We start from the raw sequence: 72089 nt of genomic DNA, 5'->3' as shown, positions 1-72089 counted from the left end.
GAAATCTTAAGAGTAAGACGAACTGACAACCGGTGGTCCACCAGGGTGGCAGAGTGGACAGCAAGAGTTTAAGGGTCTAGAAGATGGGGATGACGATTACTCAAAGGAGGGATTAAATAACAACATTCGGAGGCACAAAATAGACTCGGGAAGCGCAGGCCATTGTTTCAGATTAAGAAATGCCTAACCCAGATAAAAGCAGTAAACAAAAAATGATAAGACTCATTGTGCCACTGATCATGAGCCGATGTTGCAGACCCTACCATACGACAAATTTAGCCGCGCCCAAGAAAATCAAAAATCAGAATTGCATATAAGGCAGTCCTCAACCTCGAAATCTTAAGAGTAAGACGAACTGACAACCGGTGGACCGCCAGGGTGGCAGAGTGGACCGCCAGAGTTCAACGTTCTAGAAGAAGGGGATGACGATTACTCAAAGGAGGGATAAAATAACAACATTCGGGGGGCACAAAAGAGACTCGGGCAGCGCAGGCCAATGTCACAGAATAAGAAACGCCCAACCCAGAGAAAAGCATGAATGAAAGAAGAAACGATAAGACTCATTGAGCAAGTGATCATGAGCCGATGTTGCAGACCCTACCATACGACAAATTTAGCCGCACCCAAGAAAATCAAAAATCAGAATTGCATATAAGGCAGTCCTCAACCTCGAAATCTTAAGAGTAAGACGAACTGACAACCGGTGGTCCACCAGGGTGGCAGAGTGGACAGCAAGAGTTTAAGGGTCTAGAAGATGGGGATGACGATTACTTAAAGGAGGGATTAAATAACAACATTCGGAGGCACAAAATAGACTCGGGAAGCGCAGGCCATTGTTCCAGATTAAGAAATGCCTAACCCAGATAAAAGCAGTAAACAAAAAAATGATAAGACTCATTGTGCCACTGATCATGAGCCGATGTTGCAGACCCTACCATACGACAAATTTAGCCGCACCCAAGAAAATCAAAAATCAGAATTGCATATAAGGCAGTCCTCAACCTCGAAATCTTAAGAGTAGGACGAACTGACAACCGGTGGTCTACCAGGGTGGCAGAGTGGACAGCAAGAGTTTAAGGTTCTAGAAGATGGGGATGACGATTACTCAAAGGAGGGATGAAATAACAACATTCGGCGGTACAAAATAGACTCGGGCAGCGCAGGCCATTGTTCCAGATTAAGAAATGCCTAACCCAGATAAAATCAGTAAACAATAAAAATGATACGACTCATTGTGCCACTGTTCATGATCCGATGTTGCAGACCCTACCGTACGACAAATTTACCCGAACCCAAGAAAATCAAAAATCAGAACTGTATATAAGGCAGCCCTCAACCTCGAAATCTTAAGAGTAAGACGAACTGACAACCGGTGGACCACCAGGGTGGCAGAGTGGACAGCCAGAGTTCAAGGTTCTAGAAGAAGGGGATGACGGTTACTCAAAGGAGGGATGAAATAACAACATTCGGAGGTACAAAATAGACTCGGGAAGCGCAGGCCATTGTTCCAGATTAAGAAATGCCTAACCCAGATAAAAGCAGTAAACAAAAAAAATGATAAGACTCATTGTGCCACTGATCATGAGCCGATGTTGCAGACCCTACCATACGACAAATTTAGCCGCACCCAAGAAAATCAAAAATCAGAACTGCATATAAGGCAGTCCTCAACCTCGAAATCTTAAGAGTAAGACGAACTGACAACCGGTGGTCCACCAGGGTGGCAGAGTGGACAGCCAGAGTTCAAGGTTCTAGAAGAAGGGGATGACGATTACTCAAAGGAGGGATTAAATAACAACATTCGGAGGCACAAAATAGACTCGGGAAGCGCAGGCCATTGTTCCAGATTAAGAAATGCCTAACCCAGATAAAAGCAGTAAACAAAAAATGATAAGACTCATTGTGCCACTGATCATGAGCCGATGTTGCAGACCCTACCATACGACAAATTTAGCCGCGCCCAAGAAAATCAAAAATCAGAATTGCATATAAGGCAGTCCTCAACCTCGAAATCTTAAGAGTAAGACGAACTGACAACCGGTGGTCCACCAGGGTGGCAGAGTGGACAGCAAGAGTTTAAGGGTCTAGAAGATGGGGATGACAATTACTCAAAAGAGGGATTAAATAACAACATTCGGAGGCACAAAATACTCGGGAAGCGCAGGCCTTTGTTCCAGATTAAGAAATGCCTAACCAAGATAAAAGCAGTAAACAAAAAAAATGATAAGGCTCATTGTGCCACTGATCATGAGCCGATGTTGCAGACCCTACCATACGACAAATTTAGCCGCACCCAAGAAAATCAAAAATCAGAACTGCATATAAGGCAGTCCTCAACTTCGAAATCTTAAGAGTAAGACGAGCTGACCACCGGTGGACCGCCAGGGTGGCAGAGTGGACCGCCAGAGTTCAACGTTCGAGAAGAAGGGGATGACGATTACTCAAAGGAGGGATAAAATAACAACATTCGGGGGCACAAAAGAGACTCGGGCAGCGCAGGCCAATGTCCCAGAATAAGAAACGCCCAACCCAGAGAAAAGCATGAATGAAAGAAGAAACGATAAGACTCATTGAGCAAGTGATCATGAGCCGATGTTGCAGACCCTACCATACGACAAATTTACCCGCACCAAAGGAAATAAATAATCAGGACAGCATACAAGGCAGTCCTCAACCTCGAAATCTTAAGAGTAAGACGAATTGACAAACGGTAGACCACCAGGGTGGCAGAGTATACAGCCAGAGTTCAAGGTTCTAGAAGAAGGGGAAGACGATTACCCAAGGGAGGGATGAAATAACCCATTCCCCTTTAAATTTTTATCTATACAAAGCTGGTCAGGCGTTATCTCCTCAATGCTCTTTCTGCAATGCCCCTGAAACAATAGAACACTTTCTTTTAAATTGCCGCAGCTTTTCCTTGATGCGACGCACGCACCTTGAATACACGTTTAATCGGCTGAATCTCCCTTTATCTTTAACCGTTATTCTTTCCCTGGGTGCTTGCGTCATAGGATATTGCCACAGAGATGTCGTGATCGCCTTTCATTCCTTTGTTGCGGCGACAGGCCGGATGCCCTGCTAGATAGCTATGCCTTCATTCGCAAGATTTTTTTTTTCTGACAATCCTGTTCAATCCAAAGATTTTTTTTTTCTACTCTCAATGTTTTTTCTCGTACTTCTTTTTTTTCTCTAAAATAAACCGGGTCACAGCCTAATTATTACTGGCAGCTTCTTGGCCAATCCCCCGCGTGGGTACGCGCCATAACATAAGGAACCAACCAACCAACCAACCAACCAACATTCGGAGGCAAAAAATAAACTCGGGCAGCGCAGGCCAATGTCTCCTTTTAAGAAACTCCTGACTGATAGAAAAGCAGGAAAGAAAAAAAAATGATAAAACTCTTTGAGCCACTGATCGTGAGCCGGTGTTGCAAACCCTACCGTACGACAAATTTACCCGCACCGAAGAAAATAAAAATCATGGCAGCATATAAGGCAGTCTTCAACATCGAAATCATAACCGTAAGACGAACTGACAACCGGTGGACGACCAGGGTGGCAGAGTGGACAGCCAGAGTTCAAGGTTTTAGAAGAAGGGGATCCCGATTTGTCAAAGGAGGGATGAAATAACATTCGTAGTCACAGAATAGACTCGGGCAGCGAGGCCAATGTCCCAGATTACGAAACGCCTATCCCAGAGAAAAGCAGAAAGAAAGAAGAAAGTATAAGACTCATAAACCAAGGATCATGAGCCGATGTTGCAGACCCTACCATACGACAAATTTACCCGCACCAAAGAAAATAAATAATCAGGACAGCATACAAGGCAGTCCTCAACCTCGAAATCTTAAGAGTAAGACGAACTGACAACCGGTGGTCTACCAGGGTGGCAGAGTGGACAGCAAGAGTTTAAGGGTCTAGAAGATGGGGATGACGATTACTCAAAGGAGGGATGAAATAACAACATTCGGCGGTACAAAATAGACTCGGGCAGCGCAGGCCATTGTTCCAGATTAAGAAATGCCTAACCCAGATAAAAGCAGCAAACAATAAAAATGATAAGACTCATTGTGCCACTGTTCATGATCCGATGTTGCAGACCCTACCCTACGACAAATTTACCCGCACCCAAGAAAATCAAAAATCAGAACTGTATATAAGGCAGCCCTCAACCTCGAAATCTTAAGAGTAAGACGAACTGACCACCGGTGGACCACCAGGGTGGCAGAGTGGACAGCCAGAGTTCAACGTTCTAGAAGAAGGGGATGATGATTACTCAAAGGAGGGATAAAATAACAACATTCGGGGGCACGAAAGAGACTCGGGCAGCGCAGGCCAATGTCCCAGAATAAGAAACGCCCAACCCAGAGAAAAGCATGAATGAAAGAAGAAACGATAAGACTCATTGTGCCACTGATCATGAGCCGATGTTGCAGACCCTACCATACGACAAATTTAGCCGCACCCAAGAAAATCAAAAATCAGAATTGCATATAAGGCAGTCCTCAACCTCGAAATCTTAAGAGTAAGACGAACTGACAACCGGTGGTCCACCAGGGTGGCAGAGTGGACCGCAAGAGTTTAAGGGTCTAGAAGATGGGGATGACGATTACTCAAAGGAGGGATTAAATAACAACATTCGGAGGCACAAAATAGACTCGGGAAGCGCAGGCCATTGTTCCAGATTAAGAAATGCCTAACCCAGATAAAAGCAGTAAACAAAAAATGATAAGACTCATTGTGCCACTGATCATGAGCCGATGTTGCAGACCCTACCATACGACAAATTTAGCCGCGCCCAAGAAAATCAAAACTCAGAATTGCATATAAGGCAGTCCTCAACCTCGAAATCTTAAGAGTAAGACGAACTGACAACCGGTGGACCGCCAGGGTGGCAGAGTGGACCGCCAGAGTTCAACGTTCTAGAAGAAGGGGATGACGATTACTCAAAGGAGGGATAAAATAACAACATTCGGGGGGCACAAAAGAGACTCGGGCAGCGCAGGCCAATGTCACAGAATAAGAAACGCCCAACCCAGAGAAAAGCATGAATGAAAGAAGAAACGATAAGACTCATTGAGCAAGTGATCATGAGCCGATGTTGCAGACCCTACCATACGACAAATTTAGCCGCACCCAAGAAAATCAAAAATCAGAATTGCATATAAGGCAGTCCTCAACCTCGAAATCTTAAGAGTAAGACGAACTGACAACCGGTGGTCCACCAGGGTGGCAGAGTGGACAGCAAGAGTTTAAGGGTCTAGAAGATGGGGATGACGATTACTTAAAGGAGGGATTAAATAACAACATTCGGAGGCACAAAATAGACTCGGGAAGCGCAGGCCATTGTTCCAGATTAAGAAATGCCTAACCCAGATAAAAGCAGTAAACAAAAAAATGATAAGACTCATTGTGCCACTGATCATGAGCCGATGTTGCAGACCCTACCATACGACAAATTTAGACGCACCCAAGAAAATCAAAAATCAGAATTGCATATAAGGCAGTCCTCAACCTCGAAATCTTAAGAGTAGGACGAACTGACAACCGGTGGTCTACCAGGGTGGCAGAGTGGACAGCAAGAGTTTAAGGTTCTAGAAGATGGGGATGACGATTACTCAAAGGAGGGATGAAATAACAACATTCGGCGGTACAAAATAGACTCGGGCAGCGCAGGCCATTGTTCCAGATTAAGAAATGCCTAACCCAGATAAAAGCAGTAAACAATAAAAATGATACGACTCATTGTGCCACTGTTCATGATCCGATGTTGCAGACCCTACCGTACGACAAATTTACCCGAACCCAAGAAAATCAAAAATCAGAACTGTATATAAGGCAGCCCTCAACCTCGAAATCTTAAGAGTAAGACGAACTGACAACCGGTGGACCACCAGGGTGGCAGAGTGGACAGCCAGAGTTCAAGGTTCTAGAAGAAGGGGATGACGGTTACTCAAAGGAGGGATGAAATAACAACATTCGGAGGTACAAAATAGACTCGGGAAGCGCAAACCATTGTTCCAGATTAAGAAATGCCTAACCCAGATAAAAGCAGTAAACAAAAATATGATAAGACTCATTGTGCCACTGATCATGAGCCGATGTTGCAGACCCTACCATACGACAAATTTAGCCGCACCCAAGAAAATCAAAAATCAGAACTGCATATAAGGCAGTCCTCAACCTCGAAATCTTAAGAGTAAGACGAACTGACAACCGGTGGTCCACCAGGGTGGCAGAGTGGACAGCCAGAGTTCAAGGTTCTAGAAGAAGGGGATGACGATTACTCAAAGGAGGGATTAAATAACAACATTCGGAGGCACAAAATAGACTCGGGAAGCGCAGGCCATTGTTCCAGATTAAGAAATGCCTAACCCAGATAAAAGCAGTAAACAAAAAATGATAAGACTCATTGTGCCACTGATCATGAGCCGATGTTGCAGACCCTACCATACGACAAATTTAGCCGCGCCCAAGAAAATCAAAAATCAGAATTGCATATAAGGCAGTCCTCAACCTCGAAATCTTAAGAGTAAGACGAACTGACAACCGGTGGTCCACCAGGGTGGCAGAGTGGACAGCAAGAGTTTAAGGGTCTAGAAGATGGGGATGACGATTACTCAAAAGAGGGATTAAATAACAACATTCGGAGGCACAAAATACTCGGGAAGCGCAGGCCTTTGTTCCAGATTAAGAAATGCCTAACCAAGATAAAAGCAGTAAACAAAAAAAATGATAAGGCTCATTGTGCCACTGATCATGAGCCAATGTTGCAGACCCTACCATACGACAAATTTAGCCGCACCCAAGAAAATCAAAAATCAGAACTGCATATAAGGCAGTCCTCAACTTCGAAATCTTAAGAGTAAGACGAGCTGACCACCGGTGGACCGCCAGGGTGGCAGAGTGGACCGCCAGAGTTCAACGTTCGAGAAGAAGGGGATGACGATTACTCAAAGGAGGGATAAAATAACAACATTCGGGGGCACAAAAGAGACTCGGGCAGCGCAGGCCAATGTCCCAGAATAAGAAACGCCCAACCCAGAGAAAAGCATGAATGAAAGAAGAAACGATAAGACTCATTGAGCAAGTGATCATGAGCCGATGTTGCAGACCCTACCATACGACAAATTTACCCGCACCAAAGGAAATAAATAATCAGGACAGCATACAAGGCAGTCCTCAACCTCGAAATCTTAAGAGTAAGACGAATTGACAAACGGTAGACCACCAGGGTGGCAGAGTATACAGCCAGAGTTCAAGGTTCTAGAAGAAGGGGAAGACGATTACCCAAGGGAGGGATGAAATAACCCATTCCCCTTTAAATTTTTATCTATACAAAGCTGGTCAGGCGTTATCTCCTCAATGCTCTTTCTGCAATGCCCCTGAAACAATAGAACACTTTCTTTTAAATTGCCGCAGCTTTTCCTCGATGCGACGCACGCACCTTGAATACACGTTTAATCGGCTGAATCTCCCTTTATCTTTAACCGTTATTCTTTCCCTGGGTGCTTGCGTCATAGGATATTGCCACAGAGATGTCGTGATCGCCTTTCATTCCTTTGTTGCGGCGACAGGCCGGATGCCCTGCTAGATAGCTATGCCTTCATTCGCAAGATTTTTTTTTTTCTGACAATCCTGTTCAATCCAAAGATTTTTTTTTTCTACTCTCAATGTTTTTTCTCGTACTTCTTTTTTTTCTCTAAAATAAACCGGGTCACAGCCTAATTATTACTGGCAGCTTCTTGGCCAATCCCCCGCGTGGGTACGCGCCATAACATAAGGAACCAACCAACCAACCAACCAACCAACATTCGGAGGCAAAAAATAAACTCGGGCAGCGCAGGCCAATGTCTCCTTTTAAGAAACTCCTGACTGATAGAAAAGCAGGAAAGAAAAAAAAATGATAAAACTCTTTGAGCCACTGATCGTGAGCCGGTGTTGCAAACCCTACCGTACGACAAATTTACCCGCACCGAAGAAAATAAAAATCATGGCAGCATATAAGGCAGTCTTCAACATCGAAATCATAACCGTAAGACGAACTGACAACCGGTGGACGACCAGGGTGGCAGAGTGGACAGCCAGAGTTCAAGGTTTTAGAAGAAGGGGATCCCGATTTGTCAAAGGAGGGATGAAATAACATTCGTAGTCACAGAATAGACTCGGGCAGCGAGGCCAATGTCCCAGATTACGAAACGCCTATCCCAGAGAAAAGCAGAAAGAAAGAAGAAAGTATAAGACTCATAAACCAAGGATCATGAGCCGATGTTGCAGACCCTACCATACGACAAATTTACCCGCACCAAAGAAAATAAATAATCAGGACAGCATACAAGGCAGTCCTCAACCTCGAAATCTTAAGAGTAAGACGAACTGACAACCGGTGGTCTACCAGGGTGGCAGAGTGGACAGCAAGAGTTTAAGGGTCTAGAAGATGGGGATGACGATTACTCAAAGGAGGGATGAAATAACAACATTCGGCGGTACAAAATAGACTCGGGCAGCGCAGGCCATTGTTCCAGATTAAGAAATGCCTAACCCAGATAAAAGCAGCAAACAATAAAAATGATAAGACTCATTGTGCCACTGTTCATGATCCGATGTTGCAGACCCTACCCTACGACAAATTTACCCGCACCCAAGAAAATCAAAAATCAGAACTGTATATAAGGCAGCCCTCAACCTCGAAATCTTAAGAGTAAGACGAACTTACAACCGGTGGTCCACCAGGGAGGCAGAGTGGACAGCCAGAGTTCAAGGTTCTAGAAGAAGGGGATGACGATTACTCAAAGGAGGGATTAAATAACAACATTCGGAGGCACAAAATAGACTCGGGAAGCGCAGGCCATTGTTCCAGATTAAGAAATGCCTAACCCAGATAAAAGCAGTAAACAAAAAAATGATAAGACTCATTGTGCCACTAATCATGAGCCGATGTTGCAGACCCTACCATACGACAAATTTAGCCGCGCCCAAGAAAATCAAAAATCAGAATTGCATATAAGGCAGTCCTCAACCTCGAAATCTTAAGAGTAAGACGAACTGACAACCGGTGGACCGCCAGGGTGGCAGAGTGGACCGCCAGAGTTCAACGTTCTAGAAGAAGGGGATGACGATTACTCAAAGGAGGGATAAAATAACAACATTCGGGGGGCACAAAAGAGACTCGGGCAGCGCAGACCAATGTCCCAGAATAAGAAACGCCCAACCCAGAGAAAAGCATGAATGAAAGAAGAAACGATAAGACTCATTGAGCAAGTGATCATGAGCCGATGTTGCAGACTCTACCATACGACAAATTTAGCCGCACCCAAGAAAATCAAAAATCAGAATTGCATATAAGGCAGTCCTCAACCTCGAAATCTTAAGAGTAAGACGAACTGACAACCGGTGGTCCACCAGGGTGGCAGAGTGGACAGCAAGAGTTTAAGGGTCTAGAAGATGGGGATGACGATTACTCAAAGGAGGGATTAAATAACAACATTCGGAGGCACAAAATAGACTCGGGAAGCGCAGGCCATTGTTCCAGATTAAGAAATGCCTAACCCAGATAAAAGCAGTAAACAAAAAAATGATAAGACTCATTGTGCCACTGATCATGTGCCGATGTTGCAGACCCTACCATACGACAAATTTAGCCGCACCCAAGAAAATCAAAAATCAGAATTGCATATAAGGCAGTCCTCAACCTCGAAATCTTAAGAGTAGGACGAACTGACAACTGGTGGTCTACCAGGGTGGCAGAGTGGACAGCAAGAGTTTAAGGGTCTAGAAGATGGGGATGACGATTACTCAAAGGAGGGATGAAATAACAACATTCGGCGGTACAAAATAGACTCGGGCAGCACAGGCCATTGTTCCAGATTAAGAAATGCCTAACCCAGATAAAAGCAGTAAACAATAAAAATGTTAAGACTCATTGTGCCACTGTTCATGATCCGATGTTGCAGACCCTACCGTACGACAAATTTACCCGCACCCAAGAAAATCAAAAATCAGAACTGTATATAAGGCAGCCCTCAACCTCGAAATCTTAAGAGTAAGACGAACTGACAACACTTGGACCACCAGGGTGGCAGAGTGGACAGCCAGAGTTCAAGGTTCTAGAAGAAGGGGATGACGATTACTCAAAGGAGGGATTAAATAACAACATTCGGAGGCACAAAATAGACTCGGGAAGCGCAGGCCATTGTTCCAGATTAAGAAATGCCTAACCCAGATAAAAGCAGTAAACAAAAAAATGATAAGACTCATTGTGCCACTGATCATGAGCCGATGTTGCAGACCCTACCATACGACAAATTTAGCCGCGCCCAAGAAAATCAAAAATCAGAATTGCATATAAGGCAGTCCTCAACCTCGAAATCTTAAGAGTAAGACGAACTGACAACCGGTGGACCGCCAGGGTGGCAGAGTGGACCGCCAGAGTTCAACGTTCTAGAAGAAGGGGATGACGATTACTCAAAGGAGGGATAAAATAACAACATTCGGGGGGCACAAAAGAGACTCGGGCAGCGCAGGCCAATGTCCCAGAATAAGAAACGCCCAACCCAGAGAAAAGCATGAATGAAAGAAGAAACGATAAGACTCATTGAGCAAGTGATCATGAGCCGATGTTGCAGACCCTACCATACGACAAATTTAGCCGCACCCAAGAAAATCAAAAATCAGAATTGCATATAAGGCAGTCCTCAACCTCGAAATCTTAAGAGTAAGACGAACTGACAACCGGTGGTCCACCAGGGTGGCAGAGTGGACAGCAAGAGTTTAAGGGTCTAGAAGATGGGGATGACGATTACTCAAAGGAGGGATTAAATAACAACATTCGGAGGCACAAAATAGACTCGGGAAGCGCAGGCCATTGTTCCAGATTAAGAAATGCCTAACCAAGAAAAAAGCAGTAAACAAAAAAAATGATAAGACTCATTGTGCCACTGATCATGAGCCGATGTTGCAGACCCTACCATACGACAAATTTAGCCGCACCCAAGAAAATCAAAAATCAGAACTGCATATAAGGCAGTCCTCAACTTCGAAATCTTAAGAGTAATACGAGCTGACCACCGGTGGACCGCCAGGGTGGCAGAGTGGACCGCCAGAGTTCAACGTTCGAGAAGAAGGGGATGACGATTACTCAAAGGAGGGATAAAATAACAACATTCGGGGGCACAAAAGAGACTCGGGCAGCGCAGGCCAATGTCCCAGAATAAGAAACGCCCAACCCAGAGAAAAGCATGAATGAAAGAAGAAACGATAAGACTCATTGAGCAAGTGATCATGAGCCGATGTTGCAGACCCTACCATACGACAAATTTACCCGCACCAAAAGAAATAAATAATCAGGACAGCATACAAGGCAGTCCTCAACCTCGAAATCTTAAGAGTAAGACGAATTGACAAACGGTAGACCACCAGGGTGGCAGAGTGGACAGCCAGAGTTCAAGGTTCTAGAAGAAGGGGAAGACGATTACCCAAGGGAGGGTTGAAATAACCACATTCGGAGGCAAAAAATAGACTCGGGCAGCGCAGGCCAATGTCTCCTTTTAAGAAACTCCTGACTGATAGAAAAGCAGGAAAGAAAAAAAATGATAAAACTCATTGAGCCACTGATCGTGAGCCGGTGTTGCAAACCCTACCGTACGACAAATTTACCCGCACCGAAGAAAATAAAAATCATGGCAGCATATAAGGCAGTCTTCAACATCGAAATCATAACCGTAAGACGAACTGACAACCGGTGGACGACCAGGGTGGCAGAGTGGACAGCCAGAGTTCAAGGTTTTAGAAGGGGATCCCGATTTGTCAAAGGAGGGATGAAATAACATTCGTAGGCACAAAATAGACTCGGGCAGCGAGGCCAATGTCCCAGATTACGAAACGCCTATCCCAGAGAAAAGCAGAAAGAAAGGAGAAAGGATAAGACTCATTAAACCATTGATCATGAGACGATGTTGCAGACCCTACCATACGACAAATTTACCCGCACCAAAGGAAATAAATAATCAGGACAGCATACAAGGCAGTCCTCAACCTCGAAATTTTAAGAGTAAGACGAACTGACAACCGGTGGTCTACCAGGGTGGCAGAGTGGACAGCAAGAGTTTAAGGGTCTAGAAGATGGGGATGACGATTACTCAAAGGAGGGATGAAATAACAACATTCGGCAGTACAAAATAGACTCGGGCAGCGCAGGCCATTGTTCCAGATTAAGAAATGCCTAACCCAGATAAAAGCAGCAAACAATAAAAATGATAAGACTCATTGTGCCACTGTTCATGATCCGATGTTGCAGACCCTACCCTACGACAAATTTACCCGCACGCAAGAAAATCAAAAATCAGAACTGTATATAAGGCAGCCCTCAACCTCGAAATCTTAAGAGTAAGACGAACTGACAACCGGTGGACAACCAGGGTGGCAGAGTGGACAGCCAGAGTTCAAGGTTCTAGAAGAAGGGGATGACGATTACTCAAAGGAGGGATGAAATAACAACATTCGGAGGTACAAAATAGACTCGGGAAGCGCAGGCCATTGTTCCAGATTAAGAAATGCCTAACCCAGATAAAAGCAGTAAACAAAAAAATGATAAGACTCATTGTGCCACTGATCATGAGCCGATGTTGCAGACCCTACCATACGACAAATTTAGCCGCGCCCAAGAAAATCAAAAATCAGAATTGCATATAAGGCAGTCCTCAACCTCGAAATCTTAAGAGTAAGACGAACTGACAACCGGTGGTCCACCAGAGTGGCAGAGTGGACAGCAAGAGTTTAAGGGTCTAGAAGATGGGGATGACGGTTACTCAAAGGAGGGATTAAACAACAACATTCGGAGGCACAAAATAGACTCGGGAAGCGCAGGCCATTGCTCCAGATTAAGAAATGCCTAACCAAGATAAAAGCAGTAAACAAAAAAAAAATGATAAGACTCATTGTGCCACTGATCATGAGCCGATGTTGCAGACCCTACCATACGACAAATTTAGCCGCACCCAAGAAAATCAAAAATCAGAACTGCATATAAGGCAGTCCTCAACTTTGAAATCTTAAGAGTAAGACGAACTGACCACCGGTGGGCCGCCAGGGTGGCAGAGTGGACCGCCAGAGTTCAACGTTCTAGAAGAAGGGGATGACGATTACTCAAAGGAGGGATAAAATAACAACATTCGGGGGCACAAAAGAGACTCGGGCAGCGCAGGCCAATGTCCCAGAATAAGAAACGCCCAACCCAGAGAAAAGCATGAATGAAAGAAGAAACGATAAGACTCATTGAGCAAGTGATCATGAGCCGATGTTGCAGACCCTACCATACGAAAAATTTACCCGCACCAAAGGAAATAAAAAATCAGGACAGCATACAAGGCAGTCCTCAACCTCGAAATCTTAAGAGTAAGACGAATTGACAAACGGTAGACCACCAGGGTGGCAGAGTGGACAGCCAGAGTTCAAGGTTCTAGAAGAAGGGGAAGACGATTACCCAAAGGAGGGATGAAATAACCACATTCGGAGGCAAAAAATAGACTCGGGCAGCGCAGGCCAATGTCTCCTTTTAAGAAACTCCTGACTGATAGAAAAGCAGGAAAGAAAAAAAATGATAAAACTCATTGAGCCACTGATCGTGAGCCGATGTTGCAAACCCTACCGTACGACAAATTTACCCGCACCGAAGAAAATAAAAATAATGGCAGCATATAAGGCAGTCTTCAACATCGAAATCATAACCGTAAGACGAACTGACAACCGGTGGACGACCAGGGTGGCAGAGTGGACAGCCACAGTTCAAGGTTCTAGAAGAAGGGGATCCCGATTTGTCAAAGGAGGGATGAAATAACATTCGTAGGCACAAAATAGACTCGGGCAGCGAGGCCAATGTCCCAGATTACGAAACGGCTATCCCAGAGAAAAGCAGAAAGAAAGGAGAAAGGATAAGACTCATTAAACCAAGGATCATGAGCCGATGTTGCAGACCCTACCATACGACAAATTTACCCGCACCAAAGGAAATAAATAATCAGGACAGCATACAAGGCAGTCCTCAACCTCGAAATCTTAAGAGTAAGACGAACTGACAACCGGTGGTCTACCAGGGTGGCAGAGTGGACAGCAAGAGTTTAAGGTTCTAGAAGAAGGGGATGACGATTACTCAAAGGAGGGATGAAATAACAACATTCGGAGGTACAAAATAGACTCGGGAAGCGCAGGCCATTGTTCCAGATTAAGAAATGCCTAACCCAGATAAAAGCAGTAAACAAAAAAAATGATAAAACTCATTGTGCCACTGATCATGAGCCGATGTTACAGACCCTACCATACGACAAATTTAGCCGCACCCAAGAAAATCAAAAATCAGAACTGCATATAAGGCAGTCCTCAACCTCGAAATCTTAAGAGTAAGACGAACTGACAACCAGTGGAACACCGGGGTGGCAGAGTGGACAGCCAGAGTTCAAGGTTCTAGAAGAAGGGGATGACAATTACTCAAAGGAGGGATGAAATAACAGCATTCGGAGGTACAAAATTGACTAGGGAAGCGCAGCCTATTGTTCCAGATTAAGAAATGCCTAACCAAGATAAAAGTAGTGAACAAAAAAAATGCTAAGACTCATTGTGCCACTGATCATGAGCCGATGTTGCAGACCCTACCGTACGACAAATTTTCCCGCACCCAAGAAAATCAAAAATCAGAACTGCATATAAGGCAGTCCTCAACCTCGAAATATTAAGAGTAAGACGAACTGACAACCGGTGGAACACCAGGGTGGCAGAGTGGACAGCCAGAGTTCAAGGTTCTAGAAGAAGGGGATGATGATTACTCAAAGGAGGGATGAAATAACAGCATTCGGAGGTACAAAATAGACTCGGGAAGCGCAGGCCATTGTTCCAGATTAAGAAATGCCTAACCAAGAAAAAAGCAGTAAACAAAAAAAATGATAAGACTCATTGTGCCACTGATCATGAGCCGATGTTGCAGACCCTACCGTACGACAAATTTACCCGCACCCAAGAAAATCAAAAATCAGAACTGTATATAAGGCAGTCCTCAACCTCGAAATCTTAAGAGTAAGACTAACTGACAACCGGTGGAACACCAGGGTGGCAGAGTGGACAGCCAGAGTTCAAGGTTCTAGAAGAAGGGGATGACGATTACTCAAAGGAGGGATGAAATAACAGCATTCGGAGGTACAAAAAGACTCGGGAAGCGCAGGCCATTGTTCCAGATTAAGAAATGCCTAACCAAGATAAAGCAGTAAACAAAAAAAAGATAAGACTCATTGTGCCACTGATCATGAGCCGATGTTGCATACCCTACCGTACGACAAATTTACCCACACCCAAGGAAATAAAAAATCAGAACTGTATATAAGGCAGTCCTCAACCTCGAAATCTTAAGAGTAAGACGAACTGACAACCGGTGGAACACCAGGGTGGCAGAGTGGACAGCCAGAGTTCAAGGTTCTAGAAGAAGGGGATGACGATTACTCAAAGGAGGGATGAAATAACAGCATTCGGAGGTACAAAATAGACTAGGGAAGCGCAGGCCATTGTTCCAGATTAGGAAATGCCTAACCAAGATAAAAGCAGTAAACAAAAAAAAATGATAAGACTCATTGTGCCACTGATCATGAGCCGATGTTGCAGACCCTACCGTACGACAAATTTACCCGCAACCAAGAAAATCAAAAATCAGAACTGCATATAAGGCAGTCCTCAACCTCGAAATCTTAAGAGTAAGACGAACTGACAACCGGTGGAACACCAGGGTGGCAGAGTGGACAGCCAGAGTTCAAGGTTCTAGAAGAAGGGGATGACGATTACTCAAAGGAGGGATGAAATAACAACATTCGGAGGTACAAAATAGACTCGGGAAGCGCAGGCCATTGTTCCAGATTAAGAAATGCCTAACCCAGATAAAAGCAGTAAACAAAAAAAATGATAAGACTCATTGTGCCACTGATCATGAGCCGATGTTGCAGACCCTACCGTACGACAAATTTACCCGCACCCAAGAAAATCAAAAATCAGGACAGCATATAAGGCAGTCCTCAACCTCGATATCTTAAGAGTAAGACGAACTGACAACCGGTGGAACACCAGGGGGGAAGAGTGGACAGCCAGTGTTCAAGGTTCTAGAAGAAGGGGATGACGATTACTCAAAGGAGGGATGAAATAACAACATTCGGAGGTACAAAATAGACTCGGGAAGCGCAGGCCATTGTTCCAGATTAAGAAATGCCTAACCCAGATAAAAGCAGTAAACAAAAAAAATGATAAGACTCATTGTGCCACTGATCATGAGCCGATGTTGCAGACCCTACCGTACGACAAATTTACCCGCACCCAAGAAAATCAAAAATCAGAACTGCATATAAGGCAGTCCTCAACCTCGAAATCTTAAGAGTAAGACGAACTGACAACCGGTAGAACACCAGGGTGGCAGAGTGGACAGCCAGAGTTCAAGGTTCTAGAAGAAGGGGATGACGATTACTCAAAGGAGGGATGAAATAACAACATTCGGAGGTACAAAATAGACTCGGGAAGCGCAGGCCAATGTCCAGAATAACAATTGCCTAACCACGAGAAAAGCAGGAAAGAAAGAAGAACCGATAACACTAATCGAGCAACTGATCATGAGCCGATGTTGTAGACCCTACCGTACGACAAATTTACCCGCACCAAAGAAAATAAATAATCAGGACAGCATATAAGGCAGTCCTCAACCTCGAAATCTTAAGAGTAAGACGAACTGACAACCGGTGGACCACCAGGGTGGCAGAGTGGACAGCCAGAGTTCAATATTCTAGAAGAAGGGGATGACGATTACTCAAAGGAGGGATGAAATAACAACATTCGGAGGCACAAAATAGACTCGGGCAGCGCAGGCCAATGTCCCGAATAACAATCGCCTAACCACGAGACAAGCAGGAAAGAAAGAAGAACCGATAGCATTAATCGAGCAACTGATCATGAGCCGATGTTGTAGACCCTACCGTACGACAAATTTACCCGCCCCAAAGAAAATAAATAATCAGGACAGCATATAAGGCAGTCCTCAACCTCGAAATCTTAAGAGTAAGACGAATTGACAACCGGTGGACCACCAGGGTGGCAGAGTGGACAGCAAGAGTTTAAGGTTCTAGAAGAAGGGGATGACGATTACTCAAAGGAGGGATGATATAACAACATTTGGAGGCACAAAATAGACTCGGGCCGCGCTGGCCAATGTTCCAGATTAAGAAACGCCTAACACAGAAAAAAGCAGTAAACAAAGAAAAATGACTCATTGTGCCACTGATCATGAGCCGATGTTGCAGACCCTACCGTACGACAAATTTAACCGCACCCAAGACAATCAAAAATCAGAGCTGCATATAAGGCAGTCCTCAAACTCGAAATCTTAAGAGTTAGACGAACTGACCACCGGTGGACCACCAGGGTGGCAAAGTGGACAGCCAGAGTTCAAGGTTCTAGAAGACGGGGATGACGATTACTCAAAGTAGGGATAAAATAACAACATTCGGAGGCACCAAATAGACTCGGGAAGCGCAGGTCATTGTTCCAGATTAAGATATGCCTAACCCAGATAAAAACAGTAAACAAAAAAAATGATAAGACTCATTGTGCAACTGATCATGAGCCGATGTTGCAGACCCTACCGTACGACAAATTTACCCGCACCCAAGAAAATCAAAAATCAGGACAGCATATAAGGCAGTCCTCAACCTGGAAATCTCAAGAGTAAGACGAATTGACAAACGGTGGACCACCAGGGTGGCAGAGTGGACAGCCATAGTTCAAGGTTCTTGAAGAAGGGGATGATGATTACCCAAAAAGGGATGAAATAACAACATTCTGAGGCACAAAATAGACTCGGGCCGCGCAGGCCGATTTCCCGGAATACGAAATGCTAACCCAGCCAAACGCAGTAAAGAAAGAAAAAATGATAAGTCTCATTGAGCCAGTGATCATGAGCCGATATTGCAGACCCTACCGTACGACAAATTTATCCGCAGGGAAGAAAATAAAAATCAGGACTGCATATAAGGCAGTCCTCAACTTCGAAATCTTAAGAGTAAGACGAACTGACAACCGGTGGACCACCAGGGTGGCAGAGTGGACAGCCAGAGTTCAAGGTTCTAGAAGAAGGGGATGACGATTACTCAAAGGAGGGATTAAATAAAAACATTCGGAGGCACAAAATAGACTCGGGAAGCGCAGGCCATTGTTCCAGATTAAGAAATGCCTAACCCAGATAAAAGCAGTAAACAAAAAAAATGATAAGACTCATTGTGCCACTGATCATGAGCCGATGTGGCAGACCCTACCATACGACAAATTTAGCCGCACCCAAGAAAATCAAAAATCAGAATTGCATATAAGGCAGTCCTCAACCTCGAAATCTTAAGAGTAAGACGAACTGACAACCGGTGGTCCACCAGGGTGGCAGAGTGGACAGCAAGAGTTTAAGGGTCTAGAAGATGGGGATGACGATTACTCAAAGGAGGGATTAAATAACAACATTCGGACGCACAAAATAGACTCGGGAAGCGCAGGCCATTGTTCCAGATTAAGAAATGCCTAACCAAGATAAAAGCAGTAAACAAAAAAAATGATAAGACTCATTGTGCCACAGATCATGAGCCGATGTGGCAGACCCTACCATACGACAAATTTAGCCGCACCCAAGAAAATCAAAAATCAGAACTGCATATAAGGCAGTCCTCAACTTCGAAATCTTAAGAGTAAGACGAACTGACCACCGGTGGACCACCAGGGTGGCAGAGTGGACAGCCAGAGTTCAACGTTCTAGAAGAAGGGGATGATGATTACTCAAAGGAGGGATAAAATAACAACATTCGGGGGCACGAAAGAGACTCGGGCAGCGCAGGCCAATGTCCCAGAATAAGAAACGCCCAACCCAGAGAAAAGCATGAATGAAAGAAGAAACGATAAGACTCATTGTGCCACTGATCATGAGCCGATGTTGCAGACCCTACCATACGACAAATTTAGCCGCACCCAAGAAAATCAAAAATCAGAATTGCATATAAGGCAGTCCTCAACCTCGAAATCTTAAGAGTAAGACGAACTGACAACCGGTGGTCCACCAGGGTGGCAGAGTGGACAGCAAGAGTTTAAGGGTCTAGAAGATGGGGATGACGATTACTCAAAGGAGGGATTAAATAACAACATTCGGAGGCACAAAATAGACTCGGGAAGCGCAGGCCATTGTTCCAGATTAAGAAATGCCTAACCAAGATAAAAGCAGTAAACAAAAAAAATGATAAGACTCATTGTGCCACAGATCATGAGCCGATGTGGCAGACCCTACCATACGACAAATTTAGCCGCACCCAAGAAAATCAAAAATCAGAACTGCATATAAGGCAGTCCTCAACTTCGAAATCTTAAGAGTAAGACGAACTGACCACCGGTGGACCACCAGGGTGGCAGAGTGGACAGCCAGAGTTCAACGTTCTAGAAGAAGGGGATGATGATTACTCAAAGGAGGGATAAAATAACAACATTCGGGGGCACGAAAGAGACTCGGGCAGCGCAGGCCAATGTCCCAGAATAAGAAACGCCCAACCCAGAGAAAAGCATGAATGAAAGAAGAAACGATAAGACTCATTGTGCCACTGATCATGAGCCGATGTTGCAGACCCTACCATACGACAAATTTAGCCGCACCCAAGAAAATCAAAAATCAGAATTGCATATAAGGCAGTCCTCAACCTCGAAATCTTAAGAGTAAGACGAACTGACAACCGGTGGTCCACCAGGGTGGCAGAGTGGACAGCAAGAGTTTAAGGGTCTAGAAGATGGGGATGACGATTACTCAAAGGAGGGATTAAATAACAACATTCGGAGGCACAAAATAGACTCGGGAAGCGCAGGCCATTGTTCCAGATTAAGAAATGCCTAACCCAGATAAAAGCAGTAAACAAAAAATGATAAGACTCATTGTGCCACTGATCATGAGCCGATGTTGCAGACCCTACCATACGACAAATTTAGCCGCGCCCAAGAAAATCAAAAATCAGAATTGCATATAAGGCAGTCCTCAACCTCGAAATCTTAAGAGTAAGACGAACTGACAACCGGTGGACCGCCAGGGTGGCAGAGTGGACCGCCAGAGTTCAACGTTCTAGAAGAAGGGGATGACGATTACTCAAAGGAGGGATAAAATAACAACATTCGGGGGGCACAAAAGAGACTCGGGCAGCGCAGGCCAATGTCACAGAATAAGAAACGCCCAACCCAGAGAAAAGCATGAATGAAAGAAGAAACGATAAGACTCATTGAGCAAGTGATCATGAGCCGATGTTGCAGACCCTACCATACGACAAATTTAGCCGCACCCAAGAAAATCAAAAATCAGAATTGCATATAAGGCAGTCCTCAACCTCGAAATGTTAAGAGTAAGACGAACTGACAACCGGTGGTCCACCAGGGTGGCAGAGTGGACAGCAAGAGTTTAAGGGTCTAGAAGATGGGGATGACGATTACTTAAAGGAGGGATTAAATAACAACATTCGGAGGCACAAAATAGACTCGGGAAGCGCAGGCCATTGTTCCAGATTAAGAAATGCCTAACCCAGATAAAAGCAGTAAACAAAAAAATGATAAGACTCATTGTGCCACTGATCATGAGCCGATGTTGCAGACCCTATCATACGACAAATTTAGCCGCACCCAAGAAAATCAAAAATCAGAATTGCATATAAGGCAGTCCTCAACCTCGAAATCTTAAGAGTAGGACGAACTGACAACCGGTGGTCTACCAGGGTGGCAGAGTGGACAGCAAGAGTTTAAGGTTCTAGAAGATGGGGATGACGATTACTCAAAGGAGGGATGAAATAACAACATTCGGCGGTACAAAATAGACTCGGGCAGCGCAGGCCATTGTTCCAGATTAAGAAATGCCTAACCCAGATAAAAGCAGTAAACAATAAAAATGATACGACTCATTGTGCCACTGTTCATGATCCGATGTTGCAGACCCTACCGTACGACAAATTTACCCGAACCCAAGAAAATCAAAAATCAGAACTGTATATAAGGCAGCCCTCAACCTCGAAATCTTAAGAGTAAGACGAACTGACAACCGGTGGACCACCAGGGTGGCAGAGTGGACAGCAGAGTTCAAGGTTCTAGAAGAAGGGGATGACGGTTACTCAAAGGAGGGATGAAATAACAACATTCGGAGGTACAAAATAGACTCGGGAAGCGCAGGCCATTGTTCCAGATTAAGAAATGCCTAACCCAGATAAAAGCAGTAAACAAAAAAAATGATAAGACTCATTGTGCCACTGATCATGAGCCGATGTTGCAGACCCTACCATACGACAAATTTAGCCGCACCCAAGAAAATCAAAAATCAGAACTGCATATAAGGCAGTCCTCAACCTCGAAATCTTAAGAGTAAGACGAACTGACAACCGGTGGTCCACCAGGGTGGCAGAGTGGACAGCCAGAGTTCAAGGTTCTAGAAGAAGGGGATGACGATTACTCAAAGGAGGGATTAAATAACAACAATCGGAGGCACAAAATAGACTCGGGAAGCGCAGGCCATTGTTCCAGATTAAGAAATGCCTAACCCAGATAAAAGCAGTAAACAAAAAATGATAAGACTCATTGTGCCACTGATCATGAGCCGATGTTGCAGACCCTACCATACGACAAATTTAGCCGCGCCCAAGAAAATCAAAAATCAGAATTGCATATAAGGCAGTCCTCAACCTCGAAATCTTAAGAGTAAGACGAACTGACAACCGGTGGTCCACCAGGGTGGCAGAGTGGACAGCAAGAGTTTAAGGGTCTAGAAGATGGGGATGACGATTACTCAAAAGAGGGATTAAATAACAACATTCGGAGGCACAAAATACTCGGGAAGCGCAGGCCTTTGTTCCAGATTAAGAAATGCCTAACCAAGATAAAAGCAGTAAACAAAAAAAATGATAAAGCTCATTGTGCCACTGATCATGAGCCGATGTTGCAGACCCTACCATACGACAAATTTAGCCGCACCCAAGAAAATCAAAAATCAGAACTGCATATAAGGCAGTCCTCAACCTCGAAATCTTAAGAGTAAGACGAACTGACAACCGGTGGACCGCCAGGGTGGCAGAGTGGACCGCCAGAGTTCAACGTTCTAGAAGAAGGGGATGACGATTACTCAAAGGAGGGATAAAATAACAACATTCGGGGGGCACAAAAGAGACTCGGGCAGCGCAGGCCAATGTCCCAGAATAAGAAACGCCCAACCCAGAGAAAAGCATGAATGAAAGAAGAAACAATAAGACTCATTGAGCAAGTGATCATGAGCCGATGTTGCAGACCCTACCATACGACAAATTTAGCCGCACCCAAGAAAATCAAAAATCAGAATTGCATATAAGGCAGTCCTCAACCTCGAAATCTTAAGAGTAAGACGAACTGACAACCGGTGGTCCACCAGGGTGGCAGAGTGGACAGCAAGAGTTTAAGGGTCTAGAAGATGGGGATGACGATTACTCAAAGGAGGGATTAAATAACAACATTCGGAGGCACAAAATAGACTCGGGAAGCGCAGGCCATTGTTCCAGATTAAGAAATGCCTAACCCAGATAAAAGCAGTAAACAAAAAAATGATAAGACTCATTGTGCCACTGATCATGAGCCGATGTTGCAGACCCTACCATACGACAAATTTAGCCGCACCCAAGAAAATCAAAAATCAGAATTGCATATAAGGCAGTCCTCAACCTCGAAATCTTAAGAGTAGGACGAACTGACAACTGGTGGTCTACCAGGGTGGCAGAGTGGACAGCAAGAGTTTAAGGGTCTAGAAGATGGGGATGACGATTACTCAAAGGAGGGATGAAATAACAACATTCGGCGGTACAAAATAGACTCGGGCAGCACAGGCCATTGTTCCAGATTAAGAAATGCCTAACCCAGATAAAAGCAGTAAACAATAAAAATGATAAGACTCATTGTGCCACTGTTCATGATCCGATGTTGCAGACCCTACCGTACGACAAATTTACCCGCACCCAAGAAAATCAAAAATCAGAACTGTATATAAGGCAGCCCTCAACCTCGAAATCTTAAGAGTAAGTCGAACTGACAACACTTGGACCACCAGGGTGGCAGAGTGGACAGCCAGAGTTCAAGGTTCTAGAAGAAGGGGATGACGATTACTCAAAGGAGGGATTAAATAACAACATTCGGAGGCACAAAATAGACTCGGGAAGCGCAGGCCATTGTTCCAGATTAAGAAATGCCTAACCCAGATAAAAGCAGTAAACAAAAAAATGATAAGACTCATTGTGCCACTGATCATGAGCCGATGTTGCAGACCCTACCATACGACAAATTTAGCCGCGCCCAAGAAAATCAAAAATCAGAATTGCATATAAGGCAGTCCTCAACCTCGAAATCTTAAGAGTAAGACGAACTGACAACCGGTGGACCGCCAGGGTGGCAGAGTGGACCGCCAGAGTTCAACGTTCTAGAAGAAGGGGATGACGATTACTCAAAGGAGGGATAAAATAACAACATTCGGGGGGCACAAAAGAGACTCGGGCAGCGCAGGCCAATGTCCCAGAATAAGAAACGCCCAACCCAGAGAAAAGCATGAATGAAAGAAGAAACGATAAGACTCATTGAGCAAGTGATCATGAGCCGATGTTGCAGACCCTACCATACGACAAATTTAGCCGCACCCAAGAAAATCAAAAATCAGAATTGCATATAAGGCAGTCCTCAACCTCGAAATCTTAAGAGTAAGACGAACTGACAACCGGTGGTCCACCAGGGTGGCAGAGTGGACAGCAAGAGTTTAAGGGTCTAGAAGATGGGGATGACGATTACTCAAAGGAGGGATTAAATAACAACATTCGGAGGCACAAAATAGACTCGGGAAGCGCAGGCCATTGTTCCAGATTAAGAAATGCCTAACCCAGATAAAAGCAGTAAACAAAAAAATGATAAGACTCATTGTGCCACTGATCATGAGCCGATGTTGCAGACCCTACCATACGACAAATTTAGCCGCACCCAAGAAAATCAAAAATCAGAATTGCATATAAGGCAGTCCTCAACCTCGAAATCTTAAGAGTAGGACGAACTGACAACTGGTGGTCTACCAGGGTGGCAGAGTGGACAGCAAGAGTTTAAGGGTCTAGAAGATGGGGATGACGATTACTCAAAGGAGGGATGAAATAACAACATTCGGCGGTACAAAATAGACTCGGGCAGCACAGGCCATTTTTCCAGATTAAGAAATGCCTAACCCAGATAAAAGCAGTAAACAATAAAAATGATAAGACTCATTGTGCCACTGTTCATGATCCGATGTTGCAGACCCTACCGTACGACAAATTTACCCGCACCCAAGAAAATCAAAAATCAGAACTGTATATAAGGCAGCCCTCAACCTCGAAATCTTAAGAGTAAGACGAACTGACAACACTTGGACCACCAGGGTGGCAGAGTGGACAGCCAGAGTTCAAGGTTCTAGAAGAAGGGGATGACGATTACTCAAAGGAGGGATTAAATAACAACATTCGGAGGCACAAAATAGACTCGGGAAGCGCAGGCCATTGTTCCAGATTAAGAAATGCCTAACCCAGATAAAAGCAGTAAACAAAAAAATGATAAGACTCATTGTGCCACTGATCATGAGCCGATGTTGCAGACCCTACCATACGACAAATTTAGCCGCGCCCAAGAAAATCAAAAATCAGAATTGCATATAAGGCAGTCCTCAACCTCGAAATCTTAAGAGTAAGACGAACTGACAACCGGTGGACCGCCAGGGTGGCAGAGTGGACCGCCAGAGTTCAACGTTCTAGAAGAAGGGGATGACGATTACTCAAAGGAGGGATAAAATAACAACATTCGGGGGGCACAAAAGAGACTCGGGCAGCGCAGGCCAATGTCCCAGAATAAGAAACGCCCAACCCAGAGAAAAGCATGAATGAAAGAAGAAACGATAAGACTCATTGAGCAAGTGATCATGAGCCGATGTTGCAGACCCTACCATACGACAAATTTAGCCGCACCCAAGAAAATCAAAAATCAGAATTGCATATAAGGCAGTCCTCAACCTCGAAATCTTAAGAGTAAGACGAACTGACAACCGGTGGTCCACCAGGGTGGCAGAGTGGACAGCAAGAGTTTAAGGGTCTAGAAGATGGGGATGACGATTACTCAAAGGAGGGATTAAATAACAACATTCGGAGGCACAAAATAGACTCGGGAAGCGCAGGCCATTGTTCCAGATTAAGAAATGCCTAACCAAGAAAAAAGCAGTAAACAAAAAAAATGATAAGACTCATTGTGCCACTGATCATGAGCCGATGTTGCAGACCCTACCATACGACAAATTTAGCCGCACCCAAGAAAATCAAAAATCAGAACTGCATATAAGGCAGTCCTCAACTTCGAAATCTTAAGAGTAAGACGAGCTGACCACCGGTGGACCGCCAGGGTGGCAGAGTGGACCGCCAGAGTTCAACGTTCGAGAAGAAGGGGATGACGATTACTCAAAGGAGGGATAAAATAACAACATTCGGGGGCACAAAAGAGACTCGGGCAGCGCAGGCCAATGTCCCAGAATAAGAAACGCCCAACCCAGAGAAAAGCATGAATGAAAGAAGAAACGATAAGACTCATTGAGCAAGTGATCATGAGCCGATGTTGCAGACCCTACCATACGACAAATTTACCCGCACCAAAAGAAATAAATAATCAGGACAGCATACAAGGCAGTCCTCAACCTCGAAATCTTAAGAGTAAGACGAATTGACAAACGGTAGACCACCAGGGTGGCAGAGTGGACAGCCAGAGTTCAAGGTTCTAGAAGAAGGGGAAGACGATTACCCAAGGGAGGGTTGAAATAACCACATTCGGAGGCAAAAAATAGACTCGGGCAGCGCAGGCCAATGTCTCCTTTTAAGAAACTCCTGACTGATAGAAAAGCAGGAAAGAAAAAAAATGATAAAACTCATTGAGCCACTGATCGTGAGCCGGTGTTGCAAACCCTACCGTACGACAAATTTACCCGCACCGAAGAAAATAAAAATCATGGCAGCATATAAGGCAGTCTTCAACATCGAAATCATAACCGTAAGACGAACTGACAACCGGTGGACGACCAGGGTGGCAGAGTGGACAGCCAGAGTTCAAGGTTTTAGAAGAAGGGGATCCCGATTTGTCAAAGGAGGGATGAAATAACATTCGTAGGCACAAAATAGACTCGGGCAGCGAGGCCAATGTCCCAGATTACGAAACGCCTACCCCAGAGAAAAGCAGAAAGAAAGGAGAAAGGATAAGACTCATTAAACCATTGATCATGAGACGATGTTGCAGACCCTACCATACGACAAATTTACCCGCACCAAAGGAAATAAATAATCAGGACAGCATACAAGGCAGTCCTCAACCTCGAAATCTTAAGAGTAAGACGAACTGACAACCGGTGGTCTACCAGGGTGGCAGAGTGGACAGCAAGAGTTTAAGGGTCTAGAAGATGGGGATGACGATTACTCAAAGGAGGGATGAAATAACAACATTCGGCAGTACAAAATAGACTCGGGCAGCGCAGGCCATTGTTCCAGATTAAGAAATGCCTAACCCAGATAAAAGCAGCAAACAATAAAAATGATAAGTCTCATTGTGCCACTGTTCATGATCCGATGTTGCAGACCCTACCCTACGACAAATTTACCCGCACGCAAGAAAATCAAAAATCAGAACTGTATATAAGGCAGCCCTCAACCTCGAAATCTTAAGAGTAAGACGAACTGACAACCGGTGGACCGCCAGGGTGGCAGAGTGGACCGCCAGAGTTCAACGTTCTAGAAGAAGGGGATGACGATTACTCAAAGGAGGGATAAAATAACAACATTCGGGAGGCACAAAAGAGACTCGGGCAGCGCAGGCCAATGTCCCAGAATAAGAAACGCCCAACCCAGAGAAAAGCATGAATGAAAGAAGAAACAATAAGACTCATTGAGCAAGTGATCATGAGCCGATGTTGCAGACCCTACCATACGACAAATTTAGCCGCACCCAAGAAAATCAAAAATCAGAATTGCATATAAGGCAGTCCTCAACCTCGAAATCTTAAGAGTAAGACGAACTGACAACCGGTGGTCCACCAGGGTGGCAGAGTGGACAGCAAGAGTTTAAGGGTCTAGAAGATGGGGATGACGATTACTCAAAGGAGGGATTAAATAACAACATTCGGAGGCACAAAATAGACTCGGGAAGCGCAGGCCATTGTTCCAGATTAAGAAATGCCTAACCCAGATAAAAGCAGTAAACAAAAAAATGATAAGACTCATTGTGCCACTGATCATGAGCCGATGTTGCAGACCCTACCATACGACAAATTTAGCCGCACCCAAGAAAATCAAAAATCAGAATTGCATATAAGGCAGTCCTCAACCTCGAAATCTTAAGAGTAGGACGAACTGACAACTGGTGGTCTACCAGGGTGGCAGAGTGGACAGCAAGAGTTTAAGGGTCTAGAAGATGGGGATGACGATTACTCAAAGGAGGGATGAAATAACAACATTCGGCGGTACAAAATAGACTCGGGCAGCACAGGCCATTGTTCCAGATTAAGAAATGCCTAACCCAGATAAAAGCAGTAAACAATAAAAATGATAAGACTCATTGTGCCACTGTTCATGATCCGATGTTGCAGACCCTACCGTACGACAAATTTACCCGCACCCAAGAAAATCAAAAATCAGAACTGTATATAAGGCAGCCCTCAACCTCGAAATCTTAAGAGTAAGTCGAACTGACAACACTTGGACCACCAGGGTGGCAGAGTGGACAGCCAGAGTTCAAGGTTCTAGAAGAAGGGGATGACGATTACTCAAAGGAGGGATTAAATAACAACATTCGGAGGCACAAAATAGACTCGGGAAGCGCAGGCCATTGTTCCAGATTAAGAAATGCCTAACCCAGATAAAAGCAGTAAACAAAAAAATGATAAGACTCATTGTGCCACTGATCATGAGCCGATGTTGCAGACCCTACCATACGACAAATTTAGCCGCGCCCAAGAAAATCAAAAATCAGAATTGCATATAAGGCAGTCCTCAACCTCGAAATCTTAAGAGTAAGACGAACTGACAACCGGTGGACCGCCAGGGTGGCAGAGTGGACCGCCAGAGTTCAACGTTCTAGAAGAAGGGGATGACGATTACTCAAAGGAGGGATAAAATAACAACATTCGGGGGGCACAAAAGAGACTCGGGCAGCGCAGGCCAATGTCCCAGAATAAGAAACGCCCAACCCAGAGAAAAGCATGAATGAAAGAAGAAACGATAAGACTCATTGAGCAAGTGATCATGAGCCGATGTTGCAGACCCTACCATACGACAAATTTAGCCGCACCCAAGAAAATCAAAAATCAGAATTGCATATAAGGCAGTCCTCAACCTCGAAATCTTAAGAGTAAGACGAACTGACAACCGGTGGTCCACCAGGGTGGCAGAGTGGACAGCAAGAGTTTAAGGGTCTAGAAGATGGGGATGACGATTACTCAAAGGAGGGATTAAATAACAACATTCGGAGGCACAAAATAGACTCGGGAAGCGCAGGCCATTGTTCCAGATTAAGAAATGCCTAACCCAGATAAAAGCAGTAAACAAAAAAATGATAAGACTCATTGTGCCACTGATCATGAGCCGATGTTGCAGACCCTACCATACGACAAATTTAGCCGCACCCAAGAAAATCAAAAATCAGAATTGCATATAAGGCAGTCCTCAACCTCGAAATCTTAAGAGTAGGACGAACTGACAACTGGTGGTCTACCAGGGTGGCAGAGTGGACAGCAAGAGTTTAAGGGTCTAGAAGATGGGGATGACGATTACTCAAAGGAGGGATGAAATAACAACATTCGGCGGTACAAAATAGACTCGGGCAGCACAGGCCATTTTTCCAGATTAAGAAATGCCTAACCCAGATAAAAGCAGTAAACAATAAAAATGATAAGACTCATTGTGCCACTGTTCATGATCCGATGTTGCAGACCCTACCGTACGACAAATTTACCCGCACCCAAGAAAATCAAAAATCAGAACTGTATATAAGGCAGCCCTCAACCTCGAAATCTTAAGAGTAAGACGAACTGACAACACTTGGACCACCAGGGTGGCAGAGTGGACAGCCAGAGTTCAAGGTTCTAGAAGAAGGGGATGACGATTACTCAAAGGAGGGATTAAATAACAACATTCGGAGGCACAAAATAGACTCGGGAAGCGCAGGCCATTGTTCCAGATTAAGAAATGCCTAACCCAGATAAAAGCAGTAAACAAAAAAATGATAAGACTCATTGTGCCACTGATCATGAGCCGATGTTGCAGACCCTACCATACGACAAATTTAGCCGCGCCCAAGAAAATCAAAAATCAGAATTGCATATAAGGCAGTCCTCAACCTCGAAATCTTAAGAGTAAGACGAACTGACAACCGGTGGACCGCCAGGGTGGCAGAGTGGACCGCCAGAGTTCAACGTTCTAGAAGAAGGGGATGACGATTACTCAAAGGAGGGATAAAATAACAACATTCGGGGGGCACAAAAGAGACTCGGGCAGCGCAGGCCAATGTCCCAGAATAAGAAACGCCCAACCCAGAGAAAAGCATGAATGAAAGAAGAAACGATAAGACTCATTGAGCAAGTGATCATGAGCCGATGTTGCAGACCCTACCATACGACAAATTTAGCCGCACCCAAGAAAATCAAAAATCAGAATTGCATATAAGGCAGTCCTCAACCTCGAAATCTTAAGAGTAAGACGAACTGACAACCGGTGGTCCACCAGGGTGGCAGAGTGGACAGCAAGAGTTTAAGGGTCTAGAAGATGGGGATGACGATTACTCAAAGGAGGGATTAAATAACAACATTCGGAGGCACAAAATAGACTCGGGAAGCGCAGGCCATTGTTCCAGATTAAGAAATGCCTAACCAAGAAAAAAGCAGTAAACAAAAAAAATGATAAGACTCATTGTGCCACTGATCATGAGCCGATGTTGCAGACCCTACCATACGACAAATTTAGCCGCACCCAAGAAAATCAAAAATCAGAACTGCATATAAGGCAGTCCTCAACTTCGAAATCTTAAGAGTAAGACGAGCTGACCACCGGTGGACCGCCAGGGTGGCAGAGTGGACCGCCAGAGTTCAACGTTCGAGAAGAAGGGGATGACGATTACTCAAAGGAGGGATAAAATAACAACATTCGGGGGCACAAAAGAGACTCGGGCAGCGCAGGCCAATGTCCCAGAATAAGAAACGCCCAACCCAGAGAAAAGCATGAATGAAAGAAGAAACGATAAGACTCATTGAGCAAGTGATCATGAGCCGATGTTGCAGACCCTACCATACGACAAATTTACCCGCACCAAAAGAAATAAATAATCAGGACAGCATACAAGGCAGTCCTCAACCTCGAAATCTTAAGAGTAAGACGAATTGACAAACGGTAGACCACCAGGGTGGCAGAGTGGACAGCCAGAGTTCAAGGTTCTAGAAGAAGGGGAAGACGATTACCCAAGGGAGGGTTGAAATAACCACATTCGGAGGCAAAAAATAGACTCGGGCAGCGCAGGCCAATGTCTCCTTTTAAGAAACTCCTGACTGATAGAAAAGCAGGAAAGAAAAAAAATGATAAAACTCATTGAGCCACTGATCGTGAGCCGGTGTTGCAAACCCTACCGTACGACAAATTTACCCGCACCGAAGAAAATAAAAATCATGGCAGCATATAAGGCAGTCTTCAACATCGAAATCATAACCGTAAGACGAACTGACAACCGGTGGACGACCAGGGTGGCAGAGTGGACAGCCAGAGTTCAAGGTTTTAGAAGAAGGGGATCCCGATTTGTCAAAGGAGGGATGAAATAACATTCGTAGGCACAAAATAGACTCGGGCAGCGAGGCCAATGTCCCAGATTACGAAACGCCTACCCCAGAGAAAAGCAGAAAGAAAGGAGAAAGGATAAGACTCATTAAACCATTGATCATGAGACGATGTTGCAGACCCTACCATACGACAAATTTACCCGCACCAAAGGAAATAAATAATCAGGACAGCATACAAGGCAGTCCTCAACCTCGAAATCTTAAGAGTAAGACGAACTGACAACCGGTGGTCTACCAGGGTGGCAGAGTGGACAGCAAGAGTTTAAGGGTCTAGAAGATGGGGATGACGATTACTCAAAGGAGGGATGAAATAACAACATTCGGAGGTACAAAATAGACTCGGGAAGCGCAGGCCATTGTTCCAGATTAAGAAATGCCTAACTCAGATAAAAGCAGTAAACAAAAAAAATGATAAGACTCATTGTGCCACTGATCATGAGCCGATGTTGCAGACCCTACCATACGACAAATTTAGCCGCACCCAAGAAAATCAAAATCAGAACTGCATATAAGGCAGTCCTCAACCTCGAAATCTTAAGAGTAAGACGAACTCACAACCGGTGGTCCACCAGGGTGGCAGAGTGGACAGCCAGAGTTCAAGGTTCTAGAAGAAGGGGATGACGATTACTCAAAGGAGGGATTAAATAACAACATTCGGAGGCACAAAATAGACTCGGGAAGCGCAGGCCATTGTTCCAGATTAAGAAATGCCTAACCCAGATAAAAGCAGTAAACAAAAAAATGATAAGACTCATTGTGCCACTGATCATGAGCCGATGTTGCAGACCCTACCATACGACAAATTTATCCGCGCCCAAGAAAATCAAAAATCAGAATTGCATTTAAGGCAGTCCTCAACCTCGAAATCTTAAGAGTAAGACGAACTGACAACCGGTGGTCCACCAGGGTGGCAGAGTGGACAGCAAGAGTTTAAGGGTCTAGAAGATGGGGATGACGATTACTCAAAGGAGGGATTAAATAACAACATTCGGAGGCACAAAATAGACTCGGGAAGCGCAGGCCATTGTTCCAGATTAAGAAATGCCTAACCAAGATAAAAGCAGTAAACAAAAAAAAATGATAAGACTCATTGTGCCACTGATCATGAGCCGATGTTGCAGACCCTACCATACGACAAATTTAGCTGCACCCAAGAAAATCAAAAATCAGAACTGCATATAAGGCAGTCCTCAACTTCGAAATCTTAAGAGTAAGACGAGCTGACCACCGGTGGACCGCCAGGGTGGCAGAGTGGACCGCCAGAGTTCAACGTTCTAGAAGAAGGGGATGACGATTACTCAAAGGAGGGATAAAATAACAACATTCGGGGGCACAAAAGAGACTCGGGCAGCGCAGGCCAATGTCCCAGAATAAGAAACGCCCAACCCAGAGAAAAGCATGAATGAAAGAAGAAACGATAAGACTCATTGAGCAAGTGATCATGAGCCGATGTTGCAGACCCTACCATACGACAAATTTACCCGCACCAAAGGAAATAAATAATCAGGACAGCATACAAGGCAGAACTCAACCTCGAAATCTTAAGAGTAAGACGAATTGACAAACGGTAGACCACCAGGGTGGCAGAGTGGACAGCCAGAGTTCAAGGTTCTAGAAGAAGGGGAAGACGATTACCCAAAGGAGGGATGAAATAACCACATTCGGAGGCAAAAAATAGACTCGGGCAGCGCAGGCCAATGTCTCCTTTTAAGAAACTCCTGACTGATAGAAAAGCAGGAAAGAAAAAAAATGATAAAACTCATTGAACCACTGATCGTGAGCCGATGTTGCAAACCCTACCGTACGACAAATTTACCCGCAACGAAGAAAATAAAAATCATGGCAGCATATAAGGCAGTCTTCAACATCGAAATCATAACCGTAAGACGAACTGACAACCGGTGGACGACCAGGGTGGCAGAGTGGACAGCCAGAGTTCAAGGTTTTAGAAGAAGGGGATCCCGATTTGTCAAAGGAGGGATGAAATAACATTCGTAGGCACAAAATAGACTCGGGCAGCGAGGCCAATGTCCCAGATTACGAAACGCCTATCCCAGAGAAAAGCAGAAAGAAAGGAGAAAGGATAAGACTCATTAAACCATTGATCATGAGCCGATGTTGCAGACCCTACCATACGACAAATTTACCCGCACCAAAGGAAATAAATAATCAGGATAGCATACAAGGCAGTCCTCAACCTCGAAATCTTAAGAGTAAGACGAACTGACAACCGATGGTCCACCAGGGTGGCAGAGTGGACAGCAAGAGTTTAAGGGTCTAGAAGATGGGAATGACGATTACTCAAAGGAGGGATGAAATAACAACATTCGGCGGTACAAAATAGACTCGGGCAGCGCAGGCCATTGTTCCAGATTAAGAAATGCCTAACCCAGATAAAAGCAGTAAACAATAAAAATGATAAAACCCATTGAGCCACTGATCATGAGCCGATGTTGCAAACCCTACCGTACGACCAATTTACTCGCACCCAAGAAAATAAAAAATCAGGACTGCATATAAGGCAGTCCTCAACCTCAAAATCTTAAGAGTAAGACGAACTGACAATTGATGGACCACCAGGGTGGCAGAGGGGACAGCCAGAGTTCAAGGTTCTAGTAGAAGGGGATGACGATTACTCAAAGGAGGTATGAAATAACAACAACCGGAGGCACAAAATAGACTCGGGAACCCCAGGCCAATGTTCCAGATTAAGAAACGCCTAACCCAAAAAAAAGCTGTAAACAAAGAAAAGTGATAAGACTCATTGAGCCACTGATCATGAGCCGATATTGCAGACCCTACCGTACGAATAAATGTACCCGCACCGAAGAAAATCAAAAATCAGGATAGCATATAAAGCAGTCCTAAAACTCGAAATCTTAACCTTAAGGCGAACTGACAACCGTTGGACCACCAGGGTGGCAGAGTGGACAGCCAGAGTTTAAGGGTCTAGAAGATGGGGATGACGATTACTCAAAGGAGGGATGAAATAACAACATTCGGAGGCACAAAATAGACTCGGGCAGCGCAGGCCAATCTCCCAGATTACGAAATGTCTAACCCAGAGAAAAGCATGAAAGAAAGAAGAAACGATAAGACTCATTGAGCCACTGATCATGAGCCGATGTTGCGGACAGGGGCACGACGACGGCGACGAGCTCACCGTTCCTCTCCTCGCTGATGATATAAGAAGCATCATACGGAAACTAAGTGAGCAACGGTCTGCAGAGGCGTGGTTTGATGAAGACACGAAGCGGTCATTGCTGTATGTAATAGACCCAGCCTTAGAGTTCCTTGTGTATGTGGAGCTGTCACGAAATGTAGAAACTCTGTTTCACCGTTTGCGACTCGGGGTGGCTTATACAAAGTCGTTTTTGTACCAAATTCACTGTGCAACCTCACCATCCTGCGCACGTGGAGCGCCCGAGGAAGATGTTTCCCACGTGATGCTAGACTGCCCATTATACTCACGGCAAAGACATGAACTTTTACACAAACTCCCACTAGAGAACCGTCGTGTGGTGTGTTTAGAATCTTTACTAGGACCATGGCCTGATGCGGGGCTTCAAAATAATGTTGTTCGTGCCCTGAATGTGTTTTTTACCTCAACAGGAATAGTTACAAAGTATTAGCTGACATATTAGATTTTTGTCGTGACTCAGTTACCACCAACCCAGGAGGACATTTCACAGACAACTTTTAGTACTCACGAAAGTGTGGTGCACAGTGGAATAGTATAGCCAGGTTTATGACACTTTATTTGTGAAATGGAGTAGCTGAGACCAGATCCGCTTCCAACCTCTCCACCCAATAAACCAGTTAAACCACCACCACCACCCTACCGTATGACAAATTTACCCAAGTTGGACACATCCTCTTGGCAATGCATATTAGCGGAAGTATCGAATAGAATCGTAGTTATCATTACAGACTGTCAAAGGACATTGGTCTGTTTTCTGCGGGAAGAATACTTAAACCCTTTGGTCAGATACTCCTTTTCAAAATACAAAAAGTTAGTAACGTCACCTGGAAAATAGGACACATGGGTCTTCAATAGAACGAGGCACTGGCCTCCTGTGCTCGCATCATGTGCTCCTTGCGATCACGACGACCGCACTTCCCTCCACGAAAAACGCCTTTATCTCCTCATCTTACGCCTAGATACACGATCTTTTCTCTTGTTTTTGGAGCTCTCAGTGCCGAGGAATCGCAAGCTCTGTGGAGAAAAAACCAACACAAGTATACAAAAATTTTTTTCGGGCGAATATTTTCGGTGGGAACATTGCACATTTACTTAAAATTTTGCTAAATTCGGGGAAATATTCACCCCATTCTAGGACACCTAGCCACGTCCAAGGGTATACCAAAAACAGAACTCAAACATTACAGATTCCACTTCTATCGAGACGTGGGAGGCAGCTTTGACGAGCTTGTTACATCAAGATCAGCGTGGGCTGACGGGAGGGCAAGCGAAGAAGTTGCTGCATCTGGCGCCCTAGACTTCAGGTTCCACCCTTAGGAGCTCCTTACGACCTCTTTACCCCCTTTTCCTGAACCCGAACTATTTCTTCCGTATAAAAAATCTTCACTCTCTCTATCGCCCTTTCTCTCTTCGCAGAAAGCAAAAATCTTCAGTCCGGCTCAGACAACAGAGAATAAGCATGTTCACTTTGAAACACTGACACTGACACCTTCTCGCTCAAACAGACCAACTACCCCAGCCTCAACCTTTCACGCTCACATGTTAAGGGCCTTTGGCTCTGCTGGGCTAAGGCTATCAAAAAACCTCGCTGGTAGTGTCTCTCTCTTCACTGGCCTTCAGTGCTCCTGAAGCATATACAGTAAAGCCCGCTTATATCGAACTCGGATATATCGAATTATTGCCTATATCGAACCCTTGTATAATTCTGGTAAAAATTACATGCATTTAAAACTGTTTATATGGAACGCGATTTTGCTCACAATGGATATATGAAAAGGAAGGACGTGCCTCCTCTGCTTCTTTCATAAATATGTTCATAATAGTAGGCTTTCACCAGTACCACTAGTAACACCAGTGCGCATGTCGATACGACTTCATAATCTGTTTAGCTTTTCCCGCATTTATGGCAACACGCGTGCATTAAATTTATCAGCTCTGCCTTGGGCAATTTCTATGTGGAATGACCTTCCAGATACCATTGCTTTCATAGCTGACAGTACTAGGTTTCGGGAACATGTGTCTCGACATGTTTCATGTTAATGACGAACAACACAACATTTGCAATCTTGTTCATTGTGTGCCTTGTTTTTTTGTTTTTGATTTTGTTTGCTTTTTTCTTGGCTGTTCCGTTTTCTGTTTGAGCGCCATTTTTATATTTTAAAAATGAAATTGTTGAAAGCTTTGTTTTCTTTTTGTGTGTATTACCGCGTGTTTGTATGCTTGCATCACCTGTATTAATGCACATAGCGATTTATGTACTATTTCTTCTCGGTACAACATCGTCTTTAACCTTTGATGTTACTTTAATGCTCTTGCAAATAGTTTTGTATTTACCCCCCTTACTCAATGCTCCTAGGAGTCTGTAAGGAATTGTGAATAAAAAAAACTCTCCTACGCGTGATTTTTCGCTCTCCTTACGCATGCGGCAGGCTTTCCCGCAATACATCGGCGCTCAGTGGTGTCGCCGGTGTCGCTTGTAACTCCCGCGTAAGCTCGAGCGCTGTCCAAACCTGTCGTGGCAGAGTGGACCAGCTCCACGCATGCATGGCGTTGGAGCCGAAAGCACCACAGTGGGCGCTGCGGTCTGCGGTGTCACCGGTGAACCGAGACCGAGCAAGCCCGCGCCACTCGCTGCGCGCACTTGCTCGGTTCGCTTATTTCGCCGTTATTCGCTTATATCCATGATTGTCTCCGCTTTGTCGAAGACGCCAAGGACTCCGTACCGCTTCCGAGCACGTGCGAAGCCGTCGCTGCCGTGGCTCTGCTACGGCGATAGTGTGGTGCCATTGAGGGCAGCGGTCTTGTGCTTGTCGACTGTTTAGATACCGTGGAGCAAGCAGTCACCAGCAACGCGTTGCGCTCCAAGAACCAGGCTAAGGTGTACCAGGCTACACTCACGCAGTTCTTCCGCCCCACTAAATTATTTTCTTTCCGAGAAAGTGTAGTAAAAGTTCAGAGTAGTAAGAGCTCAGCGTTAGCTAGTGACTCCGCCGGCAAAATTGCTCTCATATCAGTTTTTTAGATGCAGAGCATCTGATTCACTCGCCTTGTCCCACCGGCGTCGTTGTCGTCGGCGTTGTCCACCCCTCCCCCATTCTCCTCGCCGCGCCAGCTGCGCTCTCCGCCGCTCACCCCCCTCTCCTCTCCGATAGCGAACGCTCTCTCGCGAGGGGCATTAAATTGGATTCGATTGGATTGGCTTGGCTTGGCTTGGATTGGACTGGATTGGATTTGGATTAGATTTGATTAAAGTGAATTGTGTTGGATTGTGTTGCGTCATAGCCGCGGCACGTTGTGTCATAGCCGCGGCAGACGCGCTGGGGACGGCGCATGTGCAGTACTCTCTCTTCCGCGGTTTCCTCTCCTTCGGGCGCGCTGCGCATATAACCGGTGTGCCATTCTCCGGCGAAGCAACGTCCACGCTTGGCTCAAACACCTAGAGTCCACGCCGCTTTACAAGTACGCCAACGTCATCGACTGGGACCGGCTTACGCAGTCCCCTCAACGTTATGCGCGCTATAAAACACGGTCCCTTCGCCGCTCCGCCTATGCGTCACATCTTACACAGGGGTTCCCGCGAGGGGAGGTGGGAGTTTTTTGCTTCCCTTTCTATACCGAATTTTCGCTGTATCAAACTATTTTACAATCCTCGCGCTGTTCGATATAAGCGGGCATAGTACATACAAAACGGGTATTGTACATACAAAACGCTCTCTGGGAGCTGAAGCAAGGCTATCGTAGCTGACACCTACAACTTGTGTCATTTTATGGCCGTTTTCCGACGCATCGTCTCGTGACGGGGGCGGGGGGGAGGGGGAGGGGGGAATGCCACTGTTATGATTTGGGCCTCTGTAGAAATGGTCAATATCAGGCTGGGTATGTTCTGCGGGCCGAACAATCTGAACTGAGCCATGAAGACAAGCAGAAGATCAGACTGAGCGTTCAGCCATTTCTGATCTCGCCGGTTTTAGCAGAGCTGTTTAAACCGAACGTTATCCGTCCGTCTCACTAAAAAACTGCGCGGAGCGATGACGTCACCTCGCGTTGCCACCCCTGGCGCAGCTGTGCATAGCTTCGCGCTCGCTTCGCTAGCCTAGGCATGGCTGCGCCGCGCCTCACTGGCGCGCGTCAAGACGTGACGCCACTGCTCAGCACATCGTATAAAGGCTCTTGTACAGCGGTGGTCTGCCAGTACCGGCTAGGTGCCCCGAGCAAGGGCCCGAACGTGGGACAGGTGGCGCTTCTGGCGCCGTTCAACAGCGCCACCCGCGGAAGCAAATTGTATAAATGGTCTGGTCATGCCCTGGCGTGTGCATGTAGAGCCCGCGTGTTCCCGTGTTGCTTGAAAGTGCAACCTCTCGTTACCCTGATATGACACGCACATTTTTTTGTCAGAAATTAGCTGCGGGCGACGCTCGTTAATTTTATAAATTACCTAATTTAGGTTAATTATTAATTAGTCATTTTTTTAAGTCACTAGGGCGTGTGAGGTATCAAATTAAAGGTCTCGATTAGGGTAATGACATGGGACAAATTAAAAATCGCTTCCTAGTTATAGTCATGAGATAATCACGTGAGTCAGATTGGGTTAAAAGTCGAATTGATGCCACTAGGGCTTGTGAGGCATCAAATTAAAGGTCTCAGTGAGTGAAATCACGCGGGACAAATTAAAAATCGCCTCCTAGCTATAGTCATAAGATAGTCACATGAGTCATGGATTCGGTTAAAATTCAAAGTGATGCCACTTCGGTTTGTGAAGTATCAAATTAAAGGTCTCGATAAGGGGAATCATGTGGGACAAATTAAAAATCGCTTTAGTTATAGCAGAGTCCTTCAATGCTTTTCTGGTCACGAAACTCCGCCCGAAGGTTGATATAGGTACAAAATCTCTCGCTAGCGGGCGCCACCCGTCGTAGGAGGGCCACAAGCCGCCGCCAGTGCTGGGCTTGTATGCGCACTGATGCCGACGTTTCGACGCGATTATGTGAGCGGCTGTTCTTACTGTTACCTTTTCTTAAACGTCTCTGAACGCATCAATGCCACCAGGTAAAAAAGTCGAAACGGGATCCATTGTCGACGACGAATGAGAGCTGTTTACTTTGGAACGCACGCGTAGTTTACTTGGGAGGGCGGGCCCACCTTATAAACAGCAGCGCATTTAAAGTGATCTCACACCACGCGATAACGCATTGTGTTAATAATTTCTAATAGCCCCATTACATTTATACTTACGATGCCTCAAAGCGGTACTTGCGAGCCATAGCTCGCAAGCGTTTAAAGACGATGCTCATGCTCCCGATGCGAGCAGCTACTGCTAGATCGGCTCGACAACGTGTTTATATTTGCGCCTGGCCAAAGGGCGATTATGTTTATGCGGTAGGTGAGCTTTCTATTCTGGTAGTGCCGCAAATAGGGGGAGGAATGTGAACGGAATGAAACACGACTGGGTAGTACAGGAGCAATCACATTGGTTTATATCCGGCTCGCCTCTCGCGCGCTGCTACCCAAGTATTGAAATCAAGTGAATGGTCGAGCCAGAAGTTTTATTCCAGACCTTTAAATTGAGTTTACACCCAAATGCGCAGTTGTTTTCGACACACGTTTATTAGCGCCGATCGCTTTTTTGACGCGGGGACTTTCGATTCTGAGCGCTTTCGCGACCGCTCTAAACAGGAGTTTCACGTGCCTAAGATTTGATTCATCACTTTTTTCCACGCAGTTTACACGGGACACCCGCCGTTTGACATTTCCTGGTGTTGACTGTTTAGAGCATTATTAATTACCGGCCGACAACCCATGATTTCTTCGGGAAGGGAAGTACAGCAGCCTAATCTGGAAGTTCCTTGTGATGCCAGTGCTATCTGCTCGGCCGCTTTTGCTTCTAGCAGAGTCTGCCACTACCTAGGCACCACATCATACATTTGTTTTTATTTTTTGGATGCTGGTGGGGAAGGGCGGTTATGATCTAAAGCATGCAATAAATCTTAAATTTGGCGCTAATGATACGCCGCTTAGTACTCAGGTGTGTACTTATGAATGGGAGATTCACATCAGGTGCATGTAATGAGGAGAAAGTTGGAAAACATGATTTATTTACACAAAATACACCGAGAATAACACTTTGGAGAAGAAAAGCACCAGAAACTATTACAGCTGTTTCCTGTAATGTTACACAATCTGTTACTCTACTGTACAATGTGTATTTTATTTCATTAACAGGTGCACTCTGCCCTAGCTTACTGCCTTGCAAGGAGGGATGGGACCCAGTCAAGCCGATATAGCATCAGGTTTCTGTCCCCTCTCCTGCACTTTTTGCTATGTAAGAAATGCAAAATAAACTGAATTTCAATATACACTATTAACACTATATACACATCAATATGAAAAGTACAAAAATATTACAGTCTAATGTATACAAGATATACATTACTATTTAAAAATGGGCAGGCGTCCTCACACATACACAGCCATTAAGACTGTGGCTTCCGCCCACCGCTTGCAGGGTATGAACCGCGCACAGTTGCCCGTGAGGCTTTGTTTTTCTCTCGCGTGAAGAAATGTAATCTACATCTAAAAAAAGTGCACAACCTCAGCTGTTGTGCCTAAAAAGTGCAACACACAACCTACACTTGCTGACGCTGTGCGGCTGTCGAGCAAAATTCCCTCAACAATCCTCGCGTACACGTCACCGCAAGCAATTTTTTGCACCGTGTACGTCTCTACATGCTCTTCAACAATTTTCAGGAGAAGAAGAAGACGGCTGCTAGGTACTTTTAAATAGCCCCTTGATTTTGTTTGGATCAAGGCAGATAGCTGGCGTGTTGTGCTCAACATCGTTTCAACGCAGCCTAAGCAATCCAAAGTAGAAAACTTCTTGGCCACATATCCGCCGAGGTACTCCAAAAGGGAGTCTTTGGTCGACAGGGGGCCAATGTCCTCCACGCAGTCTGTTGTTGGCTCCAGCAGGACATCGTCCAGCAGAACAGCTAGTGTGTCCACCTGAAATGTGCACTTCTTCAATTTTCAAGGTGATGGAAAGGAAACTTCAGGACACATACAGGACAAAAACTGCAAAATACCTGAGTCGTAGAGGGCTTTTCCTTGTCAAAAAGATCTTGCAGAGTGAGAAGCAGTTGTGGCCCGCTTCCGTCAACTGAAGCTCGCTTAGGTGGCCGAACGAGGTTGTTCACCGACAGCATCCGGTATATGAACAAAAACTGCTGAACAGTTGGTTGGCCCCCGTCTCCTGCAACATGCCTGGCTATCCCAAAGAAGCGCTGGACAGGGAAAAATAAAGATATCTGTACCAACACACAGTGCCAAAAAGTACCTGAATTACCTCTAAAGGGTCTTGGCCGAGATTTCCAACTAGGACGTAACGGAAGCCAGACTTCAAGAGGCGATCAATCAGGGCCACCGTGTTGTGCAGCGTTATCCTCAATGCACCACAAGTTGGTTTGCTAAAGAAGCACACCTGCCTCTGCTTTGGCAGGGTCTCTATGTATGTGCAGCAATCCTCCAGCCACTTTATGTTCGCCTTCAATGTCTGCAATGCAAGAAATATTAACCTTGAGTACACTAGAAGAAAACCATATTTCGATGTGATTTACTCGCTCACCGCGATGTGCTCTGCTTCGTTGTATTGTACGTCCTGTGGTCTTCTTGAGTTGAGGCAGTCAAATAGATCTTTCATCTGCTTCGTGAAGTCGTATGTACCCGCGGAGTTATGTAGCTTCTGGCAGCCTTCTTGCTTGCTAGAAAACTCCATTGCAGACGCCGTGCTTCCGCTGAAAAGCTGAAAATGATGGCACATTGTTTTTGAACGAAAGAGCTCTTTTCATTGAAATTTGTCTTTTTTGATAAGGTTTGTTAGCAAATCATTAGCAAAATTTTGTGTCATTAGTTCGCCTCTAAGTAGCCTTACTAATGATTAGGAGTAATTACTCGCCTGAACAGCAAGCCGGACACTCATCTTCTCGAAGGCGTTGGGGAAGATGTGAGCCCTTGTGAGCTTCGGGACAGCACGAAGGCCAGCTTGTTGCTCCTCGTACTCCAGCAGGGCAGAGTAGTGGCAGTGATGGACCTCATGTCCTTGTGGCAGCTGCGATAAAAAAGGGAAGCCACTGCTCGCAAAGGGAGTAACCTGATGTAGATACGAATTACTGCTTACCAGAAACTTTCCAACCTTCTGAAGATTGTTTCTTATGCATTTGAAGACATGCGGTGGGTCAATTAGTGCCTGCACTGTCCGTGAAGGGTCACATGGATGCTGGAATGAAGTTTGCAGCTGTTTCTGGTCACTGTTTATCTCTGAAAAATTACAAAAGGGTGAACTGAAGGGCTTGTTGGTACATCATATCGTTTGAAAACAGCGCGGAATAGACGACAGCGCTTGTGTCGTCTATTACTTGCTCCGTCCCGTCTTCCGCGCTGTTTTCAAACGATATCTCTGAAAAGAAGGCAGCGATGCATTTAGTTGTGTTCAACTCTTAATTTGACAAATGAAACTCGTGTCCCCAGACACTAACCCAAGCTCCTCAAAGCTGAACGATTTGGCGTTGAATTGTCGCATGTAACTGCATCGACAATAGCACTAGCGTTCGAAAGGTGCACAGTGCACTGGAGCAACAACTTCGCCACTATTGAACCAGGGGCTGCACCGGAAGAACAAAAGGTCCCAACAGTCTGGGACCACCCTCCAAGAAATGGTCGGAAGAGAAAGACCAGGACGTGATCGCCATCTTTCTCACAGTCCGAGGATCTTGTGTGCTCAGCGAAGTTAACTTTTCCGAGCAGAGCCATGTCTGACTCCCTAATGTGCACACTCTTTCTTACGCTCATTTCACCGAACATCAGGACACCTGTAAAAAAAGTACATCTCTTTAGACAGGCAGCACATATATGAGATATGAAGTCATAGAATGCAGTAGTAAGTTTGTGTATTGTTCCAAACCTCGACGCTCTCTCTCAGGAAGTACTTGCAGCTTGTCTTTGAGAACGGTGAATAGACTGCTGTCAAAACCAAATTCAGCCTTGAGGCTCCTCAGGTACGTGTAGAGGGATCGAGGGTTGGGCAAGGGAAGGTACTCATTCTCGTGAAGGAATGTATAGACCGCTGTCGACTTAATCTTCAGCAGCAGGCAGTCATAAATTCATGTTTTTTTGTACCTAAAGAGAGTGCAGGCTCCTTGTGCATTTAGGTAAACCGAGGCTGGTGAGTGAACAGTGCAAGTGCATAACCACAGCAAGCAGAAAAAAGAAGATGCACGACATGCATCACACCACCTTTCCTCATACCGCAATACACAACCAACGCGTTTAAAAATGCCTTGTCATTTTCAATATTAACATGCACCCTACTCCAGTACGAGAGAAACAGACAGCTTGCAATGTGCGATCATGCAAAGCGGGCAATGTAGGATTACTCTTACATGCAATAATAGCGTGCACTGCTCTTATAAAGTATGCACAAGACAGTGGCACGAAAAATATGTGCAATTATATTCATAGCGTCTTGGCAGTTATGTGCGGGTGAAGATTACCTGGCAGCTTTCGGAGATTTCGCGTTTGCCTTCATGATGCACTGATCGAAAATAAGCTTCTCGCGGGTGGATAGCTTGTCCAGGTTTTGCACGAGTCTTGCATTTTTGTTGGCCAGGACTCTCATCTTCGCAAGCTGCTTCTGACACCGTTCGGGCCGTTGCCTCGTACTAGAAAGCTGCGCCCTGAGCGCCTGCACCTCAAGAAACGAACACACTGCCTGTTCCGTTTGGCAGGCCTGATCTGCGTGTCCGCTATCGCTGCCTGCTGCATCTGTAAAACAATTCAATAACACTGTTCAGAAGCACCTCAATGCCACCAGCCGCTATAACACAGGGTCATGCGACTGAGGGAACAAAGTAACGCCGCGACCAAACCGGCGCAAGAGTTTACCGTCACTGGCTTCTCCGGCTGAGTCGGTGTTCGCATTTTGGCATTCCACTGCTGCGCATTCAGGTGACAATTCGCGCCGCCTCTTCGCTGGTTGCCTCTGAATCGCTGGCCGGGAACGCGGTTTCGGCTTTGTCAGGTAGGCCGGGAGCCCGTCAAAAATCCTTGGAACGGCATCCGTCCGAAGCCTCGGTCTCTCTCGCTGAAGCGACACGACCACCCCCTTCACGATGTGCTCGTCGGTTCTTGCAACGTCGCTAGCATCAAAATGCTTTTCGCAAACCCGAACGTTCTTACTTTCGAAGTTGAAACCGCCGGTTTCCAACCGCGGTATAGCCCTCTTCCATTTCTCTCGAAGTTCGGCGCTACTTGGGAAACAGAAGAGTGACGCCTTTTCCTTGTTGCTTCGGTATCCGGAGCTGCAGCCCGTCACACAACACGTCTTAGGCATTGTTCATTCGAATTTTCATGCCGTCCACCTTGAAAGCGGTGCACTTGCACTTTCGCGTGACGCTGATGCAGAAACTGTGGTGGAAGGAATACCGCGAGCTGTCACCACACAACGCCTTCGGGCTGCCGCCGCTGCCAGTGCGTTCCGCCGGGCGCAGCGGGGCGATGGCCCCCCTAAGACAGATTGCGCCACGCAGCGGCCGTTCTTGGCACCATATCAAGCTCTCCCGTAAAGTGACGGAGAAGTTTCGTGACCAGAACGGTATTAAGGGACTCTGGTTATAGTGGTGAGATAGTCGCGTGAGTCATAGAGCAGGCTAGAAGGAAGGAAGGAAGAATGTAGAAGAAAGGCAGGAAAGTTAACCTGGCTAGAGCCTAGTTTGCTATCCTGCACGTGGGAAAGGGGAAATGGGCAAAAAAGAGAGCGGAAAAAAGAGGAAAAGTTGGACCAGACACGTATGCCCAGCACTGAGGCACTGACAGTGATTGACACTGGAAGCTCTCAGTCTATAGCCTAGTGTTCAAGTTCGTCGCCCGTAGAAAACGTAATAGTTCCTTAGTCGCCTTCTGAGCGGATGACTGAGAAGGCCAGTGGCACAGAATCTTTCCTTCCGAAAATGGCCGCCGAGAGTCCAGGTTCCTCAGCGCTGACGACAGACAGCTTTTTTCTTTCAGCCGAGTAGCGTGGGCACTCGCATAAAACGTGGCGTATCGTCTCCGATGTGCCGCACGTTTCGCACTCCGCCCTTGCTGCCATTCCTATTAAGTACGAGTAAGCATTTGTGAATGCCACCCCCAGCCAGAGACGGCAAAGAAGAGTTGCGTCAGACCGTGGGAGGCCTAGTGGAAGGGGACGTTGCAGGTGCGGGTCAAAGGCACCAATGCGTGCGCATGTGGAATCTTCTGGAGACCATTGGGAGATAGCTGTTTCCCGGGCAAGAATGCGGAGGACCCTAGCTGCGTCCGTCCTAGACAATGGGATGAGTACAGTTGTCGCTGTTTGATGCGCCAGCCGGGCGGCAGCGTCCGCACTTTCGTTGCCGACAATGCCGCAGTGGCTAGGAAGCCACTGTAGGGTGACATCATGACCCGCCTGGGCGGCACGGTCGTATACTATTCTTATTTCTGTCAGGAGCTGTTCGTGAGGTCCCCGGCACAGCGCTGACTGGAGTGACTGAAGTGCAGGCTTCGAATCACAGAAGATAGCCCATCTGCGGCACGAACTTTGCTCGATGGTGTGAAGAGCGCTACGGATGGCCGTAAGTTCTGTAGCCGTGGATGTCGTAAGATTGGCTATCTTGAATTTGCTGCACAGTGACAGTAGTGGTATAACGACAGCTCCGGCAGAACCCGAAGATGTTACCGAGCCATCAGTGTATACATGGGTTCGGTCACTGTATGTCTCATGCATGTACGTCAAAGCGAGCTGTTGCAGGGCCGGATTTGGAAGATCACGTTTTTTTGTCACTCCTGGGATATCTAGGCACACTCGGGGCTGCATCACACACCACAGCGGAACGAGCGATCTCATCGCCGGCGTGTAGTTCGATGGAACGCTGGTGTTGTGGGCAGCTACTACCCTTGCGAACGACGCCCGTGGACGGGTCGCTGGTATTCCCGCGAGGTGATGATCAGGTAGACGGGCGAGGTGCCTGATATGTGTCCTGAGTATTTCGACGTCCACAAAGGTTGCCAAAGGGTGATTTCGAGCCAGGGCAATGGTCGCTGCTGTGGACGTACATCGTGGTAGGCCAAGACAGGTTCGCAGGGCCTGAGCTTGAATAGCCTGAAGTGCCCGAGTAGTAGTGCGGCACGCTCCAGAAAGGACAGGGGCACTGTATCGCAGATAGCCCAAGAACAGCACGTTGTAGAGCTGTAGCATCGATTTCAGTGGTGTCCCCCACGTCTTGCCGCCGATGAGTTTGAGCACATGCACCACTGCAGAGAGCCTCTTCTTTAGAGCGTTAACATGAGCGCTCCAAGAAAGGCCTCTGTCGACAACTATGCCGAGAAACTTGTGATTTCTCACATAAGACACCCTTTCACCATTAATATACAAAGGGTATGCATACATAGGCTTTCGTGTAAACGGAAGCACGGCGCATTTGCTGCTGGATAGTTCCAACCCTTGTCCGTGTAGATATGAGGTCGCCAAGTCTGCGGCATTTTGCAGTCGGGCGCGCACATGCCGACGAGTCACGCCATCTGCCCAAACACATATATCGTCGGCGTATATCGACACGTGAACCCTCCTTGGAAGGCGAGAAATCAGGCCAATTAGTGTAAGGTTGAACAGTGTAGGGCTCAGGACGCCTCCTTGGGGAACACCACGGTGAGTATAGTGAGCTGACGTCGGCCCATCTGCAGTCATAACAAAGAATGACCTCTCTGTTAGGTAGTTCCTTATCCACTGGTAGACCCGGCCACCGAGCCCCACAGCCTGCAGTACTTTGAGAATCGCATCGTGCTCCACGTTATCGTATGCCCCTTTAACGTCGAGGAACAACGCGGCACATATCCGCTTCGCACTTTTCCGCTGCTGCACAAAAGTCACCAAATCAATAACGCAGTCAATGGATGAGCGTCCACGACGGAATCCAGCCATGACATCAGGGTAGACATTGTAACGCTCCAGGAACCACTCCAGTCGTGCGAGAATGATTCGCTCCATCAGCTTTCCAACGCAACTTGCAAGTGCAATTGGTCGGTATGCCAGTGGATCCAGCATGGATTTTCCGGGCTTCAGGAGCGGAACGAGGCGGCTGGTCTTCCATTTTTGAGGAACGGAACCATCACACCATAGGTCGTTGAAATATTCCAGCAAGGCTTGTCGGGCATCCTTGCCAAGGTGACGGAGAGCAGCATATGTGACTCCATCAGGCCCAGGGGACGAAGATCGCTTGCATGCAGCCAATGCCGCCCGCAGTTCTTCCATGCTAAATGGAACGTCCATCCTTGAATCCCGCGATGCAGGGATGTCACTGGCGAGCAGTAGTCCAGAAGGGCCTGCTCCACTGGCTATCCTCACGCAGAAGTCCTCGGCCACTTCAAGCTCTCGGCGGTTCTGGTGAATAGCCAGGGCCTTAAATTGGGAGCGCTGCTGTACAGGAGTCATTAGCCCTTGCACAGTTTTCCATATCCTCGACAAAGGCTTGCGAGGGTCCAGCGTGTCACAAAAAGATTTCCAACGTTGTGCTTGCACTTGGGCAATGCGTCGCTGGATCTTCTTTTGCGTTCGTCTGCAAATCCTCAAATCTTCGAGACATTTTGTTCGCCGGTATCTGCGTTCGGCGCGGCGACGAACAGCACCGAGTGACCGAGTTTGACGTGGAGCTAGAGCAGGCTAGAAGTCAAATTGGTGCCACTAGGGCTTGTGAGGTATCAAATTAAAGGTCTCGATGAGGTGCATCACGTGGGACAAATTAAAATTTCTTCCTCGTAAAAGTCATGAGGTAGTCACGTGAGTCATATATTGGGTTAAAAGCCATATTGATGCCACCAGGGCTCGTGAGATATCGAAGTAAAGGTCTCAGTGAGTGGAATCACGCTGGTCAAATTAAAAATCGCCTCCTAGTTGTAGTCATGAGATAGTCACGAGAGTTATGGATTCGGTTAAAAATCAAATTGATATCACTGGGGCCCGTGAGGTATCAAATTAAAGGGTGGGTGGAATCACGCGGGACAAATTAGAAATCGCCTCCTAGCTGTAGTCATGAGGTAGTCACGTGAGTCATAAAGTGGGCTAGAACTCAAATTGATGCCACAAGGAATTGTGAGGTATCAAATTAAAGGTCTCAATGAGGGTAATCACATGGGACAAATTAAAAATCGCTTCCTAGTTATAGTCACGAGATAGTCACGTGAGTCATGGATTCGGTTAAAAGTCAAATTTATGCCACTAGGGCTTGTGAGGTTTTAAATTAAAGGTCTCGATGAGGGGAATTACGTGGGACATATTAAAATAGCTTCCTGGTTATAGTCATGAGATAGTCACGTTAGTCATGGATTCGGTTAAATGTCAAATTTATGTCACTGGTGCTTGTGAGGGATCAAATTATAGGTCTCGATGAGGGGAATCACGGGGTACATTAAAAATCACTTCCTAGTTATAGTCATGATATAGTCACGTGAGTCATGGGATGCCACTAGGGCTTGTGAGGTATCAAGTTAATGATCTCGATGAGGGGAATAACGTGGGTCAAATTAAATTTGCTTCCTGGTTTGGTCATGACATAGTCATGTGAGCCATGAATTTGGTTAAAAGTCAAATTGATGCCACTGGGGCTTGTGAGGTGTCAAATTAAAGGTCTCAATGAGGCGAATGACGTGGGTAAAATTAAAATTGCTTCCTGGTTATAGTGATGAGATAGTCACGTGAGTCATGGATTCGGTTAAAAGTCAAATTGATGCCACTGGGGCTGGTGACGTATCAAATAAAGGTCTCGATGAGGGTAATCGCGGGGTAGAAATTAAAAATTGCTTCCTTGTTGTAGTCATGAAATAGTCACGTGAGATATAGATTCGGTTAAAAGTAAACGTGATGCCACTAGGGCTTGTGAAGTACCAAATTAGAGGTCTCGATGAGGGGAATCACTTGGGACAAATTAAAACTCGCTTCCTATTTATAGTCATGAGATAGTCATGTGAGTCATAGATTGGGTTAAAAGTCAAACTGAGGCCGCTAGAGCTTGTGAGGTATCAAATTAAAGGTCTTGTTGAGGGGAATAATGCAGTAAAAATTAAAAATTGCTTCCTAGTTATATTCATGAGCTAGTGACGTGAGTCATAGATTGGGTTAAATGTCAGTGTGGTGCCACTAGGGCTTGGGAGAGATCAAATCAAATCAAATCAAATATTTATTTCCAGAAGGAATTCTGGACGGTTCCCTGACTAAAAGCTGTGAATCAGCTTGACGAAGGACAGGGAACTGTTCTATTACATAGCAGCCAGCGTAAATAGCGTAAACACACCAGTGTACAGTGCTTGATAGCAGGCCGGCAAAGAAACACACCGGAAAGAAAAAAAGCAAAAAAAGGGATGGAAGGTGGAAGGTAAAAAAAAAGAAAATCATTGAGTAAACGTTGGTTAAACATGAGTTCAAATATATACACAAACATATATACACATCCACACACATATATATATATATATATATATATATATATATATATATATATATATATATATATATATATATATATATATATATATATATATATATATATATATATATATATATATATATATATATATATATATATAGTATAAGTAAAGAGTCGGATACACAGCAAGAACAATAACAAACAATGTTTACTTACGTAGCGGCAACGGGACTTGCCTTCATCAGAGTAAAGTTGCATGATTTTGCTGTCGCAAACATTTTGAGCACATTTCTTATATAGGTTTGCATAAAACTGTGAGAAAGAGCGGAAAATGTTTCGGAAATGGGGAGTGTGCATACAGTCAGGCTACGCCTATGTTACAACATCAACAAACAAACAAGAAAAATAAAAAATAAAAAAGGGGGGGGGGAGCGAGAGAGAGAAAAAGGGGTCGTGTTAACAATGCAGCGTTCAAGGTTGCACCATGACGGGTCAACGTATGCCGCGCGGGCTGCAAGTTCAGACAATGGGGGAAACTGGACAACTGCGGTTTGAAAAGAAAGGGAAGAGTATACACTGAGGTATTCAGTGACTGCTGAGACTGGTTCGGGGGGAAGCGAAGATGGGTGTGCCCCCCGCTGGTCAAGAGAATAGATAGGGGGCTCAAAAGAGCATTTCACAGAAGCTAGCAATTTAACAGGAAATAGGTAGGGTCACAAAAGGTTAAACATGAATAGATCACAAAGAGATCACAAACATGAATAGATCACAAAACATTTTGAACACATTTCTTATATAGGTTTGCATAAAACTGTGAGAAAGAGCGGAAAATGTTTCGGAAATGGGGAGTGTGCTTACAGTCAGGCTACGCCTATGTTACAACATCAACAAACAAACAAGAAAAATAAAAGGGGGGGGGGGAGCGAGAGAGAGAAGAAGGGGTCGTGTTAACAAAGCAGCGTTCAAGGTTGCACCATGACGGGTCAACGTATGCCGCGCGGGCTGCAAGTTCAGACAATGGGGGAAACTGGTCAACCACGGTTTGAAAAGAAAGGGAAGAGTATACACTGAGGTATTCAGTGACTGGTGAGACTGGTTCGGGGGGAAGCGAAGATGGGTGTGCCCCCCGCGGGTCAAGAGAATAGATAGGGGGCACAAAAGAGCATTTCACAGAAGCTAGCAATTTAACAGGAAATAGGTAGGGTCACAAAAGGTTAAACATGAATAGATCACAAAGAGTTCAACATTCTTAAGTGATGGTGGGAACGAGGCCTCCCTCCCCAGGACAAATGGCATTGTTGAGCCGCATTAGGCTAATAAAGCTGCTGTATTAGGAGAGTTTCTGCGAATTCTGATGGCAAACTCGAGGGTAGGAATAATAAAGCTGCTGTATTAGGAGAGTTTCTGCGAATTCTGATGGCAAACTCGAGGGTAGGAATAATGAACATAGTTATAAAAATTATGAAGCCGCTAATTTTAATCGAGGGATAAGCACGTTAGTTTTCCGTAACTTTCATTAATTCCAAGCGTGGCTGACCCAAACTTATAAATGAGATAAGATTCCCAAACCTCGCGGTCGTGGTGCGTTTTGAAGGCGGATTCTAAAATCGTTGCTTTAAGATGTTCAAATGCATGCCCGGGACTGTTCACATGTCTTGACAGGGGCAAATAAGGGCAGCTTTTTGCATGAGAGCGGTGATTATTGAACCGTATTCGGAAGGGCGTTTCAGTTTGGCCGATATATTGTTGCCTACAAACAGTGCACTCTAGAAGATATACGACATTAGCGGAGTCACAGTTAAAGTTACCTTTTATATTTACGTAGTAGTCTGAAGCCGTGCTGGTGGCGCGCTGTGTAGTGGTCATGTGTGGGCATACTTTACATCAAGGTTTATTGCAGGGCATGCAGCCAGAATGTCCGGTCGGTTGATACGAGAGTTAGTCAGAAAGTCACCCAAATTCTTATTACGCCGGTAGACAACGCGTGGTGGTTCGGGGAATATGCTTTTTAAGCGGTCACTTTGCATTAGGATATTATGATGTTTTTTTAGTACGGTTGACACTCTTGGAGCGGAGGATGAGTGGGTTAAAACAAAGTTAGTTTTCGGGTTCCCGTTGGGGGCTTTTTTCTTACAGATTTCGTTACGGTCTAATTGGTTGGCTCGCACAATAGCGTCGTCGATAACTTTTTCCGGGTATTTTTTATTCAGGAGGGCGGTCTTGAGTTCTCGACAGTTTGAGTCAAAGTCGGCTTGGTTTGAGCAAATTCTCCTAAATCGGTGGGCTTGGCTGTAAGGTATTGCTGTCTTGCAGTGTCTGACATGGCTGCTTCGGAAGTGCAAATACTGCCGCTTGTCTGTCGGTTTTCTATACAGTTTAGTTTGAAGCCGACCTTGGAAGGTAGTAACGGTGACGTCCAGAAAGTTTACACTGTGTTCCGAATAGGAATGAGCAAGGGAAATACTAGGATGGGCTAGGTTAAATGCCTCAATGAAGGTGAGGAGCTCCGCCTCACCGTGTTGCCAGATCATGAATATGTCATCAATGTACCTTTTATAGTACATTGGCTTTAAATTTTGGGTGTCAAGAAAGTTTGATTCGAGGTGAGCCATAAAGATATTAGCGTAGTTAGGTCCGATTCGAGTTCCCATTGACGTTCCGCTGACTTGCACGTAGTGAACTCCGTCGAACTCAAAATTGTTAAGTTCAAGAATAAGCCTAAGGAATGTTTGGAGAGCAGAAGAATCGATAGGTTTGTCGCACGATGACTGCTCATACGCAAGGGATACAGCGGCGATGCCATCTTCATGGGGGATGTTAGTATATAGTGACGCAACATCAAGGGTGACTAGAAGGCAGTTATCAGGAATTTCAATTTTTGAGATGTCGGAGAGAAAGTCATTGGTATCCTTAATGAAGGAGGGAAAGCTGGGCGGAATGTCGCAAATGAGATTATCCACATAGCGCGAGAGGTTTTCGGTAACAGTGCCAATGCCAGAAACAATGGGGCGCCCTGGGTTGTTCACCTTGTGAATCTTTGGGAGAAGATAGAATTTACCGGCTACTGGGCTTAAGGGGATCAGGGAACGAGCCGTGGTTTCATTTATTGTTTTATTTTTAACAAGCTCAGCAAGTTTATCTTTGACAATTTGCTTATAATCTTGAGTGGGATCATTAGGTAGTGCTTTATAGAACGTCGATACTGATAGTTGCTTATTGGCCTCGTTAACATAGTCGGTTTTGTCAAGGATTACGATTGCGCCTCCCTTGTCGGCAGGTTTTATAATTATGTCGGGACAGTTTGCGAGTTCCTCTAGGGCTTTCTTTTCGTTGGTAGTCATGTTGTGGTGGAACGAAATTTGTGTTTGGTAAGCTTTTCGCACATCGCGTTGGACAGCTTTGATGTACATGTCGAGGCAACTATCACGCTGTGTGGGAGGGGTCCAGTGCTTATAGCTAGGTAGGGTTCTGCGGGCTTCTTCCGTCGCGGGGTGATCGTAGAAGTATTCTCGTAGTCTCATGTTTCTGGCGAAGTTATCTAAGTCCTTAAAAAGTTGAAATTCATCAAAACCACCAGTAGCCGGGCAAAAGTTTAGGCCCTTTGACAAGACGTTCATCTTAGCTGGGGAGAGGGTTATACTTGAAAGGTTCATTACATTCCCGGTAAGGTTTTCTTTTGTGACGGCAGGCGAGGGAAAAATATTAGTACAGGGATTTAACTGAACTGTTTGGGGTGCAGTAGTCGAAGCATTTATTACAGTCGTAGTGACATTATCGGCCGTATTGTCAGAGTTGTGGCAGTTACTAGTGCCGGATCTTGTTAGGTTCTTACGCATGTGGCCAGTGTTAGAAATCTTATCTCGGTTAAACTTTCGGTCTTTTGTTCGGGATATGGCGGAGGCCGTCTTAGATTCGTAGTTGCTTAAAAGGTTCAACTCTCTTTTGCTTAGTTCCTGACTAAGTAGCTCCTCTTTCTTTCGGAGAGAATGGGCCGTAGTTTCGTAGTGATTGAGGATTATTTCAGTTAATTGTAAGGATGCTTTATCGAGTACCTGTTTCCACTTCTTCATGTTGGACGGGGAGAGTTCGGTAGTAGCAGGTTTTATTCTAATCCTAAGACCCCTGGGAGCGACCCCGGCAGTCAAGTACTGTGCAAGAGCGGAAACGTGCAATTCGGAACGTATGCGCTTTTCGGTGATTTTTCTTAGTTTTAAAAACTGTCTTGAAACGGGGAAGGAGGCCGCGTTACCTGTTTTTTGTGTTGTAGTCAGTTGCTGCTATGCCGATTCTTTCGAAGGTTGTAAGGGCATGTGGCACGGAGGGCTGGATTTTGGACCGCGGAAGGTCCGGCGGACGCGCTGCTGTTGGTTTTCGTGGGCTCGGTGGTCGCTGAAGATGCGGAGGTTGGGCGTGGCATGCTGTTGGTGCGGCGCCGGTCAGGGAGCTTCTTAGTGTAGCCGCGAGCGTTCCCTCGGGATGTTGTGGCCGCTGCAGGTTTGCCAGTAGGGGTTGGCATGTTGCTGGCGCGACGCTCGTCCGTGGGCTTCGGGGTTGGGGCGCTGGCGCTCGCCCGGGGCGCCGTGGTTGTGGTGGATCTGGGGGGTGGTGGCGGTGGGCTGCTGGCACGACACTGCTCCGGGGTCCTTACACTGGATAGAATTGGAGGCAGTGGTGGAAAGTCGCTGTCATTTGGCAATATAGCCGGGGCTGCAACTGGGTCGGCGGTGCATGCGAAGTCGCGCCAGCCCAGAGGATATATATATACATATATATATATATATATATATATATATATATATATATATATATATATATATATATATATATATATATATAGTCGAACAAAAGAAGTTTCCAATGGTCCAGAAAAAATATCAAAAAGTAGAGTCCGACGCAAGTCTCAAAAAACAAAAACAAACATGTTTACTAACGTTTCGACTGGTGGTCCAGTCTTCATCGGAGTAACATTTACAGTACACTGCAGAACGCTTTTATAGGTGCGTGTGGAGAGAGGAGGAAGTTGCGCTACAGTGCGCCCTCTTTGAAAGAAATCATACGCCATCATTCAGCAAAACAAGAAAAAACGCAAGACATACACATGAGAGGGAATGCACTGCCCTCCCTCTTTTTTGGGAGAAAAGGTGCGCTACAATGTGCCCTGTTTAGAAGTAGTTATTGGCAAGTGGTACAACAAAGAGAAAAGAAAAATGCAAAGGGGCGTCTAGGAAGGAGGTAAATTGGCGCCTCTCCTCTAAGGAATTAACAGAAGAAGCGGGGGCGGGGAAGAGAAAGGAGTAAAGGCGGCAGAACGAGATACGGAAGTGGGGAACGCGCGTCAGCACGTCATCCTTTTCGCCTTAGGAATGTGTCAACAGAAGAAGCGGGGTGAAAGTGGCAGAACGAGATAAGGAACTGGGGAGCACGCGTCAGCGCGCCTTCGCTTTCCTTCTTAGGAATGTGTCACGTGAAGCCGGCGCTAAGAGGCTAATTGAGTGAACCTGGAGGGATAAAGCCGGCGCTGGTATGCCTAAAAAGAGGATTGGTCACGCAAGAATCGAACAGAAGAAAGGCGAGTAATTATTGTGGCAAACATGTCAACGAACGCGCCCACGCCTTCGTTCAGCCCAGAGGATGCGGTTTTGAACTTAAATATGAGATATGATTCGCGAACTTCGCGTGCGTGGTTGCTGTTGAAATTGGATTCAATTATTGTTACCTTCAAATTATTAAATGAATGACCCGGGATTCCGACGTGACGGGACAAAGGAAGGTTAGGAAGAGACTTGGCGTGTGCCCTATGATTGTTGAACCTTAATCTAAAAGCGTTCGCCGTCTGGCCAATATATTGCAGGTGGCAGGTATTGCACTCGAGCAGGTAAACTACGTTGGCGCTGTCACAGTTCAAATTTCCCTTCAGTTTTACAGAGAAGTGCGAGGCGGTGCTAGAGGCGGTTTTTGTTTTCGTCATGTGGGGGCATACCTGACAACGAGGCTTGTTGCAGGGCCCACAACCGGTCACTGGTGAATGGCTGAGCCTCGAAGATGTCAGAATGTCGCGCAGGTTTTTGTTTCGCCTATAGACAACACGTGGTGGTTCGGAAAATATAGATGCTAGTCGAGGACTTTGGTTTAATATGTTGTGATGCTTTCGAAGTATGCCAGAAACATTCGGCACAGATGCGGAGTGAGTGAGAACTAGGTTACTTGAAGGGCGTCGGTCGGCTGGCTTCCTGGAGTTAAGGAGTTCATTGCGGCTCAGCGCTCCTGCTCGGCGAATGGAATCGTCAATTAATTGGAGCGGGTACTTTTGTTTGAGCAGATCGTTTTTTAGTCCCTCACAGTTGGAAAGAAAATCTGTTTCCTTGGAGCATATCCGGCGGAAGCGGTGCGCTTGACTGTAGGGTATGCCCGTTTTCCAGTGCTTAATGTGACTACGTTGAAAATGCAAATATTGATGGGAGTCCGTCGGTTTTCGGTAAAGGGTGGTCTCTAATTTGTTCTGCGAGACAGATACCGTCACGTCGAGGAAGTTGATGCTGGTAGCGGAAAACTGGTGTGAGAAAGAAATGTTAGGGTGGACCGCGTTAAACTCGGCTATAAATCTTAGGAGATTGGATTCTCCGTGTGGCCTAATCAGAAAGATATCATCAATGAAGCGCTTGTAAAAAAATGGCTTCAAGTCGACGCTTGCAAGAAACTCCTCCTCGAGGACTGCCACGAAAATATTTGCATAATTTGGCCCTATCCTTGAGCCCATGGATGTACCACTGACTTGAACATAGTGTTTGCCATTGAACTCGAAATTGTTTAGCTCAAGAATCAATCTCAGTAATAAGGCCAATGTAGAATTCTCGACGGGCTTAGGCTCCCGTGATTCACTGTAAGCGTGGATCACCGCTTGTATTCCATCAGAGTGGGGAATATTGGTATATAGTGACGTGACGTCCATGGTGACAAGCAGACAGCCACTGGGAATCTCAAGGTCTAATATTTCAGAGAGAAAGTGGTTGGTATCTCGTATGTATGAAGGAAAGTTAGGGGGAATTTTGTTGATTAAGTTGTCGACATAGAGGGAAATATTTTCGGTAACCGTGCCTATGCCAGATACGATTGGGCGACCAGGGACATGTGCCTTGTGAATTTTGGGCAGAAGGTAGAACCTGCCTGCTATGGGGCTGAGTGGTATCAGAGAACGCACCGTCGTTTTGTCTATTTCTTTGGCCTCCAGTAGTGCTTCGAGGTTTTCCTTGACAATTTCTTTATATTCAAAAGTTGGATCAGATTGAAGAATTTTGTAAAAGGATGTGTCGGATAATTGTCGGTCTGCTTCTTTGATGTAATCATCTCGATTCATTATCACTATTGCTCCACCTTTATCAGCGGGCTTGATTACAATTTCGTGGCGACATGCCAACTTCTCAAGTGATTCTTTCTCTTTAATTGAAAGGTTGGGTCTAAAAGGCGTCTGCTTTTTATAGGCTTCAAGCACGTCATGTTGTACTGCTCTAATATATAGATCTAGACATTTATCGCGCTGAGTCGCGCTTTATTCCTCCAGGTTCACTCAATTAGCCTCTTAGCGCCGGCTTAGCCACATAGCGCCGGCTTCACGTGACACATTCCTAAGACGAAAAGCGAAGGCGCGCTGACGCGTGCTCCCCAGTTCCTTATCTCGTTCTGCCGCTTTCACCCCGCTTCTTCTGTTGACACATTCCTAAGACGAAAAGCGATGACGTGCTGACGCGTTCCCCACTTCCGTATCTCGTTCTGCCGCCTTTACTCCTTTCTCTTCCCCGCCCCCGCTTCTTCTGTTAATTCCTATGAGGAGAGGCGCCAATTTACCTCCTTCCTAGACGCCCCTTTGCATTTTTCTTTTCTCTTTGTTGTACCACTTGCCAATAACTACTTCTAAACAGGGCGCATTGTAGCGCACCTTTTCTTCCAAAAAAGAGGGAGGGCAGTGCATTCCCTCTCATGTGTATGTCTTGCGTTTTTTCTTGTTTTGCTGAATGATGACGTATTATTTCTTTCAAAGAGGGCGCACTGTAGCGCAACTTCCTCCTCTCTCCACACGCACCTATAAAAGCGTTCTGCAGTGTACTGTAAATGTTACTCCGATGAAGACTGGACCACCAGTCGAAACGTTAGTAAACATGTTTGTTTTTGTTTTTTGAGACTTGCGTCGGACTCTACTTTTTTAAATATATATATATATATATATATATATATATATATATATATATATATATATATATACATATATACCCATATATATACATGCACATATACATACACACACGAACACATATATAAGCGCGCCTGTAATGGCATATGAACAATACACAGCATTATACGCAATAGCAACACAGCTTAACACAATGCTAGCGAAAATAAGGAACGAGGTGTAATCATATCATCACAGATCACATCGAGATCGAGATCACATTAAAGAACTCGATCTAGAGCATTTTCATACAATCTATTTTTGAGAACTTAACAAAGGAAAATTTTTAAATAAAATTAGAAAGATCAACGGTTTAGGTGACATCAGTAGACATCACAAGACGAGACAAGTCCGCGAAAAATCCGTATTAGGGTAGAGCGCATTGTGTACGAGATTTTCTTTTTTGAAAGTATTTGTTTGTCTTTATTTTAAAAACAACATGAGGAGGAAATATGTTGGCTGACAGTTTTTAGAAACCGTATTCTTTGGTGTATTAGTGAACTCCACTGTTGACGTGCCACTGCTGTCGAGGCCACTCAATTCGCCGCTGAATGAGCTCCGGAACCTCAGTTAGACGCTAACTATCATTCGCCTCTAATGTCCTTCGGTGTTGTCGTGTGGCACTGAATTATTGACGTTTAGAGCAAATGTTTAGAGCTCTAAATATAATTTGATCTGCCGTCTGAGAATTGTACTAGATGTGCTACGCAGTTTCTATCGTATTATCATATTATTGCTCATAAAATAACATAATAATGATACCGTGAAGCATTTCTGCGGCAGCCGCTGGTGTACCCAAGGTAATGCGGCTTTCGCAGATCACTCCGTGCCAATACATGGCTTGCAAACGTTAGCGCTGGCCGCTTGTATAATGTAGTTGTCCCACGCGGGGCGCGATGGTAAAGTAACATAAGGGCGAAGAGGGAACACAGTGAGAGCCCCACATGCGTTGCTCTCAGTCCACCCCGGAAAATATTTCTACGGGGTTCTTTCTAAATACGGGCTGATTTTCTCAGCCACTGCAAAAATTGTTAGTCGGGTTTGGATATATATACTGTAACGGTGGAATGGTCGAGCCTTAAAGCTAAGGTATCTGATGGGACACAAGATGTCTAGCGGATCTGCAGAAAAACGATCGTCACAATGATAATCATTACCACTTCTTTATAGACGCCTCGAATTCATAAGGTAATAGAATGAAAGTGCGCGGATGAGTATTCATGCTCTGGAACCGCGCATGTGGCAATAATTGATCTATTACCATTGCATAAATGCAAGTAGGGTACCATAATCCCGCTCTACATGGTGCGAATTTACAATCGAATTCGCAGCTGGGGCGTCGCTAGTGTGGCAATATGTCGTTTTGCTGCACAAGCTAAAACAATCCAAGTGATCGATTTTCGTTGCTGCCGAAACTACAAAATAGGTCGTTTTACTGCTCGAGCAGTGCCGCAAATGCGAATTCGCAAGTAAATTCGCACCATGCAGAATTGGCTATATGCTATTAAAATATAATCGAGAAACCCTTAGGAGAGTTCCCATCTATCCAGCGCATTGCCAGAACTGTGGAGGTATTCGCGTTTCTTTTCACGCCCGCGGGCGTCGCTAGTATTGGCGTTGTGGCAATGGTGGCGTGGCGAAGCACCGACCAATCGAAGACCTACGTCACAGCAATTCAAACCAGTGTCCACAGGTTCATAGGCACAGTTGGAGAAGACGAAGCGAGAAGCGGCTTAAGGAGAAGTCAAGGGAGAGTGGGCTCAAAAAAAGTGACCGGTAAAAAGCGCAAAGGCTCATGGGTGCATTGTTTTCTCCCACGGAGAGCCGCCACTTCCGGTTCGGCAGCTGTCCTGGCCTCCCGTACGCCATCGGCTTTCACGCGCGTGTGTGCTTGTTGTTTATTTGTTTCCACAAGGAAAAAAACGCTCATGCATAGGGAATTCCATAAATAAGAACAATTTACCCTACTAGGGGTTTATCTGACAGGTAAGCACCCTTTGACAAATAAACAACACGCACACACGCCGCTGACAGCCGCCGGCGCACGCAGGCGTACGAGAGGGCAGGAGAGATCTCGAACCGGAAGTGGCGGTAGCAGACGACGTACCCATGAGCCTTTGCACTTTTTACCGGTCACCTATACAATAAAAAGTGAACACTCCTAAGATGGCGTTACCGTTGCACGAAAGAGGTGGTCACAGCCTCTCCTAAAATTTCCTTATATTCATTGTGGAACAGTTTACAAATGGTGGCGCCAGTATTCAGATAGTTGTACCGAGACACAAACAGGTATCTCTATATTGGGATTCATGTGTTTCCATTCATTAATTGCACTAGTAAGGAGCAAAAAAAGTATAGTGCTGTTACGTTAAACTAGTAACCCTGCGAAACATCTTTCAGGGCGCATTATGGCGCTGTTGCGCTGCGCATTCCCGAAGAAAAGGGTGACGTTCCCACGAGTATTCTTGTTGACAGTCATCCTTGACGGCGCATCACGTGACTGAGGCGTTACTCGTTCCGTCGGTGGCTTGCAACATACTCTCTAGAGCATGAAGTAGTTTATACCAAATTTCACTACAGGAAAGTCTGGCACTGCAATCAGGTGCCGTCATGGGACTGCAGGAAAAGGTTGCATTTTTACTTCACCTGCCTTTCAAATTCCTGTGCTCCGTGATTGACAACTCTCTTTTCCCGACGGTGGCTCGAGTTTCTTTTCCTCCTAGCAGCACGACGCTCCCTATGCACTACTTTGGAGCAAGCACTGCTTGCTTTCTTGAGGCGCTGTGTGTTGCTTTTTTCGGGCTGTTAATTCGCGGCGAAAAGCCATAGAAAAAAGAGCTCTGCACAGATGGAGCGAACGCCGGAAAATCGGATCAAATTGAGCAAACTACGAATAGATCCATGATGGGGAGGGCCAGCGGATGGGACCAGCGGGGAAGGAGGGCGAGGAGGGGGGAGGAAAGGTGGTGTTACAGGCACGGGTGGCAGAAGACGATGTCTTTCGATGACATTTGCAGCAAAGGAAGCAGATACAGGGCCTTTTTTGTATTATTTCAGTTCAAAATTCAAATTATGGGGGTTTAACTCGCCGCCGCTGTGCACCAGGGCCTTCGGGGGTCTGGATTACTTTGGTTACCTCGGGATCTTTAACGCGCGACGAAATCTTGACATATGATCGTCTTATTTTTCTTCTCCATATGGAAAGCAGCCATCGCGCCCGGGATCAAACCCGCGTCCTTGGGCTCAGCAGCATAACTGAGCCACTGCAGCGGGTGGTATTTTTCGTTGCTGCCGTAAGACTGACAGGGGATGTAAAGCTGCTTCCGAAGCGCGCTGGTTCGTCATGTGTATATTTGTTTACTACCGTAAAATGTTAGGCGCCATAGATATGTTTACCATCCTGGTGCAATATTGTGTTGGTGCTTCATGGCTCCACATGTCATATCAGCCACGAGTAACAAAGTAGCAATAAAGAAGCAAAACAAATGAATTAATTTATTTTATATATAAAACACAAGCGTTAATTCAAATGGCTAGGAGATGCCACCTTAGTAGAGTTGTAACTTTCCATCAAATAGTGAAGGGCGTGAAAATCTTTTTTCATGATTTTTAGAAAAATATCGAAAATTAAAAAAAAACACGATTCCAAACATATCAAGAGCTCGACAGGTTATTAAGTGGCTGCTGAAGAGCTTTTCAAAAAAATTGTTGGGGGCATTCCTTTATAGTTTTCTTGACAGTGAATTCGGAAAAGATGTTTATTCCTTGTGAAAATACACCCAAACAGCCTTTGTTCCGTGAAAGCAAACAACCCCTGCCTGGGGTGCGGTCAGAGCACTGACTACCTTTCGCGATCGGGCAGCGGTAGATAACGTCCTATTCGGAAGCCCCGGAACTGCGGTGACCACTCGACCTGCAGAGCTCATTCTCTTCCCATTCAGATAAGGGCCATAAAGTCCCTAGGAAAACGAAAGACGCACAAAATATTTTCTTATAATAGGTGAGCTTGAAGGAAGCATAAACTGAACAATTCTGCTCGCGGCGAGCTTTAAAAAGGAGTTTTCCCCGAACGACTCATTGCCAACTTTGGATTTTGGGATGCAGGGATTTTGTGCAGATATGGATCGCCGCTTTCATACCAGCGCGAACACACCAGCGCAAACACAGATCACCGTAAAGCACAGAGTTCAAGCCAACGTCATTTGTGAGCGTATGGGCCTCAAAAAGTTAGCCAAGGCGATCAAAGACTGCAAAGACGCAACTTTGAAACCTTTCTTCTTGGTCAAAACCCACAAAGCTGACAACCCGTTCCGAGACATAGTCGAGGACAAAGGCACATGGCAACGGAAGCTCGCAACCATCCTTCAGGCAAAGCTCTCCTTGCTACCAGTCGACGACCCCTTCCTGATAAGGAACTCTGAAGAATGATGATGATGATGATTTCTATTGGTTTCCCCTTTGTATCGGGGTGATGACATGTCATCTTACCAAAAAGGACTAATATACATATGTTTTACACTTTTGGTTCAATACTAGCGCTGCTTAGGGCAGGCACAAAAAGCTTATTAGGCACAAAATACTTTTTTTTCTGTTACAGGTGGTAACTGTCCTAGGCAATATTCCCCTCTCTGCTTTTCGTCCACCAGCATTCTAATCTTCTTTTCGTCCCCTCGACAGCCTTGAAGTTAACTTCCTCTGTGATACCCTTAAATCCTAGGGCTTCTGAAAGCCCAATATTCCCTTCATGTAGATTTGGAAGGATACCCTCACATTCTAACACGATGTGCCGCATAGTTTCTGTTTCTTTTCCGCAGACCACACATACCCCATCATTTTGTGAATACTTCCCCACAAAACTCTTAGTTCGCAGGCAACCTGCTCTAGCCTCAAAAAGCAAAGCACTGCCCTGGGAATTATCGTAGAAATATTCCTTTCTGATGTTCATCTTCTCAGCCCTGTACATCTCTAACGGCGTTTTAGCTTCCATTTTTTCCCTCCATTTATTCGTTTCAATCTGCCTTGCCTCTTTTTTGGTTACCTTGGCTGTTTTGGATTCCCCACTGTTCTTTCCGTATTTCATCGTTAGCCTTCTAGACTTTCTTAACCACTGCGTGTCCACGCTTTTCAAGTATAGGTACCTAAAAACCTTAGCTGCCCACCTTCGTTGATCCATTGCCCTCAACCTCATCTCAAAGCATATTTTACTCTGAGCTTCTCTAACTTCAAACGACGCCCAGCCCATATCTCCCTGAACTGCTTCGTTAGTTGTTTTTCCATGCGCGCCGAAGCCAAACGTCCTACCGTTCTCTGGTTTACTTCAAGACCTGATAGAACGTCTGATTTTAAGCAGAGTACAGCATTCGCAAACGTGAGACCCGGAACCATTACTCCTTTCCACATTCCTCTTACTACTTCATATTTGTTATACCCCCACAGAGCTCTATGCTTCATTATAGCTGCGTTTCGCTTTCCCTTAACCTTAAGTTGCTCCTCGTGAGTACTTAAGTAGTTATCCCCTTCGTTTATCCACACTCCCAAATATTTATATTCCTTCACTCTAGGTAATTCGCCTTGCTGGATAGACACTACGTCGGTGGTAGCGTCATTGAAAACCATTATTCCTGATTTTTCTGCACTGAAATTTAATCCGAGGTCAGTGGCTTCCTGGCCGCAAATATCGGTTTGGTTATCAGCTAAAAGAACAATGTCGTCTGCGTATAACATTCCCGGATATGCTGTTGTACCACTTCGCCTTGCAGCATATGGGTTAGGCTAAACCCTACGTGACTTTCTTCCATTTTCTTTTCTAACCCTGCCATGTAAAGCATGAACAGTATTGGGCTCAAAGGGCATCCCTGTTTCAGTCCCCGATCGATGTTGACCTGCTGGGCGCATTTCTGTCCTTCCCAAGTAAGGTGCACTCTATTGTCTTTATAGATTGCTATAAGGAACTGTACTAACTCATCATCTAATCCCTGGAGTTTCAGCATCCTCCACAGCCGTTCTCTGTTTACGTTGTCATATGCGCCTTTTATGTCCAAGAACGTAATCCATAGTGGTCTATTCTGTGCTTTCGCAATTTCAATGCATTGCGATATCACGAACAGATTGTCATCCAGTCGCCTGTCTTGTCTAAATCCATTCTGCAGTTCCCCAAGTATTTCATTTTCTTCCATCCATGCTTGAATTTCTGATTTTATCGCCTGCATTACGAATCTATACACCACTGACGTTACTGTGAGTGGTCTGTATGAATCAATACTGGCTTTGTCTCCTCTGCCTTTATATATTAAATTCATCCTACTTTCTAACCAGTCGTCTGGTATTTGTTTGGTTTCTATCACCTTATCTATTGCCCTCATAAACGATTCCTTACTTTTAGGTCCAAGTAGGTTTATCAGTTGCATTGGTATTCCGTCCGGGCCCACTGCTGTCTGGGGGGAAACCTTTTGCTCTGCTTTTTTCCAATCAAGGTTGCTCAAACTTATTTCCCTTTCCGCAGTATTTTGTGGCGCTGATGTTATCGGTGCAGGTTTCCCTACCACTATTGTCCTAAACTTCTCACTAATCCGAAGTGGTAGAATTAAGTGGTAGAATTCACTAAGTGGTAGAATTCCTTAAGACATGTCCGCCTGTGACCTGTGTACCGATCTGTATTACACATACCCCAGAACGAAGCAATCAGCGCCGTCGAAGAAGCGATTGACACATACGGAGCTGTTAAGTTCCAAAATCTGTGTGGGTTTTGCGTTAAGTAGTTCTTACAATTGCTCGAGTTATACTTGAAATCCTTGTACTTCGATTTTGAGGGGGATTTGTATGTGCAAGATGACGGCATTTCCATTGGTTCGCGTTTGGCGCCCGTGTTAGATATTTTTCTGGCTGCACGGTACCGAGGAATCGGGGCAGACCTTAGCAACACGAATTTGGTAGCCTGCTTCAGATATATAGATGACTACTTAATATTCCTTGACACAAGGCTCGAAACCGCAGACACCCCCGAGCAATTGATAACCGTTTTCAAGGATGCCTTCGACATGCTCGAATTCACCCACGAGGTCCCTGAGAATTCTTGAATACAGTATCTAGGCCTACACATAAAAATAGGTATGACTCACACTTGCTGGATGTACAAAACTAGGTCGGAAAAAGTGCTTTTGAGGTATGACTCGGCCCATTCAAAAATAGTTAAAAGGGGCATTGCAGTCTCTTGCTTGACACAGACCACCAGAAAAACTTGCTACCATTCCACTGAAGAAAGCTGCACCTTACAAACTTCTAAGCTCGGGAATCAGGTATAGCCAGAAAGCCTGCTGGCATCGGTAAGTGAAAAACTGCTCCAGTCTATCACAGGAGGAACTAGGAACAAAGAAAAGGATATAACAGAGAAAAAGACTCCGGTAGTTATGCCTTACATCCATGGAATACCACACATGTTAAAAAAGCTGGCAGAAAAGAATGACGTCAGAGTGGTTTTCTCTGCGCCTTCAAAGCTAAAAGGCATGTGCGGAAAAGTGAACGGCAGAGAGGAAAGCAAACAAGAATGCGGCGTGAAACACAGGCAGAAATTTGTTGATTGTCAGACGCGTGTAGTACACAAAATACCGCTGGCGTGTGGAACAGCTTATATGGGACAAAGCGGAACGTGCGTCAATGAACACCTCAGAGAACACCGATTCGCAGGTCAGCAAACACAGGCAACGAGTAACCTGTCATTCCATTGCAAAACTTGTAAACCGCGCGAGAGCACACCGCAGTTTCAGAACACGCACATTCTGGCACGCGCTGAAGACAGGATTACGCGCAAGATCATAGAAGCATATCACATAATCACAGAAGAGGAAGGGTGCGTTAGTATTCCGTCAATACTGCTCACTGGTGAGGAGCGAATATTCATTCAGAGAGAGCCACCATGATAAGAAAGATAAGATACAGCAAGTAGTCACTCCCACATTTTTCCTGCCAGTGTTCTTGTGTATTGTTGTCGGCTGAGTAATAATGTTTCTGCCCCTTCATGGTTTGGTTTTTGGTTTTATCGATTTTACTGCGCAAGCGCAAAGTGTCACCCATGTGTGTATATTTAGGTGTCCCCCGTTTCTGTCGTCTTTTTAAATAAACAGTTGCAAGTTTGCGCCTCGTCCTTGTCCTGTTAGTGTCGATTTCATTGATTGTAGGGTTTAACGCGCCGACGCAACGCAGGCGATGAGGCGCGCCGTAGTGGAGGGCTCCGGATTAATTTTGACCACCTGGGGATCTTTAACGTGCGCCGAAATCTCGTACACACGGGCGTTTTTGCTTTTCGCCTCCATCAGAAAAGCGGCCGCCGTGGCCGGGAATCGAACCCGCGACCTCGTGCTCAGGTCCTGTTCGTGTCCCTTTCGTCCGTATACTTAGCGCAATTCAACATGAAGAACCACCAACTAGCCCCATTCTACGTCCTCTTGAACACATTCCTAGCACAATTTTTCAACACGCCATCAGCCCCTATCTCGCACGTGTACCTTTTTTTCACATTCGGGCGGGCGATAACAAGCTCTGGGGCATCACTGACTTTTATCCCAATCTATGACTCACGTCACTATCTTATGACTATAACCAGGAAGCAATTTTTGATTTTCCGACGTGATTTCCATCATTAAGACCTTTAATTTTATACCTCACAAGCCCTAGCGGCTTCACTTTGACTTTAACCGAACCTATGACTCGCGTCACTATCTCATGACTGTAACCAGGAAACCATTTTTAATTTCTCCCAAGTGATTCCACTCACCGAGACCTTTAATTTAATACCTCACAAGCCCCAGTGACATCAATTTGACTTTTAACTGAATCCATGGCTGACGTAACTATCTCGTGACACAAACTAGGGAGCGATTTTTAAATCCTCCCACGAGATTCCGCTCATCGAGACCTTTAATTCGATACCTCACAAGCCCCAGTGACTCAATTTGACTTTTAACCGAATCCATGACTAACGTGACTATATCATGACTATAACCAGGAAGCAATTGTAATATGTCCCACGTGTTTCCCCTCATCGCGATTTTTAATTTGATACCTTACAAGCCCTAGTGGCATCAATTTGACTTCTAGCCCGCTCTATGACTCACGTAACTATCTCGTGACAAAAACTAGGAAGTGATTTTTTAATTCGTCCCACGTGATTCCCCTCATCGAGACCTTTAATTTGATACCTCAGAAGCCGTAGTGGCATCAATTTCACTTTTAACGCAATCTATGACTCACGTGACTATCTCATGACTATAACTAAGAAGCGATCTTTAATTTGTCCCACGTTACTTCCCTCATCTAGATCTTTAATTTGATACCTCACAAGCCCCACTGGCATGACTTTGACTTCTAACCCTATCTCTAACTAATCAATAATTGGTTAATTAACCTAAGTTAGGTCATTATTAACGTACGCGCCCTGCTGCCCTCGGGAAAAACTCCGGTGGCCGCTCTCGCGCCAAAACAAACAAACAAAAAAAACGTGCAACCAGTTGTGGGCGAGACGGCTTCCGTCCACAACTGCTGTTTTCCGCCGCTACGCCAAAAAAGTGGCGCTGGTGTCGCGTGGCAAACTCCAGTTTCCCTTCCCTAGCCTTTGTTACGATTCCGCGCACCGCTATCCTTTTCGCGCGTACTGCAAGTTGCGGAGTGCTCCGGTTCTGTGTAAGAAAGCCTGCTCGGACAGATTACGGCTTCAAAAATCCATCATTCAAAAATTCTTGATTGATGAGGAGGGGAAACGTTTAGAAGGAGAGCACGCGTCGCGCATATTCATCGGGTGACTAGTGAGAAGTTTAGGGCAATAGTGGTAGGGAAGCCTGCACCAATAACATCAGCGCCACAGAAGACTGCAGAAAGGGAAATAAGTTTGAGCAACCTTGATTGGAAAAAAGCAGAGCAAAGGGTTTCCGCACAGACAGCAGTGGGCCCGGACGCAATACCAATGCAACTGATAAGGCTGCTTGGACATAAAAGTAAGGAATCGTATATGAGGGCAATAGATAAGGTGATACAAACCAAACAAATAGCGGAGGACTGGAGGATTAATTTATTATATAAAGGCAGAGGCCACAAAGCCAGCATTGATTCATACAGACCACTCACAGTAACGTCAGTGGTGTATAGATTCCTAATGCAGGCGATAAAATGAGAAATTCAAGCATGGATGGAAGAAAATGAAATACTTGGAGAACTGCAGAATGGATTTAAACAAGACAGGTGATTGGATGATAATTTGTTCGTGATAACGCAATCCATAGAAATTGCGAAAGCGCAGAATAGACCATTATGGATTGCGTTCTTGGACATTAAAGGGGAATATGACAACGTAAACAGGGAACTGCTGTGGAGAATGCTGAAACTCCAGGAATTAGATGAAGAGTTAATACAGTACATTATAGCAATCTATAAAGACAATAGGGCGCACCTTACATGGGAAGCACAGAAATTCTCCCAGCGGGTCAACACCCATCGGGGACTGAAACAGGGATGCCCTTTGAACCCAATACAGTTTATGCTTTTCATGGCAGGGTTAGGAAACAAACTGGAAGAAAGTCAAGAAGGGTTCTGCCTAACCCATATGCTGAAAGCGAAGTGGTACAACAGCGTATTCAAGGAATGTTATACGGAGACGACATTGTTCTTTTAGCTGATAACCAGATCTATATGCAACGGCTAATATATATTAGCGACCAGGAAGCCACCGACCTCGTGTTAAATTTTAGCGCAGAAAAATCGGAACTAATGGTTTTCAATGACGCCACCACTGACGCAGGGTCTATCCAGCAAGGCGAATTACCCAGAGTGAAGGAATATAAATACTTGGGAGCGTGGATAAACGAAAGGGACAACTACTTAAGAACACACGAAAAGCTATTCGCCCTGAGATCGAACACACTACGGCCGTCGCAATCGCCCGGAAAGACCGTAAGTTGAAAAGGGGGCGTGGCCGCGATTTTCGCCGCACCGCGGCGCGCGTAGCCTAAGGTCGCTTTCCCTGGCGCGGGCGGACGCATAGGACGAAAACTCGGCCTTCGCACCCTGTGTGCGACGTTTAATAATAAAAAAGTTACCGCGCACCAATGCAGGAGAAAGGTAGAAGTAGTTTACTGGTGCCTTTGAATTTTCGGCGTAGACTATGCCCGGGGTGATGCATAAGTGAATTCATTGCACAGCAGTAACCTTTTTTGTAGTCAACGCATGGTTCCAAAACACAACACGTTTTCCGGTTTTATTTCTGAAAATCTCGTACATGTTGTTTGGAACGCACTGAACGCATATTCCGTGCGTTCCGAGCAAGAACGAAATTATAGGAATTCAACCGACCGAAATCCAACCATTAGTAAACAAGAAAATACCCCCTATGTCGTTTCCTTTTTTCTCCTTTAAACGTGCGGTCTTGGACAGATAAAGATTACATGGCAACACTACTTGAAACGTTTCGCGTAACTTTTACCGCGATACTATTAACAGAGACGTCGTATACTTCAGCATCAGAAGTGTATACTGTCCAAATGGCTGTCGGTATTTCTTCCGCAATAGGCAGGGTAAACGTGCTGGTGCCGTTTATTGGCATGCATGCTTGCATATACAAACGTACAGAGAGACTTCCAGTCTACCATAAATGGACGTGGCCTAAGTAATGCTATAAAAATCTTTCCCCGAGTTGCGATTGGTATAGTTCTCCGCTTGATGTGTTTATTCACTAATATCCCGAACAACTTAATTACAGCCGATGTTGTGCATACAGGTATTAGTGATCAGCTTAACTGCTGACCGAAAAAAATAATGCCCTTAATATGTCATGGCAACAAATTATGTGCAGAATATATTACCCCAGCAAATCTAGCAATTCAGAAACAGTCTTTCGAAAAAAATACATATGTAGAGTCGATAGCGATATAAAAGGCATGGTGGAATACCATGACTTTTTCACTCACGGCAAATAATTTGGTAGCGAGATTGCAGTAGGTACTTGAAACCCCTAAGCATAATAAATAAAACGCAAAAAAATGATTGATTCGTACCCGTGGAAGCCTAACAGATTATTTGACTATCGTAGTCGCCTGCCTATAGGGTGTATTCACAGAGCCTTGTACCACGCGGCGGCGCTACCTGCGCGGCGGCGGCGACGCCATATTTGAGGTTGCACTCTACCCCGCGGGCAGCGCGTTTCTCGACGCGAAACGTTGTTTGCGGCGTGGTGCTGGCAAGAACGTTCGTGTGGACGGTGTCTTTCTCTGCGTGATTCGTGTGTATGAGAATTCCTGGTCGTAACGAGTAGCCAGCATTGTTTTCGCTGCGAAATTCCGGGTGCGCTGTTCCCGTCTACAACCGCAGACCCGAAGCAGGCTGAACGACGAAAGCAAGCGCGCCGTTTTTTTTTTGTTTTTTTTGTTGTTGTTGTTGTTGTTGTTGTTGTTGTTGTTGTTGTTGTTGTTGTTTCGAAGGGAAGGCCAGGGCAGTGCTTGAAGACGGTATGATTTCGCGCGACGAATGTTTGACAGGCGCGGCCAGCGGCGTGCATAACCCGGTCCGTTTTGGCGATTTCTCGCTATCTCGGTGTCATTCCCGTGCGCCGATTTCATTATTTCCTCCGTTGCTTGAAGCGACCGTGGCGCGAGTTGAGAAAATTTCTTCGCCCAACGCTGCGAGGATATTTGATGTGGTGGTGGCGTGTGAGAGAGGAGCTGGTTTTACCGTGCCACCCAGGCATGTTGCGCACTTCTTGAGGAGTATGAGAGACGGTGAGGTGCTCTGGCGACAGTGTTCTGTGCGTTGAACGCACGAAGGTCGTCCATTTGAGCTCCTAATGAAGCGGAACAATTACGCACAGGGTCTGGGTGGAAACCATCGCGAGGTAAGTACGTGATAAAATTAGGTATGGTGGCGACGACAAAGATCCCACCGATGATTTTCAAGTCTTTTCCTTTCAGTAAAGACGAAGCGGAAATTATAAGCAGAACAAGATTATGGAACACGAACGTACGCTTTGGCTACTTCGAAAGCAGCGCAGAGACAAGTGACAAAGGCTGCTCTAGTTTGTGCCTGCATACGTTAATGTTTTAGCCTCTGCGCTTTTTTTGAAGCAGTCAAACTGTGCACACAGCGTCAAGCTTTAGTGATCACGTAACATGCTTGGTCATTAAATAACAGTCGAAGGCGACGAAGAAGAATTGGATCAATTTGGATGCCCACAATTACCTTGGAAGCGATATTGCATGTACGCGTGCGTTCACCTCAACACTCGAAATATAGCCCATTTTGAGGCTGGGAGGCCAGTATGGTTCGTCTCATCCATAAAGTACGCCGGCTACCTTAATTTGAGAACATTTTAAGCATGCGAATGTTTCAAACATGGGACGAGGTGCTAGGTGAAAGCTCCGGCGCCCATCGTTCCGGGGCCCACCTGGATGAAACGGGTTCCAACAGATTCGATACTGATTAGCCATACTATCGATAACTTCTTTGGCAATTCGTCGAATGAAGACAGATAGCCTTCAAGCACTGCCCTAGCCGTCGCTTCGAAACAGCGAAAAGAAAAAAAATACACGGCGCGCTTTTTTTTTTATTTTGTCGTGCGGGCTGCTTCGGATCTGCGGTTGTAGGAGACCAGCGCATTCCGGATTTTCGAAGCGAGAACAATGCTAGCTGCTCGGTAGGACGAGGCATTCGCAAACCCACGAATCACGCAGAAAAAACACCGTCCACACGAACGTTATTGCCAGCAGCACGCCGCAAACCACGTTTCGCGTCGGGAAACGCGCTGCCCGCGCGGCGGAGTGCAACCTCAAATATGGCGTCGTCGCCGCCGCGCAGGTAGCGCCGCCGCGCTGCCCAAAGCCCTGTGAATACACCCTATAAACAATACACGAGAGCTTATCGGTATTACGCTGTTTTCGCGCACGTGCACTCGCACACACACACACACACACACACACACACACACACACACACACACACACACACACACACACACACACACACGCACACACACACACACACACGCACACACACACATATATATATATATACACGCGTACGCGCACGAGCGCACGCACACACACGCACACACACACACACGCACGCACGCGCACACGCACGCACACACACACACACACACACACACACACACACACACACACACACACACACACACACACACACACACACACACAACGGATACCCAGAGCGTTCGAAACGAATTAAAAGGCAAAAAAAGCATATTTTCGC

The 72089-nt window shown here is 45.6% G+C and overlaps 1 pseudogene; it reads right to left on the bottom strand.

Annotated features, from left to right (window-relative positions):
- Positions 1–40609: 40609 nt before the first annotated feature.
- LOC144163816 (uncharacterized) lies at positions 40610–44520 on the bottom strand (annotated as a pseudogene).
- Between the last annotated feature and the right edge of the window lie 27569 nt (positions 44521–72089).

Source organism: Haemaphysalis longicornis, unplaced genomic scaffold, assembly GCF_048455015.1.
Source record: "Haemaphysalis longicornis isolate Haplotype H1 unplaced genomic scaffold, Haemaphysalis longicornis Haplotype H1 scaffold_1, whole genome shotgun sequence".
NCBI classification, from domain to species: Eukaryota; Metazoa; Arthropoda; class Arachnida; order Ixodida; family Ixodidae; genus Haemaphysalis; species Haemaphysalis longicornis.
Note: the sequence above shows the minus strand (reverse complement) of the source record. Positions and strands in the feature narration are given on the sequence as shown.